Source organism: Castor canadensis, chromosome 1, assembly GCF_047511655.1.
Source record: "Castor canadensis chromosome 1, mCasCan1.hap1v2, whole genome shotgun sequence".
In the NCBI taxonomy this organism is placed as follows: Eukaryota; Metazoa; Chordata; class Mammalia; order Rodentia; family Castoridae; genus Castor; species Castor canadensis.
The window spans coordinates 18,843,663-18,915,751 of NC_133386.1; the positions used below are offsets into that span (position 1 = coordinate 18,843,663).

The following is a 72,089-nucleotide window of genomic DNA, read 5'->3' on the forward strand; positions in this document are numbered from 1 at the left end:
ATCTTCCTATAGAACCCTCATTTCTTTCTATAGGAAAAGACCTAAATATGTAACTCTAGACTGACAAGTGGGCTTTTTCTTTCAAGCCTTTATAATCTCTATCTGCTAAGAAGTTTAGTAAGGATTCAGTGGCTGTTGAAATGACAGGCTCAGTTGGTCCACAGATGAGGTCATCTACATATTTTAGCATAGTAGCTTGTGGATATTGCCACTCTGACAAGTCTTGGGTTAGACTCAACCCAAAAGAAATGGGGGCTGTCTCTGAATCCCTTGGGGAGGACAGTCCAGGTGACCTGGCCAGCCTTTAGTGTGGAGTCCTCAAAGGCAAACATAAGGTTGACTTTTAGGGTGTAAGGGAATGCAAAAGAAGGTATCCTTTAAGTCCAGGACAGAGTAATATGTCATACCCAGGGGCATTTGGGCTAGAAGCGTATAGAGATTTGGAACTACAGGATGGAGAGGCATTATTGCTTCATGGATCAGGTAGAGATCTTGGACTAGCCTTCATTTATTTCATTCCATCCTGACCCCAAGAATAGGAGTATTATATGGGCTGGAGCATTCTTTTAGCAGCTCTGTCTCTTTAAGTCTTTGATTATGGGAATTAGCCCCTCCTTAACTTCCAGTCTTAAAGGATATTGTTTTTGGTGGGGAAACCAAGAGGGGTCCTTGTATTGATGGGTTCATGCCCATCCTACAATATGTCCATCCATCCACACCATGGGAGTCTACTTGTTCCTCTATCAGGGGCAAGCAAAAATACTTCCCTAGGAGTAAAAAGAGCTGCACCCCCAATTTAGATAGAAGGTCTCACCCTAGCAGAGTAGTAGGACAATTAAAAAGGAGTGACAGAAGTGGAAATCTTCCCAGGAGCAGGCTTGAGGCTGAGTGAAATAATCAGACTGGCCTGATACACCCAAACAGTAATTTTCTTGGAGGACCTGGGTCTGGAAAAGAAAGGAATAGCTGAAATGCTGGCTCCAATATTGATAAGGATGCTGACCTTGTGCTTTTAAATAATAAGTATTGCTTGGGGTTCCTCTGGTTTTATGTTGGTCACAGGAACCTGGATAGGAGACCCCAGACCCATCAATGGGTGGGAGGCTCTGGTCTCAGATCCTTTGGGAACTGAGGACAATGTGCTTTCCAGGGATTTCCCTGGCAGATGGGGCAGGGTCCTGGAGGTGGACCCTTCTTCTGGGGGCACTCCCTCTTAAAATGGCCTTTCTGTCCATATTGAAAATATGTCCTCATGTTTGGACTGTGTCCCAGGGGGACTTCTTGGAGCACTGCAATCAGAGCCTCCTGTCATTTATCATTTTTTTTGTTCCTTTCCAGGTCTTTTTTCTTTTTCTAAGTCCCTATTATAGTATATGGATGTGGCTACACAGATCAATTGGTCCAGATCTTTGCTCCCTTCAGCTGCCAGTTTTTGAAGTTTTCTATGAATATCTGGGGTTGACTGTGTCAGAAATTTATCTTTTAGGATGAGTTCCTCCTCCTGTGACTCTTGTGCAATGTTGGTATGCCTTTGTAAAGCATCCTTAAGTCTCCGTAGGAAAGCTACTGGGTTTCTAAGTGTCCTTGCTGTACAGCCATGACTGGGGAGTAATTATGATGTTTTACCTTGACCCTCATTAGACCCTCAAGATTGCAGTGGATGAAGTGGTTCAGGGTCCATTCATCCTTGTCATTTTCAGAGTCCCACTTAAGATCATATCTAGGTACCGCCTGATACCCTGTAGTAATTGGGAATCAGGATTCCCTTTTAGGTATACAGCATCTCTGTCTTCCTTCCCCCACCTCCTCCTCCTCCATGGGCCCTGCCTGAGGTAGGCCCATAGGGCCACATTTATCTAAGTGATAATTGTTCCCAGCTGTCTCTGCCTGATCTAGTACTCATTGTTTCTCCAGAGAAGTGAGAGTCTGAGATAACAATATCATTACATCCTTCCAGCTCACTTCAAAATTTTGGCTGACTTTCCTGAATGCCTGGATGTACCGATCTGGTTTTTAGTATAACTTCCTAAATCCTCTTTTATTTTTTTAAGCTCACTTAATCTAAGGGGAACATGAGCCCTATCCCTTCCAGGAATTAACTGGAGGGAGTAGAATCCTGTGGGATGATGTTGGGATCAACATCATGATGTTGGGATGCAAGGTAGCTGGGTAAGGGGGTATTGGCAGGAAGGATTGGTGATGGAGGGGTCCATGTTGGGGGCCCCAGTTGGCAGGAAGGGGTTAGAGGCCTTGGCTTTCTGGCAGCAGCATAAGGCCTGCCTGACCAGTGAGTCTAGATGTCCTGGGTAAGGGGATTGAGGGGGAGCTGTGGGGGCATCAACCAGTTTCCTCAGGGTGGGATATATAGCCTGTGGTTCCCCTGGAGATTTGATTTCTGTCATGAGGGAGGCTCCTTTTCATATTGTTGGGGCCCCTGGGTATCAGATGGTTTTGCAGGTTCTGGTTCCTCAAGGGAGTCTGGGGCCTTTTTGCAAAGGGTCACCATGGTCTGGGTATCTAACCTGCATTTGCTCAGCCATTCTGGGTGGTATCTTAGGAAAAAGAAAAGTTGAACATATGGGACTTCAGTCCATTTCCCCTCCTTTCTAACAGAACATATCTAATTGAAGAATAGTATTATAATTAATACTCCCCCCTTTCTGGACATTTTTCCTGATCTCCCAGAAGATATTGAGGCCAGGCCTGGGTGCAGTAAACCTTGAGTCACTTTGTTGAGGACTTTCCAATGTTTTAGTAAGCAGGCAAAGGGGAGATCCTTCTGGGATCCTGGAAGGTTGATTACCCATTCAAAAAGGGAAGCAAGGGAAAATTGATTACCTTAAGAGGAGTTTTCTCCTTTTACCTAGATGTCCCCAAGTGAGGAGATCCTCTACATGGGAGAGGGTGGCCCTTTCTCCTGTGCACTCCTGCCACTGCCACCTTTGGCTAAGGTCATGGGGAAGACATTTAGGTACATCCAGCTGTAGTCACCTGGGCAATGTAACCCTGATCAATTTTTTTGCCTCTTTGCCTTGTTTTGTCTGTTTGCCTTGTGACCCAGGCACCTGGTTCTCTTCTACAAGCTGACAGCTTGTAAGTCAACAATAACTCTCTCAGTGAAGCACTCGAAAGCAACCAGAGGGCTTGCTTTGGTCAGAGGGAGGACCCTTGTGGAGGCATGGACAGGGACTGTTGATGAGGCAGACTTTTGTGCCCCATATACCTTGTGAGACATATATATTTTATGAAAAGAGAGGAAGCATCTGAGGGCATTGTTTTGCTGGTGATAATGGACAAAAACAGAGAAGACTGCTGCAGTCTCTATCTCCCTACATAGCTCTCCAGTAAAGCATTCTTTCCTCCCCTGAGGGCAGACTATGGGAACCTGCTTAACCAGATCAACCAGCTGCCTAACAAACACAGTTAAGACCCAGTTTGAAGGCAGCTTTTTTTTTAGTGTACTCAATTGAAATGGGGGCTGCAGAAGGGACATGGGAACTCCTGAGGACACAGTCTAAGGCTTAAGTTTTAAACAGAGGGATATAGGGATCTCTCCCAGACTCAGCTGAAGAAGCTCTCTGCTGGCTAGGACAAAGGGGGCAGCCACTAATCCTGATCTACTTGGGGAAGAAGAAGGAGAAGTGTACAGTTGGTAGAAAGAGAGTTGCCAGGCTCAACACATGAGGGATTATTAGCCACCACTGCTCTCCAGTTCAATTCCTCCAGAGGCAGTACTGGAGCAGTGGAAGCAAGGGGTGACTTCCACTCTTGGGCCATGGGAACAGTGAAGAAAGTATAGAGATCTGATTGTGTGGCTCGGAAATAGCTGAAGGGTTTCCTATACTTAGCCACCTTTGGAGACTCAGGGCAAGTGAGGAAGTTGCATATTCAGCCCTCAGCTCCCACCAGGGAGTTGCCCTGGCCAGAGCACCCCTGCAGCTTGAAGGGAAACTTTCCTTCCCATGGGCCATTTTTGTACCCCTTCCTTAGTGGGTCAGATCTGAAAGGTAGACGGTTTAAGGAGGAAGGGAGCTGAGAGTTGAGAGGAAAAAAGTCCTCAGCACACTGAAGTTTTAGCTCTGCCCATGTAGCATTGGCAGTCCAATATAAGTCCCTGGCTGACCCCTGAATTCTTGGGTTGCCTACTTGAACAGCTGTAGTGGGGTCGGAGCTTTTCCCCCAGATTCCGGAAGGAAAAGCTCTCCTTAGCGAGTGAGTGAAAGAGAGAGAGAAAGTTCGCTTGAGAGTTCCACCACAGCTAAACCAGTGGGGAGAGGATGGGACTCTCCTGGAGGACGGATTCCATCAGAGTGCCAGATAATCATGCCACTTTCTAGGCAGTCCTCTCCAGTTTAGCACAACCTGTACTGACCTCAGGTGAAGCGTCCCTTTGTGGTTGTCAAGGTTGAGGTGCTGGGACGCTCAGGTGGTGGTGAAGGTCCGTTGTCCTACTTAGATAGAAATCAGAGGCAGACTCAAGCAGCAGAGGTCAGAAAAGTTTTATTTGCAGAGTAGAGAAAGGAAAGGCCACATGGGATCACGCAGCCGAACCCAGAAACCAATAGTACCTTGGGTCAGGTTGGAAATTGGGCTTTATTGCTTTTTTATTGACAGAGGGTGGAGATTTTGGTCGGAACGGGAGTCTCTTGGGAAGGAGAGGTATCTCTCTGGTGCAAACAGATGTTTCTTGGAAGGGAGAAGGGGCATTTTTCCCCATGGCTAATCGCCATCTTTTGGGAACACCTGGACCTCCCACAGTTTGCCCTTAACCCATATCCAAAATAACCAGAGCAAAATGGACTGGAAGCATGGCTCAAATGGTAGAGTGCCTGCTTTGCAGGTGTGAAGCCCCAAATTCAAATCCTAGTCCCACCAAAAAAAATAATAACTGCATAAATGTTTATTATATTTATCGTCTCACCTAGTACTAATTGCTGGCTTACTACTCTGCCGCATTAGATAGTGAGCAGCATGAGGGAAAACTTTACCACTGCATGGTGTTCCTAGTGCCTAGCTCCATGTGGGACACATGCCTTTTTAAAGGACTTTAAAATTTTTACTTTTTAAAGCCTTTTAAAAGATTTTTAATTTAAAGACTTTTAACTTTTGCCTTTAAAAATTGTTTAATGTACAGTGATGAAGTCTCACAATTATTATCACCCAGGCAGAAGATACAACACAATTGTCATTGCTTGGACATGAAAGAACTTAGTCATAGTTGGCCATAATTTACTAACTCATAACCTTGCTTTATGTACTGCTGCTACTAAGCATTCTGAATTTAACTGCTACTAACCTCCTTTCAGGTGTATTATAACATAATTTGCTTCAAAATAAAAAAGTTACTCTGTTTAAATGGTGCATAAAGTTGATGTTAATGAAGGAGATATTTGTCATTTGAGGAATAACTATAATTTTTTTGTTTGCTTGTTGCTAAATAACCAGCTATCAAATGCTTTATCATACCTAAGAAAGGAAGATATCTAAGGGGTTTCTTATGTAACAGAAGCCACAACAAGAGAAGAAACAGAATTCAAAACAATGAGAAGCTGCTGTGATCAGATTCTGAAGGATTATCATTAAGGCATCAGACATCAATTTATCAGAAATGCTCTGCTATCCTAAGCTTTTATTGACAAGCAATTTGATAGAGGATAAATGGTATAATGCATATATTCTGGTGTAATTTGAAAATTGTATCTTTTTCAGAGAAACATAAAATAGTGATGTGTTTTACAACACTGCAGATTTGATGAGGTACTATAATAACTACTCTGTAATTGCTTGTTGGATTGCTAAATGAGTGATTTCATCAGAATTGGCACTGCTGCATGGAATTGTTTTTGATAAATGTTTCATCTATTAGACTTTCTGCCTTCTCGCCTGTAAGAATATTGATGTTACATATCTTATTAAATACTAAGGATAAAATATCCATGTTCTCTCTCTCTCTCTCTCTCTCTCTCTCACACACACACACACACACATACACATCTATAATAAAAACATTTCTCTTCATGTGTAGGTGTAGAGTGCATTTATCTCCTTTCTGACCATGAAATAAGTCTGCAATGTGATCAACTGAGTGGCATTTGCCATTTGACTCACTAGGACTAAATTATTGAATTATGGACCTCTCTATTCAGTTTCAGGATGATTCATACTTGGCTGACAAGTAAATTAATAAGAGCTGTTTTACACAGACATGGGAGACTGCTGAATTCATTTTTAGTCACTTGGAATCATCTGTCCTAGAAACTCTCCAGAAACAAGAACTCGTCTTTTTCAACTTCTTGGTGTGGCTGGTGTGGGGTCATGACTGAGAAGATATTACTGGACTCTTTTCACCTGCTCATTTCTTACCAAAGTTAGGATTGGATTTAGTGTTGCTTATCCTGCTTCATAAGGAGCTGATATAAAAGGGAACAGCAATGTTCCCTTGCTTGAATGTTTGTGTTCCCTCTCCCTCAGAGTTCACATCTTGAAGTTCTAATTCCCAAGTTTATGACTTCAGGGAGGGTGAAGCTTTTGGGAGGTGATTAAGTCATAAGGTCAGAGCCCTCTTGAGTAGAATTGTTGCCTCACAAAAGAAGTCCCAGAGAGTTAAGTGGCCTGTCAGACTCCAGGGAAAAGACAGCAGTCTCTAAGACAAGAAGCAGGTCCTCACCAGATACTGAATCTGCTGATGCCTTGATTGTGGGCCTCCAGCCTTCAGAACTATGAGAAAGGAATTTTCTATTGTTTATAAGTCACTCAGTCTATGACAGTTTGTTATAATGGACTAAATACTTCCATTGTAAGATTAGAAGGCAAATTAAGATTTCAGTAACACTAACGGTCATAATCTAGCAAGCAAAGTGTCTCTGGCCTTAACTTTTTTTTGAAAAAGATATGTACAGTCATTGGTATTAGAAAAATATGGGCATATAATATCAGAAACAGGTGAAATAATGTTTTAAATTGCTCAGCAAGAGACCATAGTAATCAATCACTTTCCATAAAATCAAAGACATACATTACATAACAAAGGTTTTATAATTCTATCATTCAAAACAGATTGTAGTGAATTTAGCACTTAATTTTCTAAGTCCTTTTGAATAATCTTTAAAACTGTTATGTCCATATATAAAGGACATTGCTCATTCATTGTTCATTTCTTTTTCCCCTACAAAGACTTCCTGCTTGCTAGGTAGGCCCTCTACCACTTCAGTCATGTCTCCTGTCCTGGTTGCTGGTCTTTTTGTTTTGTAGGAATTCTTTCAAAATTAAGAAAAACAGCAGTTTTCCTGTGGCATGTAATACTTACAGTCTTTTTTGTCTTACTTAGAAAGGACTTTCTGAATTCAAGATTTAAAAAAAAATACCATTTCTATTTTAGTAATTCAAAAACATTTTTCATTTAAATTATTAATTTATCTGAAATCTATTTGGATAAATGATGAGAGAAAGAAACATATTTTCCTAGATAACTACTCAGTTGTCTCAACATATTTTACTAAATAATCAATTTTTATTTCCCGATTTAAAATTAGGGAGAGGAAGGTAAAAGAAGTTAAGAAGGTGAATATGTTTGATATACATTCTAGATAAGAATGAATGTAGAATTTTAAACCTTTTGAAGTCACCATTAGAAGGAGACTAAAGTAGAAAGGAGAAAAACGGAGGAGATAAACCAATTTGAGTTATAATACATAGATACATGGAAATGTCACAATGAAATTCCCTGTTTAGCAATCTTCAATGTGCAAAAATTTCTTCTTTTGAAAAAAATGGAGAATAGGGAGATAAAACAGATAGTGCCTGGGGCTTGGTTCCACTGCAAGGAAGGAGGATATAAGGAAAGGGTGTAGGAGGTTGACTGTAGTGGAAATACTATGTACTAATGTATGTAAATGAAAATTGAGACCTGTTGAAACTGTTCCAGGAGTGGGGGAGGGGAGTACAGGAGAATGATGGAAGGGGTGAATTCAACTATGATATATTGTAAGAACTGTAAGTGTTCCACTGTACCAAAAGTACAACAATGTGATAATAAAAAATAAATAACATCTCATCATATACTACATTTATTAATGCTTTCAGGCTTATTTTTGGACTCTCTAACTCTTTGATCTATTTTAGTTGTCTTAACTGATTTACATTTAGAGGTATATTGAATATTTATTTAAGCACAATGTTGAGTGGCCCAAGCCTCTTTCACCATCACCAAATGAACTTTTGCTACACAAAAGTAAATATGAGTTGCATCAGCAGTTTTAATGGCCACATGTTCATTACTGAAAATATTTGAGAAGCCAAATTTCATATTATGATGCAAAGGAAGAGTTTCTCATCACCAGCAACTGCCAGATTATTCCTGTCTACTCTAGTGTAACCTGTGATACTAAAATGATGTTCACTTTGGCTGACTAAGTCGAGTTCAGTCATGTTTTTTTGATAGCCCTTCCATCTTAGGTTGTGATGTTGATCTTAGTGATTTCAAATACTAACTAAAATATGTGTTTATCTTCCCTATAAATTTCTGTACTTGAAGGCTTGGCCTGTGGTGGTCATACTCTTTCATTGACACTGCATCCAGAAATGAAACTTTACATCCTGTTTGGAAAAGATGCTTTCAGAATACTTTTAGAAGTAGACATAGATTATTGCCTAAAGCAAGTGTTTACCCCTAACATTTTCTTATATTCCTATTTCATATCATTACCTGAGAACATTTAATGTATGGACAGAGAAATTAAACAATGAATAGTATTTTTCAAGATAGTAAAGTTGTCTCTTGACTTTCATTTGCGTTCCATTATATTTGTTCTCCATCAATACCAGTGTTTCTCCTGGAGATCACAGATCAAATGCTGTGATGGCCCAGATCATTGCACTCTCTTGACTGTATCAGCTCACTTGCTTCATCAGCTAGGTCCAGTTTACTAACTATATCCTCTCAAGAAGTCATTGATTACTAACAGGGTTTATATTACTTAACAATTAAGAAATTTTTTTTTCAGTTTTCAGTTAGGTTTCTTATTTACTTGTAATGTCTTCTATTGCACCTTGTTTGACTTTTAAAAAATGCTCAGAACAGGCAGTTCTAAAATCTTTTTTTATGTCATGTGGCCTGTCTTCGACTAAAGAAAAGTGATTAAAATGACTTGATATTTGCCAGTAGATAGTACATGACTCGGTACTATAATTACCTTCTGAGCATCAAAATAGCATTAACAAAATGCTAACTTCTCATCATTTCAACATAGTTGTTTTATTGACATTGACAATTCCATGTCACTTTTATTTACAGTTTTTCACTTTAAATATATCTTCAGTCCTTTCACCATGTTGATTTCTGTGTAACACAGAAATCTCTCTGCTATTAAGTAAAACGGAAGCACTATTAACATTATGTTAAGATGTCATGCTATCAAGCTTATCATTCTTGAATGTCCAAGTGCATGAAATACAAGACTTAGAATAATAGTACAGTTAATATCATAAATATTTTAAACATTTTTGCACAGCAGAATATAATTTAGGAAATTTTTTCAACAATGTCTTCCGATAGAATTTTTACTAAAATTCATAACTGGAAAAAAATCTAAAAAATTCTCTTCTTAAACTACTAGAAATGGTTGGAAGCCCATAGAAATCTTTTAGTGCTTTTTGGAGATCTTACATCTATCTTTATTGTAGTGCTGGCTCCAGTTGTTAATTGTTTATACAGGTTCTTCCTGTATACTTTGACACTAGAAATATCAGTTCTGTTAAAAGTTTTATCAAGTTCCTTTGGGCTATCCTAGAGCTTGAGCATTTTTTTTTCATTATAATGCTTCATGTGAGGGTGGAAGTAGGTAAGGGTTAGTTTAGTTTTTCTCACTATGTGCAATTCACAGTGATTCTTGCAACTCTGTCCTCTATCACTGCATAACCATGGTGGTCTTCTGCTAAGAATCAAGGTTAGATTTTTTTTGGACACTAATTTTCACATGAAAAATTAGGCTTTTTTTCTTCCTGAGCCAGCTTAAGAAATTTATGCTTTTCTGTGAGTTCTTTTGAACAAAATTGAGCAAAGTTCTTAATCAGGATTCTTTTACTTTCTCATTTAAATGTGATTATTTTGTTATTAAAAATATTTTCAGGTGTCTCTATTATATCCTCTCCCTCCAAAAATACTTTTATAATTACTGTGTTTCCTAGTGAACAAGCTTCTGCGTTTAGTGTTAAGTTATTCGATCATTAACCTTCTAAAAATGCTAAAATTTTATTAAGTTGTAATCGATACATAAAGATTGTACATGTTTAAGATGAACATTTTTATGAGTTTAGACATATGTATGCACCTGCAATAGGATAACACAGTCACAGTAATAAACATATCCACAATCTCCAAAAAGTTCCTTTTGTTCATCTGCACCTGCTTTCTTTCTTGGGCAAGAATACTTAACAAGAGATCTGTCTTACCATATTTCAAAGTGAAAATATTGCATTATTTATTATAGGTTCCTTACTGTACAGCTGATCTCTACAGTATATTAATCTTGCATCACAAAAATGATGTCCTCTGTGAGGAGCAATTTCTCATTTCCTCTTGTCTAGCCCCTGGTAACTACTATCCTAACCTTTGCTCTCTGAGGTTGTCTATTTTAGAGATCTCACATTAGCAGAATCTTACAATATTTGACCTTTTGTAACTGGCTTAGTTTACTGAGTATAATATAATCTAGGTTTACTTATGCTTTCGCAATGGAAGGACTTCCTTACTTTTTCAGGTGGGATAGCATTTCATTGTATGCACACAAACACTTTTCCCACTCATCTATGGACATGTAGTTTGTTTCTACATCTTGGCTCTTGTGATAGTGCTACAATGAAGATGAGGGCTTAGATGTCACCTTAAGATTCTGATTTCAGCATTTGGGGATATGTGCCCAAAAGTGGGACTGACAAATCATACAGTAGTTTTATTTTTAAATTTTTGAAGGACCTACGTAATGCCAATAATAGTATCACCATTCTACCTTCCCTTAACAATGTGTAAGAGTTCCAGTTTTTCTACATCCTTGTCAAGAGTTGTCTTTTTTATTTTTGATAATAGCAAAACTTCTTAAGAAGTTTAAGTTTGTATTTCATTGTGAGCTTGATTTGCATTTACCTGGTGAGTAGTGATGGTGAATTTTGCATATTTTCTTTGGAGAAATGTCCATTCACATTTTTGCCCATTTTTATTGGATCATTTCTTTGCTAATGAGTTGTAAGAGAGTCTTACAAACTTTAGCTATTAATCCTTTATCAGAGAGATGGTTTTCAAATACTTTATCCTGTTCCCCTGATTTTCTTTTTACTCTGTTGATTCCTTCCCCTGCTGTGCATATTTTAAGTTTGATGAAGTCCTACTTTCCATTTTCTGTTGTTTTGCCTGTACTTTTGGTGCTAAATCCAAAAAATTCATGACTGAGATTGAGATCAAGAAGTTTTTCTCTTATTTTGTCTTTGAGGAATTTTACAACATTAGGTCTTATGCTTAAGTCTTTACTTCATTTTGAGCTGATTTTTGTGTTTGATGCCAGAAAATCATCTAATTCTATCCTTTGCATGTGGATTTACAGTTTTTCCAACACCATTTATTGGAGAAATTATCCCTTCCCCATGGTGTGTTCTTGACATCTTTGTTGAAGATCAGATGATATATGTGTGGGTTTATTTTTTATTCTGTTCCATTGGTCTATGTATCTGTCTTTATGCCAATGCTTCTATCTCCACAAAAAGTTATTCTAATTTTAATAAGAATTACACTTAATCTGCTGATTTCTTTTCATAGCATAAGCATTTTACCAGTATCAATTCTGATTTAGTTTCTTTCAGCAGTGTTTTATAGTTTTCAGTGCACAAGTTTTTCACATCTGGCAAATTTTATTTAAGTATTTTTATTCTTTCTTGACGGTTTTGTAAGTAGGAGTGATGGTATTATTTTTCTTCTTTTTCAGATCATTAATCACTACTACACAAAAACGCAACTGATTTTGTTGTTTCTTTATCCTATAAATGTGCTGAATTTTAGTTTATCTGCTCTAATGGGGTCTTGGTGTATGTGGTTGTATTAGATTTTCTATAGACCAGAGCACAACACATTATTTGCAAACAGGTATTTTTACTGCTTTTTTCCAGTTTGGATGCCTTTTATTTCCTTTCTTGCCTAACTGCTCTGTCTGAGACTTTTAGGGATACATTGCATAGGAGTGACAAGAATCCACATCTTCATTGTATTCCTAATCTTAGAGTAAAAACTTCCAGTTTTTCATCACTGAGAATTAGGCTAGATGTGGGCTTGACATATGTCATCTTTATTAAGTTGAGCTAAATTCCTTAGTTATTGACTTAATAATCATATACTTAATCATTGATTATACTTAGTCAATGTTTTTTAATCATTAAGGGATATTAATCTATTAACTTTATCCTTGAATTCTTTAGAAGTAAACATTTTCCTTTTGGCATTTTGAAGCTCAAAGTTATCTAAACATTGTATGTTTCAGATACTCTATTTTTAGACTTGATTTTCTCCTTGGCCTAAGATATACGTCCACATAAGTTTTTCTTTATTTGATAGTGTTTTCTGATTTTATTGCTTTGTGGTATATATTGGCAACTCTATTATTATTTTTAGGAATTTTAAGTTTTTTTATGGCCTAGTCTACAGTCACTTTTATGATTGATTACTCCAAGGTTACTGGGAAAGAAGATATATTCTTTTCTAGATGTGTGTGTGTTTGTGTGTGTGTGTGTGTGTGTGTGTGTGCAAAAGGTATACCTTATACCTTGTTAGCTTGTATTTCTTTGAGAAAATTTTAACTGAAGTCTCATACTGCAGATGCTTCCTTCCTAGAATTTCATGAATAGTGATTTGGTGCAATGACATTCATAACTGCTAGTCTTGTGTTGTTTTGTTTGTGGAACTGGAGTTTGAATTCAGGGCCTCACTCTTGCTAGGCAGATGCTTTACTATTTGAGCCACTTTACCAGCCCAACTGCTAGGTATTTATCATAGATTCCTTTCTCTACAAGTCTTTTCTTGTGTTTCATTTAGTGCTTCCTGCCCTGATTTCACCTTCTTAATATTTGTGCTTTATTTTGGTTTGCATTGTTCTAATATTCTTTTGCCCATCCTTTTCAAACCATATATCCTTTATTTTAGTATATTCTGAACATAACAATTGTCAGATCTCATTGTTTATTCTCCTTTGTTTTCTCTGATGTTTTAAAATAATGGTATTTATTGGCATTTCTTCTTATAATCTTGCATTCTACATCCTTTACTGTGCTTCAGCAATCTAGTCTTCTTTGAACTGCTTCTGGATTGATCTTGGTTTTCTGACTTTCTTTCTCACTATGACTTCTTTTCCCAATTTAAAAGAAGCTGAGCTTGTGTTGACATATGCATTTCCTATAGGTGCCTTAACAAATTTCTACTAAATGGCTTAAAACAGCAAAATTTTACTATGTAGCTCTGTAGACTAGAAGTCCAAGATTAAGGATGGCAGTCTGGCCATGATCTCTCCAAAACCTGTAAAGGACATGTTCACTTATCTCTTCTAGAATATGGTGGTTTGCCAACAGTGTTTGGTGTTCCTTGGCATGTAGACGAATCTCTTCAATCTATTGTCTTCTCATGGAATTTACCTTATGTGTACCTTCACATAGCCATTATTTACCAAAGATGTCAGTCACATTGTTCCTTGTTTCTCCATTATCTTTGCATAAAGTCTGATCGCGTTATAAAGTTGAGATAGCTAACAAAGTAATTTCTCATAAGAATGCAAATTATCTTTTAATACACCAAATGTTTCTAAGAAGATAATTATCTTATTAAATGTACTATAATTTTGAATTCTATGTATCATATCTCATCTTTATTTCAAAATGATTTTTAAATAATTAACATCAATATTCAATGCAACTCCAAACCCTGTGTTAGAAATAATGAACTTTTGCATTTTAAGGTGATGCCTAAAGCAAATGTTAGAACAGAGTCAACCAGCCATGTCACATTGGATATTTTATCTAAAACATTAGGACTGGGAACAGAATGGAAAATTGCGTTTAAGGACCTAGTGGGAGTTAGCAATGATTTCCTCTGTAATAAAAGCAGACTGAGTGGGTAGAGAAGCTCATAGGTAACTTCATTTGACAGACCTTATTTCTTTTTCCTTTTCAAGTTCATCATTAACCTTGGTTTGAAAAGAACAAGAAGGCTTCAAGGATGAACTTACAAATATGTCATTTTGTAAAGGTTATGAGACAGACTCTTTCAAAATATGCAGTTCCAAAAATATCACTGCTGAAAGTAGTCATGTGGAAACTTGTCCAAGTCATTGGTGAGAAAAAGCATTAGCTTCCCTTCACCTGTTGATTTAATATGTCACATGAGGAATCACAGGAGAAGACAAAACTGTTAGTTGACACCTTCAAGTTAAAAGTACAGGATGGGGACTACTATTTCAGTGGCAGTTCATGCCCAGGCATGGCCACTGCTTTGAGTAAAGATTAGTTGTGTTGCATCAAATTCTGTGCCCCCTGGTCAGAACAACCATAAATAAATTAAAGGAACTGTTCACAGAAGTGGATTTCTTGAACTGTGTATGGGTTCCTCCTATAGATCTGTTAAAATATACACAGAACCAGTTCTTTAGGGAACTCCACTAAGCTGTGAAATGCCTTAAAAGTCTGTTACAAGTGAAATACTTATTTTGTGCTCTGCTTATAGATAATAAAAATGTGTGATGAGAAAACATCAAATAGATATTTTAATACATAAATACAAGGATAATATTCGAACATAATATTTTAAATTTAAGATTCATTTAGCAATCAATCTTCATCTTATACTGAGATAAAATATAAGATGTTTAAATGTTTGACCATAAGCTGATTTCTGGCTAGCTGTTACCACTGCTCTGGAGCATGATGTACTTAACATTGTATGCACTTGAGGAATGAATTACATATCTATCCTGTCACCAAGTTCCTGTATTAACTGTAATTCCCATCTGTATAAAGTTCACTCTTGTCCAGATTGTACATTGTTAGCAAAATGCATTATTTATTATTCAATCATTATCCTGTTAAATAAGACTGGATAGAAATATGTTGAAATAACACCACAAAACACTGTAGAGTATAAATTCAATTTTAAAAGTGTTACACTATGAAACATTAACCTTTATTCCCAGCTGTTAAAATCATTCTGAATTGAATTAGTATGAAGGCACTATAGTCCTTTACAGCAATAAATTTCTATAAGAGAAAAGCTTTTGGACAGTTTTTTGAAGTTTGCAATCAATAAAAAAGAAGTCCAAGGAGATTACTGTTTAACTACAAACAAGTGAAACAGTATTTTCAATTGAAATTGAGGCTAGATACACTTGCCATTATGATTAAAGTAAGTGCTGTATTCCCTTAAAGTTCTCTCAAACCACAATTTAGTAGCACAACCAATGCTACCCTAAACACTCAAAGTAAAAGTTTTATCCATGCAAGTCACAAATTTAGTGTGGCCCCCAAAATTCAGCCAAATAATCACCACACCACTAAAAAGATAGCATCCCATATCATCGTAGAGTATGCATAATCATAATTTAGTTAAATTGTAATATTTATAAACTAATGCCTTTAGAACAGCTTTGGCAGTGGGAGGAAGGTAGAAAAATGATGAATTTGATTTGGGAAATGCTGATAGGCTTGTTGGGCAATATGAGGTGGTATTCAAGTGACTTTTAAGATAATGGATTAAATTACTGACATATGTAAATATAGCCAGCAATCCTTTATACATAATCCCAACCTCAATTACCATACTTTTCTTTCCTCTTCCTATGTTATAAATACAAACCTTGAAGAATCAAAAGTAAACATCATGTCTTCTGTGTGTGTGTGTGGTATCTGTGTGTGTGTGTGTGGTATCTGTGTGTGTGTGTGTGTGTGTTGCTGGGGATCAAAGTCAGGGCTTTGCATACGCTGGGCAAGCATTCTTCCAGTGAACTACACCTTATAACCCCTTCAATCATGTCTCTATTTGTTCATTTTCAAAATAGATTCTTATATAAAAGAAATGTGTAGTTCATATGATTTTGCACACATATTTAAAGAATTTAAAGAACACAGATGTCTGTTCTGGAACACTGACTAGAATAAGCAACAAAAACTCACCCATCAAATGAAGATGTACATTTTTACCCTGAACTGGATATTATAGCTATTAATGTAGTATAAAGTAAGATAATTCCAATTGTTTTTATTCTTCTTTAAAGCATTGTGTTTCAAATGGGAATGTTTCTTTTCATTTCCAGGACAGTGCAGCAAACATAGTGACCAATGTAAAATGAATTGTTATTAACACCTGTAAGCCATTGCCATAAAAGTATGAACATTATTCTGTAATACGAGCTATGTGAGAGGCAGAGAGAGGAGAATCACAAAGTGAAGCCCAGGCAAAAAGTAAGCAAGACCCTATGCCATAAAGCAAGCCAGGCAGAGAGGTGCATGTTGTTATCCCAGCTATATGGGAGGCAGAGGTAGGAGGATTGCAGTCCAAGGTAAGCCCCAGGCAAAGCATGAGATCCTCTCTGAAAAAAAAAAAAAACCTAAAAACAAAAGGACTGGGGGTATGACTCAGTTGCTAGCGTACTTGCCAAGCAAGTGCAAGGCCCTGAGTTCAAACTCTAGTACAACCATCAAACATATAAAAAACAAAAAAAAATTATCTAAAAAGCTAGAATTGGTCTTGAGCAATACTCTCAATTCCAGCCCTTCTGTTAGGTAATTGCCATAGGAATTTGGCATTTACCTTTCCATATGGTTCACAAAGCCTTTAAACTCTATTTTTACACAAATGTTAACCATAGTGCTACACAATGTTTCCTAATGTTGATATATAAATGTTCATGTTCCTCCTATAAAGCATTAATTCTTTTGCATGAAGTCTGCATAAGTAATGCTGCAGTGAACTTCTTTATCTTCTTCCTTGTACACACAAGCAAATTTTTACTCAGGATTGATAATAAGGACAAATACAAATTGAAAATTAAATGTTTAAGTCCCCTTATTGAAAATAAAGGAAGAGACTTTCCCTATTCTCTTTTCTGAGAGTATTTACCTTAAAACTTTTGAGTTCTTTCTGTGTCTCTTTGAAACGTGTGCAAATCTTTTTTATGAGCTAGCTGAGCCTCTCACCAGCTTTCTCGAGGGCCTGGGAAACAACTTTTAAAACGTAATCATTAGGGAAACAGTGGCTCCATCTCACAGTTTCTGTGGAAACCAAACTTTGGTGGGCACCTTGTGCCAAATTACAAAATTACCTCATCATAAAGATATGAAAAGTTGATTTTTTCTTTAGATAAAAGCAATTAGTTAGCACAGATGATGTTCTCAATTACCAAGTGGATTTGGGATCAATAGTGGGTGACAAATCGTGCCAGGTCCCCTTGATGGAGGACTAGCTATTGCCTTTCTTGAGAATTGCTTTGGCATGTGTTAAACCTGCTTGGCTCTACAAGTGAAATTTCTTCTTGTCTTTGACATCTTTTATTGGATTGCCTATAATGTGTACCAAATTTTGGTTTAATATGTATTAAATAATAAAAACCTTGTTTATCTTCCATCTTTACAGAGGTTTTCTGGGCTGTGGAGGGATTTTTGTTTTCGATGATACTTCCCTAACAATAACAATTTCACTTGTTGGCAAGACATGGACAAAGATTATAAACGGAATGGCAGTTTTGAAAGGGAATTTGCTGGTATGTATTGAGATACATTTAATCTAATAGCACCTTATGAGTACCTATTTAACTGTATGCTCCAAGACATCAAGGATACAGCCAACTTACACATTTTTATGACTCTGAGAATACCTTGCTTTTATTTTTCTAATATTGCCTGCTTACTAATCTTTGACACCAAATTATGTCTTCTGTAAAAATTCTGGTTTTATATCCCTGGCCATGTTTATTGATGTTAGTTTTTTTTTATTTTTAAATCCTGCTTTTTAACCCTGACCCAGTTGAATAGGTTGCAAATATTGTCTTTTGTCTATTTCTTGTTATAACTTTGCTTATATAGTCTTACTATGTATGGTATTTTGAGGTAATCAAATGTATCTTTCGCTTTGTCAGCATTTGACAATGCAAAAAAATTTTCTTAACATCAAATGTTTTCCAACCATACAAAATTTTTTGTACTTTTATTTATTATTTTTACATTTAAGCTAATTCCCATATTATATCATTTTGGGGAAAAGTGATATAGAGGAATTGACTTATTTTTTAAATGCTAACAGGTAGTAGCAACAATATTTGTAGGTTAGTTCAGCCTATCAAAAACCTTGTATCTCTTGTTTCCTTCTGTGGATGAAAACAAATTTATACATGTCCATTATTTAAAGTACTCGGAATTTTTTTTTTAAAAAAAAGGAAATAAGAAATAGTTTATCTTGAACCAATTCCAAGTGACTATGGCACAATTTTTAATAACAATGATTCACAAGTGAAAATGAAAATGCTAGATTTTGAGAATGGTCATGTTTTGAGTGATACCATGGATCTTAAGCTGAATTACAGTTCAGTATTCCTACTTAGTACAGGGGGCTGTCAGAATGAACATCAGATTTTTTTGTGAAAGCGTATTTGTGAGCTTCATCTTAGGAACCTAACTCAGCAAGTCTCAAGTGAGACTCAGGAAATTTCACTAAGCAACTCATGTGCCTCATATACATATCTCAAGAAACCAACCACACCTAGAAAATTCAGCTTGTGAAAGCAGTCACTTTCACAAACATTGGGTTACTGATCTATAAATAGAGGATTGGAAAATTTCATGATTAAGCAATTTCATGATGGCTGAGACTCATGCAAAGAGAAGATTCATATACTTTTAATTGGTGACTTTTTATATTTTTAAAGTGTCTGACCTAGTTTTGTGTTAAAATTTAAAAATATGCAATTGATTTTTAAAGTGAATAAGGAACCAACATATTCTCTTCTTTCTTTTAGCTATTTATGTAGCTTACCCAAAATTCAAATTTTATGTTAAAGTAATTAAAAAGAAAACTGTGGCAAGAATTTAGTTCTAATGTAAAATAAGTTACTCAGTTTTATTTTGAAACTGTAAAGAATGGTAACTATAATAAACTATCTCACACTGATATAAAGCATACTGAGTATTGATAAAAAAAAATCAGTTTTACTGTTCATCCTTAAAACTACCCTGTTCTCAAATATTGCAAAGATGAACAAAGAAAGTCCAATACTCTCCTTTGAAACCAATCCTAATTGAATTTAAACATTATGAACTTCCTGCAAAAATTAAAATCAGCATATATAAAAATAGAAAATTCCAAACAGACCTCTGTCTCTTCTTGTAGCTACTTAGGATAAACTTGTTATTTCCAACATTTGGGGTTTGAGAGCAACATTTCAAACATTCCGTATGAGCTGTGAAATATAAGAAAGGTTATAAAGTTGTACTTTGTGCATAGAGGAGAAAAAAAACTTAAGCGTATGACATTATGTCCTAGAAAGCCAAACTTTATTCATTTAAAAAAATAAAGGGCATATATTAATTAAAGTACTAATTAAACTCAGGTCTTCTAATTCCTTCACCTCAGAAAATATGATTCTGTGTAGTATACATGTCCAAAGAGGTCAAAGTATATTTTTACTTAAATAGATATAGTGTATAAATATACTTGTGATTTCTAGGCATGGCTCTTAGGTTTAATGAGGAGAGAGTGAAACATTTTATGGCCTGTGACAACTTGTATTCATTCCTAGAACATACCTGTCAGAGCAAATGCAGTTCTATGCTACTTTTTCTCCTGTTGGTAATAAATGCATGAGTCTCTTCCACCCAGCTCACATAATGTATGAAACAAATTTATTCATTGTCTCATTGTGCATTAGTTTTGGACTATGACACATTTCTTTGAAAGTAGTTAAGTTGTATCTTTCACATAATATAATTAAACCTCTTAAAAATCAAAAGTGAACAGACAAAGTTTTGTGAGATAGAAAAGTATCTTCCTAGAACTACATTAATTCAAAACACAGGTTTTGGCTAAAATATTTATTCTTTTCCTTTACTGTGTGAAAAATGGAAATACAAATGCTGTGGATGTGCTGTAAGTTTCTCAGGCATTATACTAAAAATGTCCAAAATCTTATATAAAACCAGACACAATCTAGTTTCTTCCACAATATTATAGAAGCTCAGATATAATTGTATGAGCTTTGAAAAAAATTTCTCTTCTTGAAAGCATTACCACTGCAGATTTGGAAAGATTAGTTCCAGTTAGAGAGCCTTGCAACAGTAGTATCAAAAAGGGCCACTGTTAGAAACCTAAACACACAGAAGAGAGGAAAGAAAGGACTAGGAAGAGAGAAGAAGCGTTCATCTATGTTGTTAGTATGTGGAAGCAAGCAGGTCCAGAGGGAGACCTTCAAAAGACAGGTGTGATGTGAGTACTTTTGGAGTAATTAGGAAAGGCATCTTCATGTGTTTAACAGCAGTGATCACATGACACATCAGGAAGGGCTGGAGAAATCAAAACATTAAGGAGAACAATTTTACATGAAGCACCAAAGTTTTGAATAGAAAAGGAACTGCTAATCAGGAACTTCAAAAGCTTTTGTGCTAACAAAGTCTTCTAAAAAACCTCCTTAGAAAGTGAGGATGGAATGTGGGGTCAAAGACACAGATTAAAAATGCCAGCAACACCACAGGGGAGTTTTATTACTACCCCAGTGCTGACACTAAAAACTACAACTTGAAAGTCATATACAGAGATGCTTAAAAAGATGTAAACAATATCCTCCACAGGACAGCACAACAAAAGCCTATGGCATCTGTTAAGTTGCAGAGCCTTTAGCAGGGATACTTCTCCACTTGTTCCATCTTCAGATAAGCAGCGGGTCTGTGGAGCTGCACCGTGAGAGGTGCCTGTGGGAGATTCAGAGTGCAGTGTCACCTATGACCATTCTCAGGCATGTGCTCAGGACCCAGGCAGGCCCACTTCAAACACAGCCCCATCAGCAGCACTGGGATCTGCGCTCTCCCATGAAGGTCTCCTGATCCAGTTTAATTTTGTCCACATCGTTTTCTTCACTTGGAAAGTTTTGGTGGTTCGCAAGAATATTCTCCACTAGGAACCGGGTGGCTTCGTCTATGTTGATGTTATCCTGTAATGCCAAAGCAAAGAACAGATTGTTGGGGGGTGTTCTTGGAAGAAAGCATTAAGAGTGTGACAGGAAAGGAGGAAGATTTGTCAGCTAACATCTTCTCCAACACTGAAGTTTCTGTATGCCAAGAGTTCAACGCTATAAAGTAAGTGATACAGCTATGGAAAAACCTTCTCCTTTCTACCACAGACACCCTATTTGATCATCCAGGTTTAAACTTTGGCCACCGAGGTTCAATGAACTCTCTTGGTGGTTGAAATGAATCACCTTCCTCTGGGTTGCCACAAATATTCATAAAAGCACTCAGATGGGAACAACCTTGCTCTTGAATATATAATTGAATTATTGAGGCTACATTGTGAAGAAAACTGTGAAAAGGCTTAAACCAGTCAAAATATGTTCAATGCATCTCTCTTCCACCTGTGAGTACAAATTATTACTTTTAGTTCATGCATAAATTAGCCTGAAATGAGGTTGTGAGCGTGCTGCCCGTTACGGGTACCTTCAAGAATCATTAGCTATCACAGCATTTGTGTGACTGGTTGTAAATTGTCATAGAATACACAACAAGTAATATATAGCAAATACTTTGCTTATATTTTTAAAAGCATTTATCATTTTAAATTAATTTCAAATTTGTGAAAACATTGCAAAAATAGTAAAATTCTCTGTATACTACTTCACCCTCATTCCTCAAAGGTTAGCAGCTAAGATAACCACAGTAAAACTACTGAAATTAGGAAATTAGGTAATAGTATTGTGTCAATATTAATCTATCAACCTTATTTAAATTTTGTCATTTATCTCAAGTCTGTCTTTCTGATGCAATTTCATAAACTACTTTGTTGTCCTATCACCCTGGTATCCTTTATTATGAAACAGATCCTTGTTTTCTTTGCCTTCTATGACCTTGAGACTCTTGGAGAGCACTGGCCAGACAATAGCCCCAATCTGAGTCTATCTGACATTTTCTTGTGGTTAAATTCAAGTTTTGCATTGCTAGGAACAAGATAGAAGGCTGTGACCTTCTCAGAATATAGGAGACACATGGATTGAAGTGATGGCTGTCGGATTACTCCCTTAGAAAAGAGTTACTGGTTTTCCCTTTGTACTTAGTAAGTACAAATGTGAAGCACCCTGTTTCTCATCATACTTTTACTTACTAACTTTAGTACCTATTAGTTCTTCGCTAATACAATTAGTATAATGGCACTTCGTGGTGGCTTTTTATTTCCATCATTTCTTCTACATTGATCAGTTATAATTTGACTATTAGGAAAAGATTCTCTTTTCCATGAATTTAGCATTTGTTTTTACACATCATGGATTTTTACTTAATTCTATTATATTTTACTTACTATTATTAGTATTATTAAGTAAAATTATTAAATAATTACTATTATTATTTTAATAATTCTATTATTATTTTACTTAATTCTAAATATTCTATCAGATAGCAATAAAGGAAATTCAAATTAAAACCACACTAAGATTCCACCTCACCCCTGTTAGAATAGCCATCATTAGCAACACCACAAACAACAGGTGTTGGCAAGGATGCGGGGAAAAAGGAACCCTCTTACACTGTTGGTGGGAATGTAAACTAGTACAACCACTCTGGAAAAAAAATTGGCGGCTACTTAAAAAGCTAGACATTGATCTACCATTTGATACCACTCTTGGGGATATACCCAAAAGACTGTGACACAGTTTACTCCAGGGGCACCTGCACACCCATGTTTATTGCAGCACTATTCACAATAGCCAAGTTATGGAAACAGACAAGATGTCCCACTACTGACGAATGGATCAAGAAAATGTGGTATCTATACACAATGGAATTTTATGCAGCCATGAAGAAGAACGAAATGTTATCATTCGCTGGTAAATGGATGGAATTGGAGAACATCATTCTGAGTAAGGTTAGCCTGGCCCAAAATACCAAAAATTGTATGTTCTCCCTCATATTCGGACGTTAGATCAAGGGCAAACACAACAATAGGATTGGACTTTGATCACAAGATAAAAGCGAGAGCACACAAGGGAGATATGAGGATAGGTAAGACACCTAAAAAATTAGCTAGCATTTGTCGCCCTCAACACAGAGAAACTAAAGTAGATACCTTAAAAGCAACTTAAGCCAATAGAAGAAGGGGACCAGGAACTAGAGAAAAGGTTAGATCAAGAAGAATTAACCTAGAAGGTAGCACACATGCACAGGAAATTAATGTGAGTCAACTCCCTGTATAGATATCCTTATCTCAACTAGCAAAAACCCTTGTTCCTTCCTATTATTGCTTATACTCTCTCTTCAACAAAATTAGAGATAAGGGCAAAATAGTTTCTGCCAGGTATTGAGGGGGTGGGGGGGTGGATGGTAAGGGAGGGGGTCGGGGCAGCGGGGAGAAATGACCCAAGCATTGTACACACATATGAATAAAAAAATATTCTATCAGAATATTTACTTATTTTAAGCTCATTACAATAATTGTTTACTATGTTATTTCACTTGTCTTTGATTTTTGGAACTCCTATAACCAGGCTCCTATGTCTTGGTGACATACATCCATCATTTTTATGAATGGTGTCTTACTTAGTTTCTGGCACATCTTTATATCTCAGGCACATCTTTACCTTCTAGTTCCACCATCTACAGAATAAGTTATTTGTCCAGGAATCCTCATTCCTTTTACTGGAAAACTGTTTTTAAAAACAAAATTCTGAGGACTAAGTAAGTTCACTCAATTTTATGGTGTTATTGTTTTCAAGCCCTCTCAGTAGAAAGAGCTTGTAAATACATTTATAAATACATGCATACACACACACACACACACACACACACACACACACACACACACACACACCTGTACACCTACTTCTCTGTTTATCTATCCTTAGAAATACATATTTGTATAGATGTATACATATGAAACCTTATGTTTATATTGATATCAGTATCTCCAATCAAATCTAACACTATGTGGTTCACTATAGCCTTCTCCCTTATTTGTATCCTCTTTCTCAGACATTGGGAAACAAAAGAGTTCTGCAATTTATTCAGATTTCTTTCTCAGCCTCAAGAGCTTTTATATGTTTGCTCCCAAGTATTAACCTTAATTTAAGTAGGGATGTTTGGATGTCCAAACTTCATTCAGTCCCCATCAGCCCCAATTGGATCAAAGATTGTAAAATTCTATATCTGTATTTTGTCACAACTGATTAGGAACAGAAATTCCTATGTTATTGTGAAAAGAAAGGATAAAGTCAAGAATTCAAATGTCTTTTGGTTTTGCTCTTATTCAAACTACTGGAATTCAAGTAAAAATCAGATGTGAGGGTAGCTGCTGGCTGGCTCAGAACTGACACTTAGGCGTTCTTTAAGCCTTGACTCAAAATTTTGAACTTAAAACTACGGTACTATTGTACCCTTAGAAGGTTCCTGGATTATTACACAGGAAGTTCTATAAAAGCTGTTTCACATGTATTTGTAGGGAAGCATAGAACATGCCTGCACTTTTACCCAACTTTTCCCTCTCACCTCTACATGGAATTTTGTCTATAAATATAATAGAGCTGATCACTTATATAGCCTCAAATGACAGGTCATGTGACATCATCATCTATGAATTTTACGTGTAGACTCTAGGAGAAAATTTGAATCTATTGCCTGAAAGAGTAATTCAAATAAATCCTAAAGTGAAATTTTAGCTGCAATATGCCAAATTACATGCTTACATAAATACATACAGTGTTAGTTGATGGGTTTTTGTTTGTTTGTTTTTGAATGAAGATAGGAAGTTAAGGTGAATTACCCAGCAGACTTACAGAGTAGGCAGAGGCATATCCCTGAAGCCTTCCCTTCTAAGACTTCCTCCTTTGTGCCAGGCTAAGTTCTCATGCAGCACCTCCAGAGTTCATCTTTCTTCCATTACAACTTCTTTTATTTATGAAACTAAGATGCTATCCTGTAGCTTAGTACTCCCTACTGCCCTCCAGGAGACATTCTTTTGCCCAGTGACTTCAAGATCACTCAACATTTTGAGACTGCCCCATAGAGTGGTCTCTTATCACTTGATTTCATCATTCTGATCACCATGGACATCAAATATTTTTCCAAAGATAAAGTAAGCTGGCATTGCCTACACTGAGGGAGGTGATTTGGAGGAGCAATGACACACATACACACACACACACATAAATATAAAAGAAATCTATACAACACATAAACAAGAACGGTGTTGAGAATATAGATATTTATGATTTGTTGTTTGTAGGATTTCTCAAATATGTCATCTTTTTTTAATATATCTGTTACTGAACTCTCGTATGTGAAACTTCCAGTGCACATGATCCTTTCAATATGTTGTACTTCTGATTTTCACCTTTGCTTTTTTTTGTATAACTAGGTGGTTAAGCTTTTCAAACTCCACCTTAGTTTTTTGTTTTCTTTACAAAACACTTTATTCAGCTTCCAGAGATGGAAGAAAAAATTTCCAACTCTTCATGAAGAAGCATGTCACAAATGTTGACACTTTCCACTTGTTGAAATCTTTCATACACAGTTAATCTAAAGCTTTTCAAATATCTTCTGCATACATCTTCTCTTGCTGACCATTCAATGTCTTTGCTTACCCTTAATTACACATATTTTTACCAGGAGCATCTCCCCATAGTTCTTTAAGTCTTTTGTAAAAGTAAAAAATGCTTGTCCTTGATGGTCCATACACCTTATCTCCCATTCACTCAAGTAACATGAGAAGGACCTCAGTTAAAAACTAAACTCACAGAAAATGCCACCTGACATTTGCTCTAAATAACAACTCATTTTTATTTCAATGAAAAATCTTCCCTTGTAATCACTTCCCATTAGTCAATTTTGAAAGCACTTCTGCTGCAGAATGAGGTAAGCTACAACATATTCATACTATGCTTTTCATTTTGGGGCTTAAAACTACCTCATTGGAATCCATCTAAATACTTCAGATTAACGCTCAGACTGACAAGAGATACAGAGGCAGATTCATCATCAAAAGATCTCACCTTGGCAGAGGTTTCAAACCATCCAGTGAAGCCATGGTCTTTGCAGAATTGGTCCATCTGGAGAGAACTGTGGTTACTGTCCTTCTTCTGGTCACATTTATTAGCTAGGAGGACAGCAGGAATCGGGTTGCCATTGGGAAGATGAACTTTACTATCTAGATCACGTTTCCATTTTAAGACTGCCTCAAATGTGGAACCTCTTGATATATCAAAGACTACAAAAGCACCAACAGCTTCCTTGTAGTATACTCGGGTCATATTGCCAAACCGCTCCTGCCCTAGAAATAAATATAAAAAGAGATTAAACACTCATAATTCTGAGAGTCATATTTAGGTGTGACTCCAATGATTCTAAAAATAATATCATAAACAAACCTTTCCCATCCCACCGCAATAAAAGCTGGTGGGATTAAGAACATCCATACAGAACCATTATAAAATGGAGTGGCTGATGACCTGCTTGAATGCACAATGAAGTATTACACGTTCTGTGCATGGACAACACAGTCACCATAAACTTCAATATAACAGCACCAAAAGGTAAAAGTTGGCCTATCTTCCTCCTTTCTCCCTAGTCTAAGAGAAGAAAGGCAGACACTGGAGGAAAACAGAAAGCTGAAAGTGGAGGGAAAGACAAGAATAGAAGAAACTGAAACGTGCAGGAAGGAGATAAGTACAGTGGCAAAAAGCAAGTCAAAAAGATTGGGACTGGACAGGAGATAAAGCAGCTCATGTTCTCAATTCATTTTTCCTGCACATCTGTGGCCTCTACCCAATTGTCACTCAATATGCAAAACTGCTCTCCTCTAAGAAGCAGACACATGAAAATCTACACTTTTAGAACAAGAAGTGGCACAGCTGGTTGTGTGATTATAAGAAGGATCAATTGCAGAGTACTTCAAATATCATTGTCCTTTTAAAATAACTGAACTTCTATTAAACAGTTTGGCTAAATTCTGCTACTTCATATCATACTGTCTACGCAGACAGACAGGGTTACAGAGCATTCTCTTCCATCTGCTACTATAGTAATCTTTCACATAGGAAGGGTACGTATCTTTATCTGACAGAACAAAAGACACTCAGTCCAGACCACATTGACTAAGAAGACGGGACTAGAATCCAGGTCTTCTGATTCCATAAAGCCTACGGGATTAACATTCTGAGCTATCCCGCAGTTGCCATGACTTCTAAAGCTCACACCTTCAAGTTATCAAATTGCTGGCTAGACTGGGAAGGAAAAATGAATGCCAATCAAGACTTATAACTCTTCAAGTTATGAAGAGTTGATGAAGGTACTCTGATAGGACACTTTCTTATTAAAACATATAAGAAACAAGCTTTATCTACACCTCATTGATTTATTTTTTTTTGCACAAATACAAAGCCACCTGAAATTGCCAAATTCTTTTTCCTCCAAGCTGTACAATGGCATCATACAATTTTATGTATTGCTTTGGCTTTGTGACAGCTCCTCATATAGGTTTATGGGAAGCTGCATTATTACAGTCCAAAGGTCTGAATTTCATTATAAAAAATGGTCACATATCACGAACTATCATGTTCATATTTTATTGGTAAGATAAATCTGACCAGTCAACTATATCATTCATTTTGGTCATAATGCTGACATTTATAAAAAGTTAGCATTGTACCATTTTCTATAAACTTACATTTAACAATCACAGGGGCATTTTCATTCAGGATATTCCAACCGTTTAAAGGCAAGATCAGCATTCTTCAGAAAAGGCTATTCAGATGCAATAAAATTTTGCAGCCTTCAATTTCTGCTAAAGAACATATGTAAACCACTTACTTTGTTATAAATTTTAATTAGAAATTGAATACGAAGGGAGTATAACAGCAAGAGCAATTAAGATAGTCTAAGATTAACAGAGATGGAAAGATTAAGATTTCAGGGTTATTAAGAGTAATAAGAAAACATTCCTTTGGCCCATTCTTTGAATTTAGGGGAGAGGAGAGGGTGCCAAACTAGTAAAAGATATGCTATCCACATCTTAATGTCCATATGTGACAAAGAGCTATTAAACTTTTGTGGCTATTACTTTTTTAATGAATCACTTTAAATTTTAAGTAATTCTTTCTGTTAATCATAGGAAGTGATATTCAAAGATTTACTCATATAAGCTTTCTGATAAAGCATTAGAAAATCAGAAATGTCTATGACAAATTATTTTATAGGATACTGTGGCTTAAAAACGTCAAGCCAAGGCTAGGATTAAAAACTTCCTGGAAACCCTCATATCAGATACTGTGCCTCTCTAACAACCACTCTATATGTCAAATCAAACAAGTGTCAATTATGCAACTAAGCAAATGAGAAAGAAAGGAACTAACTGGGAGATAAAATGTAAACTACCTATTTGCTAAATATTTGTACCCAGAGTAAGTACAGAAAGAAGACTCCCAAATAAGAAGATAAAAACTCAATTAATAAAGTAATTAAAACATTACAACAGACACTACCAAAATACAGGCAATCCCTGCCATGCTGAATGTCTGGGTTGGTTCCTGATGGAGTCTTATGACAAGAGAGGGCTGGGTGGTAGAGAAAGTTTATCTTTATTTAATACAAGAATGGGCCGAATAACTTTTGTTTCATGTGGAGTTATGCATAGAGTTAAAGCTATCAGTGATACAGAAATTGATCAGAATCTGCAGGAGTACCTTTTTAATAGGTTTGTTGAACAAGTTTAGATTAGTACAGGGAGAACTCTAGGCAACAGCATTTTCTCTAAGCAGCAATGACATAGTCATTATTGGCCATAACTGATAGGCATACTGAATCATCTAGTCCAGCTCTCTTATGGTATAGATAAAAGAATAAGGTTCCAGAGAGATGAAATCACTCAAATCTCCTAGGAGCAATCATGCTCTCCTCTGTGGTCTGATCTGTGAGCCAGGTATTTGCTGGAATTGACAATTCTACATGTGTCCTGTGTTACCAAAGAGCTTCTTGGCAGTACCAGTAGCTAAGAGTGTCCTTAAGGACAGCAGAGTGCTTACTACAATGTCACACCTCCTTCGCTATGTCACCTCTTGCTTTCCCACAGTAGTTAAGGAAAGATCCTCTATTGCAGAGTGCATGAGTCGCCCTGATATTAGGGATAGTCTTTGTCATCCACATTGCTGTTGACATACTGACAGCACATTCCCAAACAGTCTCAAAATGTTTTGCCTCTTAAACAATGTGCTACTTCTTTTTCTAGAAGATTATCCTGATTATAACTTGACATCTTGGCAATCAGAAAGAAGATAAAGAACTCAGAAGATAATTAAAGGTTCATACAACCTCTTACATATGCAAAAGGATAAACCTTAAAGTACACATGCTGGCAAAGGATTAAAATGTTTATCTTTCTGGGGGCATGGCTCAAGTGGTAGAGCACCCATCTAGAAAGCAAGATGCCCTGAGTTCAAATTCTAGCACTTCCAAAAAATGTTTATCTTACTATTTGGAGGTATCCAACATTAATGACATTGAGAAGGACTACAAGCAACAAAATTAGTATGTTTACAAGAATATTCCCATAAAGAAAATACACTTTAAAACTGGAGAAAATCTTTAAAATGAAAGAATTTCCCTTCACGTTTGAGAAGAAAAGTACTAAATTCTGCTGCTATCAGAAATACAAGGCAGAGAGTGAGGTTAGCCTGGCCCAAAAGACCAAAAATCGTATGTTCTCCCTCATATGTGGACATTAGATAAAGGGCAAACACAACAAGGGGATTGGACTTTGATCACACGATAAAGCAAGAGCACACTTGGGAGGTATGAGGATAGATCAGACACCCAAAAAACTAGATAGCATTTGTTGCCCTCAATGCAGAGAAACTAAAGCAGATACTTTAAAGCGACAGAGGACAATAGGAGAAGGGAACCAGGAACTAGAGAAAAGGTTAGTTCGAGAAGAATTAATTTAGAAGGTAACACACATGTACAGGAAAGCAATGAGAGTAAACTCCCTATCCTTATCACAACTAGCAAAAACCCTTGTTCCTTCCTATTATTGCTTATACTCTCTCTTCAACAAAAGTAGAGATAAGGGCAAAATAGTTTCTGCCTGCAAGCGAGGGGGTTGGGGGGAGAGAGAGGAGGATGGGGGAAGGGGGAGAAATGACCCAAACATTGTATGCACATATAAATGAAAGAAAAAAAAAAGAAATACAAGGCAGAGATAGTTTCTCTTGGGATTTTTGTGGCTGCTTCTGTTTTAATGTTTTTGTCTATAGTTTATATTCACTCACACTACCATCTGATAAGTAATCTAAATGTCTCTTTAATGTTAATCAGAATTCAAAATGTAAATTTCACAACTCAAACCAAGTCAAAGCACTAGGATGAAAGGATGTTTAGTTTTACAAAATTTGAATACTTATAATTTCCTTAGTCACTGAGAATTACCAAGCTACATGTTACTACTCAAGGTGATTTGGGGGAAATACATAGTTTCTAGTCAGTAAATGAAAAGTAATCCTTAAATTTCATGGTGCACTTCAGAAAGGAAATAGCTTCTAACAAGCTACTGATAATCATGGATTACAAGTCAGTTGTTATCTATGAAAATCAAAATAGCCTCATGATTTGTCCAGTTTCAAAATAGTCTCATGATTTGTCCAGTTTCAAAATAATTAACCGTTTAAGATATTGGGCTATTCTCTTTTGAAATACATATATTTGACAGGAGCAAAACATATCCTGTCTGTTCTATCAGGATATGCATCTCTAAACTCCTGTATCTCTAAACAAGATCAACAGAAAGCTCCTGAGACGAGACGGCCACACAGAGGATAAGGAGGACGTGATGCCATGTCTAGCAAGGGAACTGAAGGGACGTAGAGCGTATGAGTGTGAGGGAATAAGGGCAAGAAAGCAGGTCTTCTGATTCAGTGCAGAACGCCTGGGAGGCAGTGAGAAGATAGGTGTGTTGTCAGGGTGCGGCAAAGACAGAACAATGCTTCTCAACTTTAGAATAAATCAGAATAAACATGGTCCTTGATAGATGGCAATTTTCCAGGTTCTAGGAATCCTGATTTGGTAGATAAGAAGACTGCTAACTGCCAGTCCCAACTTTCTGTCATGGAATTTTATTTGGGGAGACTATGTGCACAGTTTAAAACAAAAGCCTTAGATTTCCTAGCTCCACTTGCAGGTAAATTAAGGTGTGCCTAACTTACTGGAGCACAGAAACAAAAAATATGGCCTAGGGATAGCTGAATGTTGAAAAATCAGCCTTTGTCCATGAAGACTTGATGGTGCTACTCACCAGTCTTGAACTGCCCAACCATGGACTTATGTGGGAAAGAATTAACTCCTCTCCTGCTAAAACATGATTTGGGCCCATTTGTCAGATGAAGCCAAGTGTACTATAGAGCGGGTGCTAAATAATCTGCACCTTAAGCACCCTGAGAAATTCTGATGTGAGGGTTTGCATATAATCACACCAGGAACTCCAAAGTATTTAGAATAATCTCAAGCAATCAAAACCACCATAGAAGATGCTTAAGGAAGATGTGTAGAGAGAAGTAAATGAAAATAATAGGAAGAAGAGAATGTAAGTAACCTGTCAACAGGCCAAGAGGAATATTTACAGTAAGTATTTGCTATCCATTTGTTTTTCTATGGCTCTGTCTCTGTCTCAAAACCTCAAAAGAAGAGTGAAGAAGCTACCTGTGCCTAGCCTACTCAATCCTAAAGTGCAAAAGGCTCTTGAAAACAATACTAAAGCATTATTCCTTGATCTTTTGTCTTACCCTCCAGAAGTCTCCCCAAGTTTATTTGGATGTACCTTTTTTACCATCTAAGAGATGACTTCTATAACCTGTAATATAACATAAGCTTGTCGACTTAGCTCACTCTCTATAACTTAAGTGATGATTAAGTGTGAAGTCCTCACTATTTTAAGATTATGCTATCCTTGTGCTATAAACCTAAGACTTTCAAATTTTTCTTCTTTGACAAAAAAACTTTATCTCATCTCTCAATCTATTTCAGTATGCATTAAAGAATATGTATTAGTCATATTTTGTTTTTAATTTTCTATATTTTATGATGTTCTGACATCTTAGGGTCTGGCTGGCCTGGGGAGAAACTGCACCTACCAGGGTTAGATAATTTCTAGATAGCAAACACTTGCCTGCAAGTATAACTTTGATATACAAATCATCTGATCATTTATTCCATGTCCTCATCAATCTTCTCTCATTAGGCTCCTACAGACTAGGACACTCACTGTCTCCCTGCCCTAAGTCACCCCAGGATCAGTTATCAAACAAGGAACACTCTCCCTTATAGCACAGAAACTATCAAAATTATTCAAACTATCTAATTCCAAACTTGTTCAGCTTGCAAACCCTTCCTTACTTACTCATTCCCATACTCAAATCCATAATAAAGGCTCTACCAGGAATTCGCCTAACTCTTTCTGCCTGGCAACTGCCCTGACACTTCTCCTTTGGCCCTGTGTGAGGTGGTGTGTCCCCACCTCTTAGACCTGGGTCAGTAACCAACTAGCTTTTTATGGTAATGGACTCTTGATCTGTTGGCTTCATCAAACCTGAATATAAATAAAACCCTGGTACATTTTAAAACAGAATGAGAACCATAGAATATTCCATACAAAAAGTTACAAAAACTGAGTGGTCAGGATAGTACTATAGATCAATTTCTCCTAAAATGTATCTGAAGATAAACCTTGTATCCCCAGAACGGTATGTGGCTTACAGGTGTAACCCGTGAGGGCATACAATAGTTTTATTATTGCCTTGCTATTCCAGGTGTACATTGCAATCATATACCAATAAAACAGCTTTGTTACCTGCAGAGAAGTCCACAGTTTAGAAACAGTCTCTCTCTCTCTCTCTCTCTCTCTCTCTCTCTCTCTCTCTCTCTCTATATATATATATATATATATACACACATATATATATATATAAAATGATGGAGTCAATCAAAACTGTCTACTGTAGAATTACTGAGATTCTTAAGTGAGAAGTATAGCAACAGGGAAATCCTGGATTGAATTATTGAGTTTAAAATATGAGCTTACATATTCTATAGTGATAAAGTATTTGAAAATTTGGAAAAGAATTAGTGCTACTATTTTGACATCAGTAAACCTAAATCCTGCCGTACTGCTAAAAGCTTATTGTCTTCTTATCTCCACGCAATTCCACTGAAGATCTGTGTTTTCCTGGTAAGTTACTACACCACTCTGTGTTTAAACTATGTGGCATCCAGGATCTATAATACATTTCAAAAGACAGACTGGCCAGGCAAATGTCTGGGAACAAAAGAATGTTTTAGAATTTCCTATCAGCATGCTAATTTACATATTGCTAACCTGAGGATCTTTCAGCTTATTGAGTTAATTGAACAAGTAAGAATGGTAACATATTAAAAAGTGGCAGATCACAGGCACCTCAGTATCAGGGGACTTTCCATGAGCAAAAGTACAAATATGCTGTTATGCTAACCACTGTTTGATAGACATTTGTGAATATATACCCGAGACTGTGGCACCCAAAGGTACTGGGGATCCAGAAACTGAGCCAGATTTCACGTTTTCAGTGGGACAGTAGGTGTTGCTTGTAATTCAGCAATACGTGAAGCCGGAATAAAGTCAGAATGGCAAAACTGTACAAGAGTCAGATCAATCTATGTAGCATAGATTGTAAAAGTCCTTTTAATAGGCCACCAGCAAGCACTAGGAAACTTACTGTAGTATTCGTGTATGAGGCTGAGACTAGAAATAACCACATAGACTAATTCCTCAATGTACTGCTTCCTCATATTTGGAAGACAACTGAATATTAGTAACCCCTGGCTGATACTTTAAAGGTCAGGAAAGCTTCAAAGGTAATATTCTTCTTTCTCATGGAGGGTTGAAGGAGTGACAGGAAAGAAGACAAGAGGAGATTGAGTTTAGTAATTGCCAAAGTATATGCTGAAACAAGGAAGTCAGGATCAACAATCTGCTTTAGGATGGGAATTAAATTGATAAAAGTGAATTTAAATATGGCTTAGGTGGTTTATAATACTTCCAAACGTGCTTTTTGTCCTTGACAAAATTTATGACATGAATTTCAGAGTAGATTATTCCCAATTTAATCCTTGGCCCATGGAAATGTTACAAATCACCTCAATCAATACACTGATTCTAAACACAGTAGATCTAAATGGGCAAATTCATTCTAAGATTTAGCTTAGCACAGCCATTCAAACTGGCTGGAAAATTCTACAGGTGCCAATAAGCAATGAGCTTTTCATCCACAGTAATCCAAATACTACTTAATCTACACTAAGCATGAAAAGGAGTTTCAGAGATAGCTCTTACTACAGTTTTACGTACGTTTGTTCAGCTGTTTTTAAAATCTTATGGAAGACTTCAGTATGTAACTATATTTCAGTTATAAATTGAGCAACAGTCTCAAAGCAGGTATGAATTTAAAAGGCAGCAATTGGTTTACACAAAAATGTCATTAAACTATATACTTATTTTAAAACTAGGTTCCTTCTGTGCCACCAGAAAATATTCATTGAGGCATGCATCTGGAAGTCACTATAGTTCTTAATTTGAAGACTTTAGTTAAATCTGCTTGGTACATTTACAAAAAACATTCAATTCTTGCCTATTACCCTTGACAAAGCTTTTCAGGAGAGAGAATGTTGACATAATTTCTTTGCTGCTCTGCCCACCTCTACAGCCTCCAGAACAACAACCAAAAGGAGCTAGTAATAACATTAAGCCTTAAAGTTAATGATATCAAGTAGCTGGCTCCACTTTCTGCTTTGAAGTTAAGGAATAGTTCTATTATTTGAGAATTCTATATGATCCAATGTTGTTACAGCATGAGGCAAATATGTTTAGGTTCAAGGGAAGTGTTTTGGAGTGGCCTTTAGTTGGCCTTCATTACATCATTCCTACTTAATTAAAAAATTATGAGTCAGGTAGGATTCATTAATACTCAAATATTCAAACCACACATAATTAATGATATAGCTCCCCAAACCTTAGCCCAAGCCTAATTTATTTCGTCTCTCAATAACCTTACATAAGAAGAATCTAATAATTTCTAATTACCTCATAAGTTTACCTCTAATTTTATTAACTGATAAATGGTAAAACAGTTCCTGATGAAACAATAGTAGGTAGTGATCAGAAACACTTTTTGGAGATGTTAAAATGCTGCTTTCTCTCCTGACAAAGCTCAAATGCTGGATTTAGGCAAAAGTGCAAAATATTCGATCTTGGCAGGTGTCTACCAGGGTGTGATGAAGATGGGATATATATCTGTTCAAGAAGGCTGAAGCTGGCTAGGCATTGGTGGCTCACACCTGTAATCTGAGCAACTCAGGAGGCAGAGATTAGGAGGACTGCAGTTCAAAGCAGGCTGGGGGAAATAGTTCACTAGACCCTAACTTGAAAATGCCCAACACAGAACAGGGCTGGTGGAGTGGCTCAAGTGGTAAGAGTGCTTGCCTAGCAAGTGTAAGGCCCTGAATTCAAGCACCAGTACCTCCAAAAATAAAAGAAAGAAAAGGAAAAAAAAAGAAGGCTGAGGCTAGGGTGGTTCATGCCTACAATTCTAGCACTCCAAAGGCTGAGGCAGGAGTTTTGCAAGTTCTAGGCCAGACTGGGCTACAAAGTGAGACTCTGTCTCAAAAAACAACAGACAGGCTGGAGGTATATGGCTCAAGTGGTAGAGTGTCTGGCTAGCAAGAGTCAGGCCCTGAGTTCAAATCTCAAAAAAAAAAGTAAAAATAACAAAAAAGAATGAGAAGAGGTTATAGACAGAGAAAACCCTTACTTGTGCTTCTGTTTTCCCAAATCATCAAATAGAAGTATTTTACCTTAAAGCTTAGAAACATATGCATTGTAAACATCTAGTTATTCATATTCATTTATCTGCAGTAGGATTGAATCATAATTTAATATCTATATTAATTTACATAAAGAATGAAGCAAAGTCATCTCCCCTTTAGGCAGGGTTTAAAGTCATCTTTGTTGGAAAGCTACACTAGAGATTCCTGCATGGTGACTGTCACATGGTAAGGCAACCTTTAGAATCCATGATTTTGTTAAGAAGAAAAAAAATATTCAGTAGTGTTCTGGGCAATAGCAGGAAGTGTTTTGAAAGAAGCCTTTGGCTTCAAAAGATGACTTTTCAAACGTACTTCTGACTTTTGGTAACCAAAAAGAAAAAAAAAAAGGCCAAGTCAAAGCTAATTTACCTCTTTCTCTGAGGGACTGATGTGCACGAGTGCAATGTATTCTCTTATCTGAGGTAGAGGAATTTGTTCTTAAGTAAACAAATATACAGCCTATAATTCTTCTTTACTTCCTATGTAACTGGCTATCCATGAAGAGAGCTCTACCTGGCAGACAGTAGCCATGCATTCCCCTCTGGGCTGCATGTACCCTCCATGGGCTTCAGGGTATGTTTGTAGGAAGGATGGTAAGGTGTTCCCCAACCTGGGAAATGATCTATGCAGACAGAGATTCAAAAAGGCGACCTTTGCTGCCAGTTCCACAATTAAACCTGCCTACAGTTCACCTCTTTTTAAATGCTCACATCCTAACCACTACACCAGAGTCAGTGTTTAGTGTTCACAGTTAGGGAGCACAAGTCCCCAACACAGACAACTGAAAGCAAAAGCCAGGGACACAGTACGATATTTGTGGAGTGGGAGGGAGGGGGTAGGTGTTGGTTTGGGAAGAGCGGTGGAAGCATAAGTCTGAGAGAAACTTTTCCAGACCTTCCCCTGGGTGACCTGGCCTCCCAGTGGGGGGAAGCTATTTAAGGAATGGATTGTCCCTCACAAAAGCCTGGTTTAGATCCAAGCTTTTCTTTCCACAAACTCTTCCTGGTGTGTTACAAACATGCTATTAGTCAGAGTTAAAACTTCTGGAATTGTCTTTGCAGCTTCCTCACCTCATGAGGAAAGAGAAATCCCTTACAAAAGCAGGGCACAGATCAAGGTAGGTGGTGAAAAATGTGTTGAAAAGAAACCCGTTTTTAATTTGGGTTGTGCCACAGACTGGGAGTGCAATTTTGAGCCAGTCCTTTAATCACTCTGAACTTTAGTGACCAAGGCAGCCTTTTTAGACCCCCTCAGTCCTGTCATGGGAACTCCTTCTCCCCCAACTCTTCCTGGGAGTCACCATCCAGAGCTAAAAGTGTTCTGGAACAGCCCTCAGGGCTTCCTCATCTGTGAGGACAGAGAGCCTGGGTTGGGCGTGGGGGACTCCTTTCCACCTGGGCAACAGGACAGGGCTCCCTGCAGCAGGGACAAGTGCAGCACTGACTGCGCATCGATCCCGTCCCGCTCTGAAAAACCCACTTCGCGGTTCTGACCCCACTGGCGTCCCCCTTGCATCTCCCCGTGTCCTTTGTCGTCTTTCCTCCCAAAGTGCACAGGCAGGGAGTTCAGGCAGAGAGAGAAAGAGAGACCAGGAGTCAGGGAGGCCACTGGCGCCGCTTACCCGCGATGTCCCACAGCTGCAGGCGCACCAGCGTCCTGCTGTCCCAGCTGAGGACCTTGAGGGCGAAGTCCACGCCGATGGTGGCCCGGTAGTGCTGGGAGAAGAGCTGGTGGACGTAGCGCTTGATGATGCTGGTCTTGCCCACGCCAAGCTCGCCGATGACCAGCACCTTGAAGAGGTGCTCGCGGGTCTCGGGCGCCGCGGCTCCGGCCGCCCCGGGCTCCTGCGCTCTCGCGCCCGCCATGGGCGCAGAGGCTTGGGGTGAGCTCCCAACCCAGCTGGGATCCGCGGCCGCCGAAACTTCCCGAGCCAGGTTGGCCAGTCGGCCCCGTCCCGCCCCCGATGATGCCCCCGCCCACTCGGCCAAGCGGGTCACAGGACCCGGAACCCGGCCCGGGGACAACTGGCGGAGACCGCTCCGGCCAGCGCCAGGCCCGGCCCAGCGCGCACTTCCTCTCCCTGCGCGGCCCCTCGCGGCCCCGGCCGCCCCCTGCTGGGCCCCGTGGGACCTGGCGGGAGCCCAGGGCTTCTCTGAGCACCCCAAAACTAACGGAGGCCCCAGCCAGCCTTGCAGAGTCCAGGAAACCTCCTCTGACTCTGCCCAGAGTCTGCCCCGGAGTGAGAGTGAGCAACAGAAGACTTTGACTTTCACGGAAGCCTTGGCTGGGTCCTGTGTTTTGAGGCTCCTCCATGCTGTTTTCCTACATGGCTGTACAATTTTCAGTCCCATGGACAGTGTTCCAGATTCACTTTTCTACACTTTTGTCAATATTTTACTCTCTCTTATCGTTTTCATAATAGCTATCTTAATAGGAGTGAGGTGATAACGCCTTGGGGTTTCGACTTGCACTTCCCTGATTACTGATGCTGAGTGCCTTGCATATACATGTTGGCCATTTATTTGTAGGTCCTCTCTAGAGAAATACATTCGGATCCTTTGTTAATTGGGTATTCGTGGGTCGTTTTGGTTTGTGATTGAGTTGTGTGAACTCCTTATGTATTTTGGATATATGGTTCAGATTTTTTTTTCACAACCATTTTCTCCCAATCCGTAGGCTGCTTTTTTTTTCTTCATTTTTTAAAATTGTCTCCTTTGATGTTCAAAAGCATTTTGTTTGATGAAATCACATTTGTCTATTTTTGCTTTTGTTGAGCTTTTGGTGTGCCATCCAAAATATCACTGGGAAAGCCAATATGAAGATATGCCCCCCCACCTCTCAATTCTCTTTCTGGGGATATACCCAAAAGAATGAAATTGTGGTCTCAAGAAGATACCTGCACTCCCAAGTTCATTACCAAGACATGAAAACAACTGGAGTGTCAATGGGCACATAGACCTGGGGACATTGTGCTAAATGAAATAAGCATGACACAGAATGAAAGGAGGTTATGAGCTTACTTATATGTGAAATCTTTAAAGTTAAACAGATAGAAGCAGAATATAGAAATTGGTTACCAGGGGCTGGGAGGAAATGGAAGATGTCGGTCAAAGGGTACCAAGAGATGTAATGTTTACTGGGAGGCCTGTAGTTAATATTGCACTGGATACTAGAAACTTGTTAAAGAGATTTTCAGTGTACTTGCCATAGAATCCCTGTAACGATGTGAGATGATGGGTATGTTAATTTACTGTAACCATTTCACTATACATTAATACAAGACATTATGTTAGCTGGTGTGGTGTTATATGCCTGTAATTCCAACACTCAGGAGGCTGAGGCAGGAGGGTCACTAGTTCAAGGCCAGCTTGTGGTACACGATGAGACTCCTGTCTCAAAACAAGCAACAAACACACATACAAAGTCATGTTGTGTACCATGTACACGCACTCTCGCACACGCACACACACACACAGTAAAGAATAAGCACAATCATCTATATCCCTTGGATATGTAAATAAAGGTGTTAATCTGAGAAAGAAGGCACAGGGTCTCTAAGATGACTTTATTTAATGTTCCTAACAAGAAGTAAGGCTTTTGAAGCCTTTAGCCAGTAGTGTTTAGAATAAATGTGAAAGCACTGAGAAAATTTCCAGGTAATGGATTGAAAGTAGCAGCATTGTGGGGCTTCATTTTAAGGAACCCTTGCCTTGATTTCTGTATTTGTAAAATTGAAGGATGAATACCGCCCCCCCCAGTGCCTATTTAGAAATGCCTAGAGCTGCTCTCCTGTGGTGGCTTCCTTCAATAAACTTAAGCAGCTGCCTACCGTGCTATCCTCACTGTAATCGACCATCACTGACAGTGTTTTGCTTTTTTAGAGGTGGTGTTTTACAATGTAGAAGTCAAGGTGGAAGTAAAACCCTTGCTAGAATAACGATTGCAAAATTATAGCTACATCTCTATGGAAGTTTTATGGTAAACCAGCACGTGACCTGCATGTTCACCCAAATAGAGAGGCTTCCAAAACATCTCAGCTTGGGAAAAGGATAAATTTTCCAATTCTTGTCATAAATGCAAATCTTCCAATTCTTGCTGTAAGTGTACTATTTTGTTGCATATGTAGGAAACTGTTGAGGTCTGAATCTAAGTATGCCCCTAAGAGGCTCATGGGTTGGGGCTTGGCTGTCAGCTGATGGGCTTCTGAGAGGTGATTGGATTGAGATTTCTAACTTCATGGATGACTTAATCCATGGCTGAATGGACTCTTGGGAGGTGGGGCCTGGTTGGAGGAAGTAGGTCACTAGGAGAATTTCTCTGAAGGGTATTTCTTGTCTGTTGACCCCTCCTCTCTGTCTCTGTCTCTTTCAGCAACCTGTCTACAATGATGTGAGAGGTTTTGCTCTGCTATGCCTTTCTTCCATGATGTATTACCTCAACACAGGCCCAGAAACAATAGAGTCAGCTGGCACAGGCTGACACTGTGAGCCAAAATAAGTTTTTCTTTTTTTAAGTTCTTTTGCTCAGGTTTTTTTCTCACAATGAAGAATAATGACTAATATAGTAATACCCTAGATTCTCATTGGTACCTCTCTAACCCTCCTGGATTTCCACTGGATTGTAAGTAGAATTGTGGTGCTAAAAATCATATGCTGTAAGTTAAAATTAGAAATGGTTAGTGCTTAAAGGCAGGATGAGGATTTGGACCAATGTTTTTTTAAATTGCAGGCAAGATCATGATATAGGTCAGTTGTTCTCCAGCTTGATTGCTAAAGTCTGTTTCTTAAAACAGATGTGGTTCAAGAATGGAGCACATTGCATTCTTGTATTTTCTCAGTTAATCTTGATGCTGTGAGTCTAGCAACACAGTGGTTTGCTTCTCAAACTTTAAAGTTCAAATGTATGTACCATTTTTCATTATCCATTCACCTTCCATAGACATTTCTTTGTTTTTATTTATTTATTTTTCCAATGGGACAACAGATGCATCACCAGGCCCAGCTTTTTCTGTTGAGATGGAGTCTTGCAAACTTTCTTGCTGGAGCTGACCTGGAACTGCCATCTTCCTCATTTTAGTTGCCTGTGTAGCTTGGATAACAGATGTGCATCACTACACCCAAGCATTGGTTGAGATGGTATCTCACGAACTTTTTGCCTGGTCTGGCCTTGAACCACAATCCTCCTGAGCTTAGTTTTCCAAGTAGCTAGGATTACAGGTGTGAGCCACTACACCTAGCTTCCATAGACATTTCTATGGAAGGTCGTTTCCACATTTGGCCATTACGAACACTGAACTGCAAAATCTCTTCAAGATCCTGATTTTAGTTTTTTTGTATAAACACCCAGAAGTGGGAATGCTGAATGATATGATAGTTCTATTTCTTGTTTTTTGAAAAAACTCCTCATTGTTTTCCATAGAGACTGCATCATTTTCATTCTCAGAGATCCAGAATTTCTAACAATTTTGTGGGTGATGTCAATGCTATCAATGGTCTGTACTTTGCATAGCAAGGGTTCAGATTAGAATACAGTGGTTTCAATGTCTGCAGTGTTTCTAGCTCACCTGGGTAGCTAGCTAACTAATTGGCTCAGACTTTCTGGTCTAATATCTTATAAGGAAAGCCCAGTAACCTATACTTAAAAAAACAAGTAAACCTTATTAATTATTGTTCAAACATTTGACTAAAGGAAATGGGCTTGCATAATACCAAGTAATACAAGTATTAAACAGTATCTGCTTGTATACCGTGAATTGGAAAAGGGTGAGAGATGGAGAGGGAGAATGGATAAGTCTTAGATTCTAGCCTATTTTAGTAGGAAAACAAGTTTTTTTCATACATAAAATTAAGTTAAAGTAATAAAAATAAATCTGAGAGTTGTGATGGAATAAAAGACTGCACTTATTTTAAATACATTTCCATTTGCCACATCTAAGAATGACCCACTTAGAAGGTCATGCTAGGATGTTCTCCCACACATAGCTTATGCTTTCTGCATTTGCTGTGCTCTCCATGTAAAAGATATTCTGAATAGTTACTCCATCCCATGCCTGCCTAAGTAAGTCCTCCTCATCCTTTATGTACCAGACCAAAGGCTTATCTGTGCTTTTCACTCCTCATTTTCCTGACAGATTTATATGCTCATTTATTGATTGAAAGACTTACAATCATGCCAGGAAATGTTCTAGACACTCAAGGTACAAAGATGAGCAGAATAGAGTTTTTGATCTTAAGAACTTTATATTATAGTGGGTACAGGACAAATATTTTTGAAGCAGTCAAATAAATGAGATAATTACAAGTTTTATGAAAAAGAAAATAAGAAGATATCATTTAATGATACTCATGGAAAGGGAATAAAACTACACTAACCAGCAGGCTACTCCAAAATGACATATTCAAAGTAGGTTCCAAGTTTTACTTATTGCCCACCTGGGTAACTAACTGATGCAGTACTATTTGTTGAAAACATCACCCTTCTCCTATCCTTCTGTACTGCTGCCTTCATCTTAAACAAATGCTTCTGCAAGAATGGGTCTGCTTCTGCTCTCTCTTCTCTTCTATTACTCTATGTGTCTATCTTGTATTATTTCTTACTTAATTTCTGTAACTTTATTATAAATCTTCCTATAAACAAAATCCTTTCATTCTGTATGGTTTTTCTTTGCTTCCTTCTTTTTGCAGTTTTTGGGAGACAGTCTGTAATTCTTTAAATTTGCCTCAACCATTCTGGTTTCTATATAATGTTAATTTTCGCAAACAAACCTGCTGTGACTTTTGTTGAATTTGCATTCATATTCAATTTGAGAATTGAAAATTATACAACATTGAGTCTTCAAAATTATTAGTTTGGTATAATCATCATTTATATAAGTATTAATATTTTTCACTAACAATGATGTCTTAAATTTTTGTAGCTGGTATATAAAATTAAAATCAAATTGATTTGGATATTATGAATTGAGACTATTAATGATCTTCTATATGTTTTTAGAATTGCATTTTTATGAATACAAACCTATTACTTTTCTCATTTTTCAATTCCTGTACATTTAAATTATTTCTTTTTGTTATTTCACTGGCTAGGAGTTCCAATGTAATTTTGAATAAATATGGAGTTAGTGCAGAACCTGGTTTTAGATGTAAAGTAATCAACATATGGCTGTTAGTTTATTTTGATCAACTTTTCATTTTAGAGTAGTATTAAATTTACAAAAAAAAGGTGCACAGAGTAACTATGTATCCCACACTCTGTTGTTTACATCTTGCAATTAATAACTCAATATTGACACAGTTAGTTGAAGTCCATACTTTATTCTTATTTCCTTAGATTTGACCTCATACCGTTTTTCTCTTTCAGCATCCATTCAGGAAATGACCGGAAGGTTAGCCAACATGTAAGTCTTCTTTTGACCTTAACAACTTCTCAGACTTTGCATGTATCTTATTACCTTAATGGTTTGGGAACGTATAGGTTAGGTATTGTGTAGATTGTGCCTCAGTTGGACTTGTCTGGTTATTTCTTCACAATTAAACCAGAGCTCTGGGTTTTGGGAGGAAAGTGTCATTCTCACAAATCATGTAGTGTATCAATATGACTTATTGTTGATATTAATCTTGCTCACTTGACTATAGTAATAGTCATCAGATTTCTCTGCTGTAATGTTACTTGTTTCCCCTTTACCATACTGTTCTTTTTGAAATAAAGTCACTGTGCACAGTCAACATGTAAGGAGCTGAAGTAATGCTCCACCTCCCTGAGGGATAATCTGTACATAAATTATTTTGAATTCTTCTGCTTTTGCCTCTTAGCCATTACTTTCTATATTGTCATTTACATCAATATGGACTCACTGATACTTCTTTTATACTTTGACTTACAATCCAATGATACTTTATTACTCATATTCTTATACCTTTGGCCTTTGATAGGTCTTTCAGTTGGTTCCTGTGTCACTTTGATATTTCCCCATCATTGTGGGTTTTTATTTTTGAATTCTTCCCTAATTCCTGACACTAAAAGATGATCCATAATGATACTATGTATTTCCTACCACAGTCCTAAGGCAGTCACTTTTCCAAGGAGTCATGAATCCTTTAATTAGAGAATGGTGTTGGAATCTAAGGTCTTAAACTAGGTGTGCTCATTAGTACTGTGGTGCTGTTGCTTCAAGACCTTCTTGGATGAAAGAGCAAGGAAATATATCTTATGTGATAATCCATGAATACATGCCTAGCTACATTTCTCTATGTATCAATAAGTACCCATATTGAGTTAAACGTAAGTTCTTCTACGGTCTCCAGCTCTAATCCACGATCGCAGGGATCATGTAAGCAGTCTTCCCTGGTTTATCTGAAGGCATTCACTCTAACAGTGAGAAACTTGACTCTCATCATCTGCCGTTTGTTTACTTAATTTTGCACTTCCAGAATACTTGTGTAACAATTTCAGATTTGTTAATTCATACCCATTTGTGAAACAACTTTATCAAGTAGAGTGCAGCATTTGTGTAAGGTTCTTTTTGCCCTCAGTATTACAAATTATATTTATTCATCTCTAGTTACTTAAGTAATACTCTTTTCCCCTATTCCCTTCAATGAGATTATTTTATAGACTTCTAACACAGTTACAGTCTTTCATCACAATCTGCATTTCATCCTGGGACACCTCTTCTTCCATATTATTTGTTAAATTTCCCAACTTTACACTGTAAAGTTCTATTTTTTGACAAATCTAGTGCCATGCACTCAACAGAATATTACCATAACCAATGGTTTCACCATCTTACCAAATCCTGTGTGCATTGCCAATTTAATATTCCTCCCCAGAATCTGTAGCAACCACTGATCTATTTATTCTCTATATAGTTTTTCCCTTTTCCAGAATGTTGTTTTAACTTTTATTCCCCTAATGGAAAATGAAGATACATGTATTTTCATATGCTTATTTGTGGTGAGGTATTGAAATCTTTTGCCCATCTCCTTTTTCTTTTTGTTGCCTTTCCTTTTAAACAAATAATTTCTCATGCCTTACTGAACAATAGTTTTTCTCTTTCTTTTTAGATTTTGTTGGTTTTGTCTCTAAATTTCTCTTTTTCTTAGAGCTTTTTCTCTTTCCTGTTTTATATATAGGAGGTTATGCTTAATTTTTTGGTGATATTTCATTAATTCACCAAATTAATGAAATTTATCATTATTTGGAAGTTCAGTAAGCATGGCTAGGAATTATTGACAGGTAGGTTTCATAGTACGTTAACTGGATGAGAGACCCAACTCTTTTGCTGCTCATTCCATATCAGTTTTTGTAGATATTTTCTCTATGCCTGCTCAAATTCTTCAGAAAAGAATTTTGTAGTCTCCTATTTGAGAGATTCAAGCCTAGCTACAAGCAATGAATGCAATATTCAGTATGCAGACTTTGGCCCACTGCCTGCCTTTCTGGCTAGCACTTAGCCCTCTATCCCACCATGCTCTCAGTGTCCTCTCCAATAAACCTTATGTACTCTTCGGGAGCATGGGTGGGCAGGTGTTTGTTTTGCAGGGCTACAGAGAAGATCTGCTGAGTAATTGAGCATTAAAGTGACTTCAAATTGTTAAGAGTCTACCTTAGAATCTACCTTTGCCTTCAAGAGAATCTGTATGTCCTCAGTTTTTCCAGATTTACACCATAAATGACCTTGTTTTTTATGGTCTTTCCTTGCAAATCCTTAGATTTCTAAAGTCTAATCTGTGTATCCATTAGTAACATTTGTAGCTGTTTCTCATTTTCTTTTCTCTCCTCTCTCAATCTGTTCATTCCTTTACATTTTCCACCCTTTAATCTCTTCCCTGTTACTGCAGTTTTAGGAGCAAGCAGAGATAAACATACATATTCAATTTGCCATGTTTAATTACAAGTCAGAGTGACATTTCTAAAATTCAGGTTGAATTATGTTTTAACATTTTAAAATCTCCTCAGTAACAGAAGATCTTTAGGATGTATTCATCTAACATCATGGAGTCATATACTCATTGAACAACAATTCCCCATCCCCTCTTTTATCAGCTCCTAACAACAATTATTATATACTCTATTCCTATAAATTTGATTATTTTAGATACCTCATATAAATGGAATCAGGCAGTTCTTGCCCTTCTGTGATTGACCGCTGGTAGAATTTACTTCTTTTTAAGGGTGAATAATATTCCATTGCATCTTCTTTAGTCATTCATCCACCACATCTTCTTTAGTCATTCATCTCTTGATAAACATTTGGGATTTTTTTCGTATCTTTGCTTAATGTGAGTAATATTACTGGGCATACATTTTATATTCCTTGTCATTTATGGAATGGGCAGGTGGGATGCTACTTGAGCTATTTTTGCATTTCGAGGTACAGATATTGCTTCACGATGCTGCTTTCAATTTTTGCACATATATCCAGTAACAGGATTGATGGATCATATGGTAGTACAGGGTATTCTAATAGATTTGGTATTAACACTTTATTAGAGAAAATACAGTATTTTACCATTCCATATATAGCCTTTTCACTCTGTTGATTACTTTCTGTGCTGTGAGGCAATTTTTGCTTGATGTAGTATCTATTTTTCTGTTTTGTTGCTTGTGATTTTGGTGTCAAATCCAAGAAATCATTGTCAAAATCAATATCAAAAAGTGTCTCTCAACAGGCATGGTGGTTCACATCTGTAATCCCAGCACTCAGGAGACTGAAACAGAAGGATAGTGAGATCAAGGCCAGCCTGGTCTACGTAGTATGACCAGCCAAAAAACCTTTTTCTCCTATAGTTTATCCAAAAAGTTTTATAGTTTCAGGTCTTAAACATCTATATCTAGCAATATAGTATTTATTGTGCACTTTAACATGTATTAAGAGGATAAATCTTAGTTAAATGTTCTTAAAAACACACAAATCATACACTCATGAAAGAACACAAGGGAAATTCTGGGTGTGATAGATATGTTTAGCACCTTGATTGGGGGATGTCATTATAGATGTATGTATATATCCAAATTCATCAAAATGTATATATTATCATCAAGCTTTAATAAAGATAAAAGAAAAAGAAAGAAAACTCACTGGTTCCACACAAAACTCAGTTTGAACTCTCAACTTTGTAAGATGGCACTAATACTGTTTTTTAACAATCTCTTTCCCACTCATCCTGTCTCTACCAATCTTACTAAAACTAAACTTGTTTTCCTGAGATGGTGTGCTCTTTGATCTCAGGCCATTTGCACAGAACTCCCCATTTCTTTTCCCTTTCTTTGCTTAACCTCTGGTAGTCTTGAGTTCATGACTTAAATACCACCGGCTCTTTCCACTCTCCCTAGCTTAGCTGCATGTCTGTTTTTCCTCTACACTAGTATCTTCTGCTACTCTCCCCACTACAGCACTGCCTTGTCACGTGCATTTAGAACTCCATGTCTGACTCTGAAGTGGAAAGGGGAGACATAAACCCTGTCTTCACTATAGTAACATAAAATTCATTATCTTTGCAGAAGTACTCATTTGATGAATGAATATTAAATGAGCACTAGACCCTTTTCCAAGATCTGGGTTTATGCCTTAGCTTTAGCTATTACAGGTTTTGTAATCTTTGATTAGAAAAAGAGCATAGGATTAGAGGAAATAGTATGAGGTCAGTTTCTGGTTCTGCTGCTTCTTATGGGATGTCAGAAGGTCACAGCCGCTCTAATCTCTGTTTTCTCGGATTTAACTGGAATTAAAGTATATGTCCTGTTTTCCACAAAAGTGATAAAAAGGTAATATTCATAAACATGCAGTACATTTTAAAAATGTAGAAAATATGCTAAAAAACAATCTTAGTTTAAGATGCTGTTGGATGCCTAGTACCATGCTCCCTGCCAAGTTTATTGCTTGCGTGTATTAGTGTGTTTTCTGTGAGAACTTCTTTTTAAATTCACAACCCCTCATTTTTTAAGTGTCTATAGTAACACAATATTATTAGGAACAAAAGCAGAAAAGTTCCCCTATTATTAACATAATTTTAAGTAATTATAAATGTATTAAATATTCTAAATGTATCAGGCAATTAAATTTTACAGTATTTTTCAGAGGTCATGTATTCTTATTTAACCATTTTAGTTTTAAATACTTTGTTCATTTCACATAATTTGTAACCATTAATGTAGAGTACCCTGGCAGAATACAAGTGAAATTATGGTTGCTTTGGATAATGTTATTTATCACCTGTTTCTACAATGTGTGGGATAGTAATATTCATGGTATCATAACAACAAATACAATCATAATCTCTTTTCAGTTTAAGAGATACATTTTTATATTCCATTCTCTTTGTGGAAGAGGCAGGTGGGATGATGTTTAAGTTATTTTTTCACAAAGCTAGTTGATAGAACAATAATCAGTTTTACAATTTATTCTTATATTGAATTGGATATATACTTTGGATCTGTCATGAATCATTTTTAAATCAACTTACATGCTTTTTATCTGCAATATGATATTTATATCTGAATTAGACATTACAATGCTTATACAATTGCCTGGATATTTGAAAAGGAAATAAGAAAGAATATTTAACAAATTCCTCTTTTCTTTCTGAATCGTTCAAGAGCATTATTTGAAAATATGTGAATATTTACACATTTTAGATTCCAGTGTCTTCATGAGAATGTCTTCATGGTTTGATGACTCTTATGTAGAACCATATGACTTGGAAGGCATGATTCAACATAGATTATATGTTTTTAAACTATAATGTTTTTAAACTATTAACTTTATCTGTTTCAAATATATTTTGAGATGTTAGTTGGTAAAGCATGTAGTTCCTTTAAGAATAGGAACTGCTTCTCTTATTAATTTGTATTCTGCTATGAAGAAATTAGTGGAGACACTGATTTAGAGTTTCAGGAAATAATTTTATCAGGTCATTGTATTTGAATACTTGCTGTGCAGTAAATATTTTAAGCCCTATTCATGTATTAAGACAGTTAACTGAACAGTCCTCTAATATGAGCACTTTCATTGTTCATATTTTATGGACAAGGGAAAAGAGACCCATGATGAAACAGACAGAAGGTGACAGGTCCCAGACATCTGGTTCCTGACCTTCCACACTCTTAAGCACTACTGAGCCTGGCCTTCATCAATCAGTACCTTAAAGGGGGTCAGGAGACTAATAGGTATTTATTATCCAGGTGTAACAATTTGTAGACTGGAACTGTTTGGCCTCAAGAGGGCAAGCTTTGCAAATTTCTATCACTGAACAGTGATAGAAAATGTCCTTAACCATAACTAACTTACCTAGGAGTTTTCTTGTAAAAACAGATCATGAAATATCCACCATGAGTTTTCCCAATTATGTGGTTATAGCATTTGGGATCAGTGAGATCAAGTGGGTTTCAAGATTTGCTACACATGATTTAAATATATGATAGTGGTTAATGTGTCACATATCACATATGCTTTAGTCACAATTTCTAGACTCTAACCCTTCGAAAAGCCAGTCCCAGCATCCCTGCCATTATTTGATAGAGATACTATAAAAAGCAAGAAATTGAGTCAATGATTTCCTTTTCCTTTTTTTATTCCAATTAGTCATTGAAATATTTTAAGTACCTGTTGTATCCCAGTAATTGTTCAACTTGAGTATAAAGTGCTCAATACAATCATGATGTAGAATAGTAATTTTGTGAGAATAGTAATTAGGTGAGTCTGTGTTAAACTTCTTTTATAAATAACCCTTAAATTGCAGTGGTTTAATCTAGACAAGGTTTATTTTTTGGTCATGTATATCTGATGTGGATTTGGACATTTTCTAGAGCATATGATGCTTCTACCTTGTGGTGTCACCATTTCAACTGCTGCTTCTGCCAATAGTCAACCCCCCTTAATCCCCTCCAAACATATGCATAAACAATATCCAAACATGCCTCCAGACATTACCAAATGTCTCCTGGGGGTGGGGCAAAAATCACCCTAAGTAGAAATCCATTGGCGAAAATATTCCCTATAACATTTTCACATCAAACCTTAGAGTTAACAAGCTGGCGTATGCATGCATGTATACTTTATATTATCTAAAGCATTTTATAAAAATTCACCTCAATTAATAAAATAATTTGAAGAGAGAGGTATTGTTATATTTAACATTTACAGAAACAAGTTGGAAAAGGTGAAATGCTATGAGTTTGTCACAAGAAGAGCACATGGCAAGGAGATGTGAACCTAAGTCCACTCACTCCAGAGTCACAAGTGTCCTCTACAAGGGTTAATTGATCACCTCCTACAAGAGCCTGTTTTGTTCCCTAGAGACTCACAGTCTAGTGGATAAAAGAGATAATTAAACTGAGTGCCTGATTGAAGGGCTTACAGTGCTTCAGAGGGAGGCACTTTATCCACAGAATGTTTCACAAAGCCATAGAAACACCACAATACAAAGGAAGGAAAGATAGGGAGCACTGGAACAAAGAGTGTTAAAGTTTATTCTGAGACACCACACACAAAAAAAACTGAACCAAAATACAAGAGAACTGCAAGGCAAACCCAGAGTAAAGAAAAGAATGATATTCTGAGCTGTGAAAGGGAAGAAAACCAAAGCTCTTCTGAGTCCTAAGCATGGAGGCAGGTGCTGTCTGAAGAGATACAAGAGACTAAAACACCCAACTGTCACAGGCTTCTAAGAAATGAATTCCAGTGGGTCTCATCAAACTGAAAGAACTCCTGCTATAGAAAATCATTAAGGATTAAAAACAAATCAGCTCAAATTGTATGCCTCTAAAGTAGAAAAAAAGCAAGTAGTAAGAATAGGATTAAAGAGGGCTTCTTTCAAATAAGGGATAAGCAATATAAATTTCTTAAAATATATTTGCTTGGAAGCTCAATGTGCAGCTCATTAAGTTTTGAACTTTGGTCAACTAGAACTAACTTGTTTGGCTTTTTCATTTGGTAGTATCTAATTATTTAAATACCTCAATTAGTTTTTAAGTACGATTTTTTTAAAAGTAGAGATTTGTTAGCTATGTATAATTCCCTTTGAACTTATATGACTTAATAATTTAGCCAACTAATTGACTTCAAGCTACATAAATTGTGCTAGACAGGATTTGCCTTGTGATACTGAAGGTTGTTGAGTAAAACATGTTTTAAATTCTTTGTTTAGAAACCAGAGAGAGTGCGAAAGGTTTTCTCAGACACAAGCATCTTGGCCCTTGGGGCTGTTTACTCCTCAACATGAATTGTTCACTCCTCTCCTGGCCTTTATCATCTCATGCTGTTCAGTCTCTCATCCTGCAAACAGTGGCTCATTGCTCTTTCTGTCCTGTGTTACCTTGTCACTTCAGGCTCATTCTATACCTTAGGGATGTCCCTGTTCCATTCCCTATCACTCTATCTGAAATTCTCTTCTTTTGTTGTCAAACATCAAACTCTGACCTCTTTATCCAGCTTTTCCTGAACTAAGGTGTCAAAATTGGTCCTTGCTTTCCCCACCCTGTACTTTATCCATAGGTCGCTTTTAACAGTTACAGTATTTCTTATGTTGGTTACAGGAAATAATTCTTCACCCTGATTTTCCTCCCAATCTGATTTTCCCCAATTGTCCCAAAGAAAAACATATGGCAAGAAGGCTGCACCTGTGGACTTGACTTGACAAATCTTGAAAGAGTAAAATTTGAAAATCTCAACATAAAGGAACTCTATGGCCAGGAGCAGAAGTGAAAAAGAGGGAGAGGATTAGGGGAGGGGACGAGGGAGAAAGTTCAGCTTCCTTGTGACTTGGATCAGGGAGGAGGCAGAGGCATGTGGCTCAAGAGGCTTTGGGTTGAATCTTCCTGAGGTCCCCCCTTGGGTGACTGGGAGGTCACAAGGAGACAGACCTCCCTGCATTCTGGAGGATGAGCCTTGGGTTTTGGAAAGGGGATGGGAAAGAAATGACTCCAACTTAGAAATGTAAGAGCTTCTTTAAGAGAGAAAGAGAAAAGACAGGAGAGGTAGTGGCATCAAGAGAACTGAAAATGCCTTGAGAAGGTAAAGTGGGCTCAGTTAGCATTAAGGTCCCTGGATCATAACGTCTTCAGGTTCCAAAGGCCTGCCAGAGCTTCTGGTTAGGAGCACAGTCTGCGGTAGGAAGTAGTACTGGCACTACTGGCTGTGCTATCTGGGACAATTAATTTCTACGCTACACCTCTTTACGTCTATGGCAATGGGACTTTTGTGAGCATCTAATAAAATAAAACATGCTGAGCAACTGCATGATGCTTGGTGCAGGGTAAGTGCTCAATAAATAGCAAACCTTCCTGTCTCTCTCAGATGGCTGTGGGCTGCTAGGGCAATGTGCAGAGTGGATGAAAGTGCAGACGTGAGTCAGATAAAGCTAGAGTCAAATCTGGTCTGATGTGGACCTCAAATAGATTCAGAGCTACCCTTCCAGATGTGGGGTTTTGATCTTGCTCGGTAACCTTTGTGAACTTTAATTTTTCTCATCTTTAAAAGACTTTTAATAAAATAGACCTCAGAGAAGCCTTATAAGCATTAACATGACTAGACATATCGTGTAGGTCATCCTCATTTAGTTCTCATCAGAGATCAAACCCGGTAAGTTCTAGCAAATGTTATTAGGACTCCAACAATTATACACAGTCTTTTTTTTCCTTGATTGAACTTTCTCAGGATGATGATCAATGAAAACATTTAGCTCCACAAAAATATATTGCATTCTTGTTATGGGTAAGGTGCTGGGTTCACTGAGCAGATTTAAAAATGAGTAAGATATAAAACCTGCTTCAAAGTGTTCACAATTTGATGGGGTAAGCAGACATGTATGTATTAGCAGCAAAGTGAACCAGTTGCAAAAGAAGAGGGAAGGAGGGATTAATTCTTACTGGTGATATCCACACGTTCCCAAGAAACCGAATCTTGAAGGATGAGAAGTATTTCAAAGGCAGAGAATTGGAGGAAAGTTGCCTTAGGGAGTTGGAATGGCTGTGTAGAATACTAGATCTGAAAATACTTGATGTGTTTGGAGAATAAATAATTGGTATGTAGGAGGGATTGAGGTTGCTTAAAATAATTATGTAGTTGATTCTTGTTTTTGGTTTTTCCTTCTTAAATGATGGAGACTACTTCTTATTCAATTACATATTTCACACAACCCTTCACAGTGCCTTGTACAAGGTAAGTATCAGTGAAATGAATTAAATTGGAGATGTTTTCTCATTAGATTTTAATTTCCCAAATAGCCTAAGCTTTATTGCCTTCTCTGCATGACAGGCTTATTTGACAGAACCATACAAATTAATATGCCTAGGTATCCTGCTGCCAAAGTAACAGAAATAATAATAGCACACATTTTAAATTTTCATAGCAATTTATTTGCCTTTAAATAATTCATCCTTCATAGTAGTTTTAGAAAAACTATGCAATAATTTAGCTGCTTCCCAAGCTTTTGATTCTGGCTGATAATTATGAGTTTCTCTTCTTTGTCAAGGAGTACTAATGAAGATAAGCTTCTTCTCCCTGAGTGAAAGGAGCCAGTCTTGGAGGCCTGAAGACCAGGCCATTGCCAGAAACAGAGACAGCAGATCCAGAGATACATGAGTGCTAAAGTAGGAGAGATTGCCTATCAATATCCTCACCAATGAATTTATGTGGATTATTTAATTCTGACCTAGATGTTAACAGAGGAGGGCAAGATGATGTTGTGTTGCACAGATAAGAACACACTTTAAAATTAGGAATATTACTAGAGTGAATCAATCTCAAACTTGGAGTCCATTTTATTTCATCACTAAAAGTAAAACATAATTATGAGATTCAAAGGAATATTCAATCCTTGCTGTGTTTGCTGTGTATTATTATGAACTATTGTATTGCCAGCTGACGCTATGTTTTTATCTAGCTCTGTTATATCATCAAGATTTTTGCTTACTAATGGACCATTTCCTTGACTCACACTCTTATTCTCTAATCCAGTTACATCTGTCTATTTTTTAGGGGAGGAGGTGCAGTACTGAGGTTTCAACTGAGGGCATCGTGTTTGCTAGGCAGGTGCTCTACCACTTTAACTACACCCCTAGCCCCAGTTAAACCTTTTCCTAACTAAGAAATAAAGAAATTCAAAGAGTTTTCCTTCTCAGTTCTTTCACTTGTTCTCCTGTTCTCTGTTGTGTAGATGGCAGTATCTCCCCATGGTCAGCACCAAGTTTTTAACCCCACCTCTACTCTTGCATAGATAGGAAGTTCCCTTTATTGGTTCATCCCCTTCTGTTTCTGCTGGGCCACCACTCTCTGATATTCTTCCTTCCTCTTTGGTTGCTCTTTCCTTTTTTTGTGATTCTTCATCATCCTTGTTATCATGATAGGTTGGTTTTTTATAAATAGCCTTATTATCTTTTTAAATACATTACTCCCTAGGTGAAATCACCAATTTTTACAGTTTTACATGTTATCTGCATTTCATAGACTTTCAAATGTTCACCTTCAATCCAGACCTGTCCCCTAAACTACACACTTTTATGTCCACCCACCTAATTCTGATATCCAAAATCCATGGGCAAAACCAAACTCTCCATTCCCATGGTAAAACTCATTCCTCCACAGCATTTACCCTTTCAACATCAGCATTTCCACTCTTCTGTTGTTTGAGCCAAAAATCTTGGATCATTGATATACTTTTGGCATCTAATCCAGTAGAAATTAACTTCACTGAATATTTTTCTTAAAAAATGTAGTAAGTACCCACTATGTGCCAGGTACTTCTCTGGAAGTCTTAGCTATAGAAGAGAATAAAGTCGACTAAACCCTACTCCCACATATTGGTGCCTTTAAAATGGATCCATAATCAAGGAACTTTCCACCTCCTACACATCACCATCACTACCACCTGGGACCAACTGAATCTCCCTGAATAGCAACAACCTCCTGCTTCCATCTTTGTCTCCATGGTCTCTTCTTTCCATGTTAGCCAGAGTGGTCATTTTAAAGCATAAATTCAACCCTGCCTTTCCTTACTTATAATCTTCCAAAATCTTCTCATCTCAAAGAAAATCCACAGACCTTTCCAAAGCCCATAGATTCTGTATGATCTGAGCCCTGCTGTAGCTCTGATATCTCCCTATCATCTTTCCCTTTCCTAAATCTGCTCCTGGCACCTCAGCCTCTTTGTCTTCCCCAGTCCTTCAAACAGCCTGCCAAACAGGGCCTCAGCTCTTGCTGTTCAGTGGGCTTCCACACTTCAGATCTTCCCTGAAATGACACCTCTCTGAGGAAGCCTTCTCCGATCTTAGAAATAAACTAATACCCATACCTTCCTCACTCTCGGTTCTTCTTAACGCTGTTTTATTCATGTACTTAAGTATGTACATGGTACATCTTGGCAGTCTCCCCAGCTAAAACTTCAGTTTGAGAGGTAAGACTGTTTTGCTCACTGCTGTATCTACCTCTTGTAGAGCAGTACCTGAAAAATATTGTGCACTCAATAAATATTTATTTAGTTATGTTTAAGCCTGGAATTCTGTGATTTGGTAATTTACAAGTGTGTTGACATAAAGTCCCTTCTGATGGAGTGTTTGCATTTATGAGCCAGCTAACTCTAGGTAAATGTGTCATTTATGGCACTGAAGCAAGAAAACTGCACGTCCCTGTGACCTCGTTAACATTTTATTCTTTCTAAATTAGTTGTAAACTTGCAATTCTAAAAATGAAGTATCCTACCTCTTTGTCATGACTAGTTTGCAGCAATATTTCCTAAACCATTAAACAGAGTGCCTGCTGTAATATGAAATTACAAAGCCCCTCAGAGTTTGTGCAAGTAATTAGCATTCTGTGTTTCATGACTATGTCAAATTAGTCACCTCCTAATTAGGCCTGTGGATAAACTATGAAATCAAATAAACTGCGTATAAAGGAAATAAATACATGCCTTTTTGATACTTAGTGAACAAACTATCATACGGCACTAGAGCAGTTGGGAAATCATGGCTAAAAACAAACCTAAACGCAAACATTCCTAGAAAACAACTTGGGTCACAAAAATAACAATTTAGACAAAAGACAGAGTAGAGTGTCCCTGAATTAACAGCAGAGATCTCTTAAATGTCTATTATTGCTTGAGTTATTCCCACCCTAAATTCCAGCCATATTAAATATTTTGCCATTCATTCTGTGACTTCTTTGCTTTCTCTAATTTTTTAAAATTGGTTAGTCCTTGCCCCATAATCCATGCACAGAAAATCTGTCTGTAAGATCCAGTTCAAACACCACCTTGGTCAACTCTTTCCTGAATACCTTGAATGTTCCTTCTCTGTTGCCAAAGCTATGTCTAACTTGTGTCCTCTGTAGTATCTCTCTGCATTGATTAGCTTGTGACTTCCTATTTCATCTCTGCTGACACCTGGAGGAGGAGAGATTTTTTTAATTATTGCTGTATTTCCAGAACCAAACCTGATGCTTCTCTTATAATGATCTTTCTTTTTATAATTTAAACTTTTCTATATTAGAATTTTATTATCTGTTTAAACTAAGAAAATAAGTAGAAGTATTATGCATTCTATCAAGTATGTTTGAAACTTCCAAAGACTCTAGTATCCCAAGTAATTCAAATGTGTTCATATAAAATGGGTTACATCAGAGTAGACTCTCTTCATATGTCAAGATACACAGACTAGTAGGACGAGTTTTTAAGGTGAGTGCTCCTTAAACACCTAGTTTACAAGAGTTAATAATATATTGTGTTTTCATCCCTTTTTATATTTAGGATTCCAAAATCCCCAAAAACATCACTTTAGTCATTCTCACAAGACTGCCCATTAAGTAGATGGACACAACTGTGTCCATCTTGTGTTCTTTTTCATGTGGGGCTTAGAGATGAGAGAACTAACGCCCAGGCCAGTGGGGTTATTTGTTTTATGCTGTAGTGTAGCTAGAAAATAAGCCCTCTGTTTTATTTTGTTTTTATTTTCCTTTAAGAACTACAGTCTTAGTTTTTGTACCGGTATGGATATATTAGTTATTGAAAAAAGTTTAATTCCAAAGCTCAGCAATTATTTATTAATTATTCCTCAAATGTCTTACAAGAAACATCCCTTCTTTTTTTTTCTTATACCATGGTATGTTACTTTTCTTTTTCTCTTTTTGATAATGACAAAATTTTGCTTTGCATTATTATATGTTTTCACTTGTTTACAAATCTTACATGTCTATCTGACCTTACTGTTAGGCGTTTATTGATTCTGCTCCTAGAAGAGGACTCTCATTCATTTTTGTAAACCCTGACCTTAGAAGATGCTCAGCCTTACAAGTGCTACCTGTGGACAAGACTGTCCTTGGATTCTTTTGAATCTTAACGAAACAGAAGTGCAGATATTAGCTGGGTTTGGTGGTACATACTTGTAATCCCAACTAATCAGGAGGCAGATGCAGGTGGATAGGAAGTTTGAGGCCAGCTCAGATAAAGTTAGCATGACCTATCTCAAAAACAAAGAAGAGTTGGGAGCATAGCTCAAGTAGTACAGCTCTTGCCTAGTATGCAACAAGCCCTGGTTCAATCCCTAGGACCAAAGGAATTACAGTATCCTAAAAAGAGAAAGCAAAGCTTAACCTATCCTTCCATGCCCCACAACACAATGCTAAACTCTCCTTCCCAGCCCTCTGCCTCGGGTGAGATTTTTTAATATCCATGCGCTTCTGTATCTGAGGGATGGTGGAGCTGCCTTGGAGAAGGCAGAGGAGTTTTGTCTGGGCATAAAGTCATACCCCACATGGAGGCCCACTTGGAGCACCAGCAGGGAGAAAGTGTTTTCTCATTCCTTCTATTTACATTCCCCTGAATAGAATCTGGATGTCCATGGTAGCATCCAATTAGAATTTCCTATTATCTTATTTGAGATGCAAGAAATTTTCCTAATTTGTTTATAGAAATATGAAATACCAGCAAGCATGATTTTTCAACAAAAGGTCTTTATAGAACACTGCCAACATTCCTTTTGCTTCTCTCACTGCAAGTAGCAGGTCAGTTTGGAAAGGCAGAGATGGGCAGCACCTATTGCCTTCCTGTACCTATAAGAAAAGGGATGATTACATGGCCCATTGAGAGTCTCAGGTGTCATGTACAGAATTCCCACAGCTTACTAATATCACCCTTGATAAATGGTGCTTGAATTGAATTATTAATTTTGGCATCCACTCTGTTTCTCTGTATCTGAGGTGCCTAAGGATATTTACTAAATAAAACTGAGATAATATCTTTTAAGAAATTAATGACTAGAATTAACATTTTATTCATCTGAATTTTTTATATGCATAATCCGTCATAGTTCCTGATTTTATTGTGATTTGCTTTATAGCTTAGGTGCAAAATGACACATTCATTTCCCTGTGGATTGAATTCCCCAAGGAGCCAATGATGTGTCTTAGGGCTTCTACCCCTCCCCTGGAGATTGACATTCTCTTTCCAAAGCATCTGGATAGATTGTGATAAAATTTTAACCTTTTAATTTTCTTCTTGTCTCCCACAAGCTGATATAACTCTGGAGCCAGATTCCAAACCTTAGTGTGGTGTGGAGATTAAGTGAAATAAAACAGCTCTTATCTGATGGGCCATGCTTCTAGGGAGAGCCAGGTTACTTTTAAATGGTGAAATTAAACAGTATCTTATGTCATTGCTTGGGACAAGTACTCTAGACTGGCCAAGAGTTACTCCCTTTCTCCTTAACAGAATCCGTGTTGAAAATGGTCACTTTCCCTACACTCGACTTCTAACAGAGAGCTTCTTAAACCTGTTTGTGCCTGTAATTGTGTTGCTTGAGAGGCTGTTGAGATGGCTCCTTTCAGAAGAGGCTGGCAAATTTTATCAATGATTATTCTCTGACCATCTTTGAAACTCAGACTTAGTGTTTGAAGGAAGAACATCCAAGGGATTCCTTGCTAGCAGATCATCCATTTAAATATAAATCTTCACTGTTTGAGGAGATACGGGTTTCTCTTTTCCTATGCAAAATAATAATCATAAATAGTAATGTTGGGTAGGTGATTCATGGAGTGTCATTTGAAGTGGAAGACAGAGGAGAATTCCTATAATTATATCAATTTTAGACATCAATACATTATAAAATGAATAACAAATCCTTGAAGGATGACTAGGACAGGTGCCACAATAACCAGAGCACGTTTTTGGTTGTGGAGTTTCAAAATGCAGATTGCAGTGGGTTTATAGAGTTGGAGAGGGAATTTATTTCTCACATTTGAAAAATCCTAAGTCAACTGCCCTCGAAGTCAACGTTGTTCACTGGAACAGGAAAGCCTGCTGTTTGATGCACCTTTCTGAACTGTGAAAATTAAAATAACGTTGTGAAGACTGTTTTAACTTGGAAAAATCACCTGAATTACATTAACTCCAAAAATCATCTGGATAAGTGTTATTTGAATTAGCTCCTTTGGAAGATTTTAGGAATTTGTGTCTAGGTACTATCCAGCTTGAGGCTCTAACCTCTCAGGCCAATTGCCAAAATAATCCAATCTATTTCACTGATTTGGATTATGCCTGATTAATGATAAAATTGCCCTCCTGGGGGATAGCTCAGTGGTAGAACACTTACCTCGCAGGCACAAGGCCCTAGGTTCAAGTCCAGACTACACAAAAATAAAAATTACCCACAGGGAACACAAGGGAGATGGTACAGTTTCTCAACTCCCCCAACGCTGTGAAAAGCTGAGGACTTTGTTTCATGGTTGTGTGCTAATAAGAACCAAAGCTGTTTCTGTTTCTCAGAAGGTGTGAAGATAATTCCCAGGGCAAACTTTTTGATTCAATTCCTCTGGATGGTACTTTTTTAAAGAATCATTTCACATGATTAATTACCTTAATTTTGAATTATCCAAGGATCACTGTGAGAATCTCTTTGATATCTTTGTTTATGACACTGGTTCATTTTGACAGGCAACATGGGAGAAAATGGACAAGAGAAGATTGTTTCTTCTACCAGCTTTTATAGTCATTTTCATCAATTTTCCTTACTGATTCTCTTTGAAATCTCAGTGGCAAACACTCTCCTCCCTCTCCCATTCTGTTCAGAGTATTACTCATCATTTATCTCTGAAATCATATTATTTTTAGTAGCTCAGACAGGAGTTTAGGGAGACAGCTTGAACATATGCTATAATTCAAATCAAGAAAACTCCAATATCCTAGGCTACCTTGCTTCTGATACAGTGACAGAGAAGCAAATGAGAAGGCAAAAGTGGAAATTGCACCACTATGTGTGATACCTGACCCAGAAGGACTTCTGCATCTCCTAAAGGATCCAGTGACTATTCTGCCATAGGCCCCTTGTGTCATTTTTCTCACAGGGTTGACCCCATCCTTATTAGGTACATGTGCAGAATAGAAAAGTCCTCAGTACACAGAGTTTTCTTGCACAACTCCCAGACGTGTGGAGGCATGGGAGAAGTAGATTTGCCTTCTAGCCAGTGGCTTGTAGGAAGGAGTATCATAGAGCCAGTAGAAACTTCTTACTGATTTTTCTTTTAAAATGGAAGCATTTCCTCTGGCAACTGATTGTAGCTTACTCCAGGGATTCCCCTCAAATCTTATTTTGGAGCAGAGGCACCATGAGGGTGATGGAAAGGGGAGGAGCAAGGGGACTACTATTTACTTCTCTGGTGCAGATAAACAATAATGATCTCTGCTCAAATGTCACAATTTTCTGACACTCAGTGGTGTCACAGGACAATCTCCTGATCTGTGAAATTTCAGCATTACTCCTGGAGCTATCTTACACCTTGGTACCAGTATGGCAGTGAATAAAATCTCTTTTTCTCTCTGTATATACACAACACACATATATGCATATACATGCACACATACATGTGTACCAGGACTCTCTAAAATAGGGTATTCTAGTTAGAAAAATTTATCTGTAATTGTGAACTCCTTGATTAACAGGTATATGCAACAAGCTTTCTAGAACTTCTCTTTTCTTTGTTTATGTGTTAAAGCTATAACAACCATGGAGTCTTGCAGAGAGCAATGCCATCTTTCATCTACTTCATCATGGCTGATATTTCTGTAGCAATCAACTGATAATATAGTTTGATAGAGTGGCATGTACAGATTTTAACATAGAATAAGATTCATCCTCTTTCCATTCCATTGATATTGCCTGGATAACATCATCCAACATGTTGCCATATTTGAAAGTAGATTGTAGAGTCAATATAGCATCATAGAAACTAGTGAGGATTGTAAATAAAAGATAGTAAAATGCTGAGCTGCTCATTACGCATCAAATGTTTTTGGTTATAAAGCTTACTTTAATAAAAGTCATCTGTTTTTTCCTAATAGCTGTGTGATGAAATATAGCAATTCTGAACTGAAGGTAAGTATGCAGTTGTATACTGCATGCTTCCTGTGTGCAGTGCTATTTTTGAAGATATGCTGACAATTATCCCACCTTTTAATAACCTAATTAAGGTGTATCTAGCATCTGGATGTGTCTTTTACCATTTTAACATGATTTTAAAAATTAATACATTGAATCATTGGTTTCTCCTTTGCCTTTACTTTATCTCTTTGCATAAAAACAAAAGGATGATAGCATCATTCCTCTTGCTAATTATTTTAGTAGAAAATGGAAAAATGTGTTTCATTAAAAGCAGGATATTGATAACTTTTTCCTGCAACTTGTTAAATGTTGAGGTTAAAAATATCTAAGCAATTCATTGAGGGCACATGGGAATTGGCAAGTAATAAGTTGGGAAAATTGTTGAAAGTTTCTTTCAAAGTATGGTACAAATTTAAAGTATCATATTTCAAAAATAAAACATCTCAAGTTATGGGCATGTTTCAGGCCTGTGTGCACATGGAAGCAGTCTCAAAATACTTAGGCAACCTGTTTTGTTAAACTCTCCTTTTCACTGGAAGCTAAGGTGGGATCCATTTTTTATGGAATACAATTATCATTTTGACCATTAATTTTATTTTTACCTATATTCACTAGTAATATCTATGTCTTTTAAAGCTATACAAAGTGTTATGTTTTTGTATCAATATTTCTCATTTTTAATTGGGCATGGGGAATTTCTCAATAGATAAACACATAGTGAGTTTCTCTCTGTGCCAGATTCTTTACTTCTCAATTTAAAAAATGACTTAAGGAACTGGGGATGTCCAGCCTAAAGATCAGATTAATACAGAGCTCTGTAACATTGTTCACATGTTGGAAAAACTGACTATGGGTAAGAGATTCACTTTACACAGTGTAGCTTCAGAGGTAATAACATTCATTTTTATCTAGCAGAGCCTTCTATATGCTAGTCATTGCCATGGATCCCAGAGACATCAAAGTAAATACAACATCACTTACAAGAAGCAAACTGTCTATTGAAATTCAAATAGTTCATAGCTTCAGGGAAGAGTGTTTTAGACTAACACAAAGACATATTCCCTAACAATTGGAATGGTCTAAAAATGTAACAAATGATCTTGTGAGCACTCATCACTAAGTTTAGCTATGATTCCCCAAGATGGGGTATAGTGGTGACAGAGTCCAGGGCAATGGCTTAGTAGTGCCTTAGTGCTAAACACAGGTGAGTGAAAGGTCATCACCAGGGCACAGACATGGTCAGTTGTGAGAAAGCAGTGGTTACAGTGTAAACCCAGGACTGAGTTAAAAACCCAGAGAAGACTCAGAAAAATGTCCTTGGCAGTTCAGGAAGTACAAAGTAAAGGTTACTGGTGACCATGTCTATCTTAGAAGCCTTGTAGAAGATTCCTTTCCAGTATGGACTGAAAGAACCTACAAAATCTCTGACAAAAGCCAAGTTAAGAAGTGTCCAAGTTAAACAGTATTTATGTCCTACCTAATATGTGCCAGATGCTGTGCACTCCCAATAGGAGTGTAAGCATGAACAAGATGGTTATGGCCCTTTTGCTCCATGATGTCACTGCCTAGTGGGAGAATAGGGTCATTCTGCTGTGATGATGGAAGCAGTGTATTACGGGAGAACACAGTAGCATATTGAGTGAATTCCAGAGGGATCGAGAAATCTTTCCCTAAGATATGACTTTAGCTTTTTTAAAACACAGTTTGATTGAGGTGTAATTATCATATAAATGCACATATTCATTGTGTGCAATTTGATGATTTTGGACACATGCAAACAGCTATCATACTATTATTACAATTAAGGTATTAGACATACCCAAATATCTCCCAAATTTTCCCTATATCTCTTTGGTTTTGTTTCTCTTGGTAAGAACACTTAACATGAGATCTACCCTCATCAAATTTTGAAGTGCCCAGTATCTTATTGTTAACTCTATGTGCTACATTGTACATCAGAACTCTAGGACTTGTTTATTTAGCATAAGTGAAACTTTATACCCTTTGAACAACTTCCAGTCTCCAAGAACTGAAGCATTTGTAGGAGTCAGTCAGAGGAAGAAATATGATAAGCATTACTGTTACAGAAAACTACAAATAGATTAGACTGAGCATGGACCGTTCAAGGGATGTAAACAGTTTTCTGAGACTGCAGGGTTTTTTATTTTTTAGTTTGTTTGGTGGGACTGGGGTTTGAACTCAGGGCTTGGTGCTTACAAAACAGGTGCTCTACCACTTGAACCACAACTTAGTCCATTTTGCTTTTGCTGTTTTGAAAGTGGGGTCTCTTGAACTATTTGTCTGGGCTGGCCTGGAACCGCAATCCTTCCAATCTCAGCCTCCCAGGTAGCTAGGATTATGAAAGATGAGTCTGGCACAAAGACTAGATTATGAGAGTGTTGGAAAGAAGTCATTTGGATGTTTGCTAGGAGTATTGGGAAACTCCAGAGGCTCAGCCAGCCAGGTATTGGGGAGGTCATCTGATTAAATTTGCATAAGAGATACAAGCAGTGAGGGAGCAGAGAAGTAGAAAGATTTTAGACATATCTAAGAGTTGCACCAACAGAATCAGTGATTGTTCAGATATGTGCGGTAAGACACAAGGAATCCAGAGCTGCTCCTAAGGTTCTGGTTGGTGAGTCTAGGAAGTTGGTAATGATAATAACAGATGTTTTACAGAAAACCCTGGAGGAAAATGTCTTCTTTTTGAATATAAGAAAACTAAACTTGGAAGTCCTGTGGCAAGGAAAGAAGTCTCATATGCAACTGTGTTTACTGACCTTGAACTTAAAATGAAGGCATGACAGAGCTGTAACTGATCACATGTAGATGGCAATTAAGATCAAGGCAGAGGAAGAGAATGCCCAATGAAGTTGGCACAAAGAAACAAGCCTTAGCACAAAGTTCTGCAGACATCAATAACTACAAAGGAAATGAAAAGTGAGAATCCAGTGAGCCAATCAGGTATGTGACATTTGGCAGGAAGTCATTTGCCTCAGGCCTCAATTTCACTCTTTCTGAATGGGGGAAGAAAAGATAGGATTGTTTTATTATATGAGATAACCTGGTGCCTGGCATACAATAATAGGTGCTCAGTATATTTACCATTATAGTCTTTGCTTAGCCATTGTTACATTTTTTTTCATCTGCTGTGTACACTAGGTTCAGTTTATTTTACACAGCAGTGATTCTTAACATTTTTTTATTTTGATTGAACCCTTTTGAAAACTTCATGCAAGAATATTCTCTATTTCCAGAAAATGTGTGAACAGTGCAAAAACAATTTCAGTGCCTAATATAACATAGACACATGGTAAGTTAAAAAATGAATAAACTTGTTGTCGTGATCAGATTATATTGCTAATTACTTCAATTATATCAAAGGAAAGGATACAATTGATTTAAAAATTTTCTGCATGCAGTTTCAAGTTGCTTGCAAACTCCCTGGAATTCATGCAGGAGTCTGTCTCTATGATGTCTGAGAGGACGGTTCAGATAGTGTATGTATTGGTATCACCTGGGGTCTCTCTGGACCCCCAGGCTTAAATTCATGTCAGTTTTGTAGAATGTAGCACAGCCCTAGGGTGCTACATTTAAGACAAAAGAAGAAACTTGTTCTCCCTGGACTAATACTGAGTTAGAACAGACAAGATATGAAAAGTTTTTTCCTTTTGTCTACCCATCGTCTTCCTTGGTAACCAGGTAAAGGACACAGTGCCTTTTGGTCCTCCAGTACTATCTGGGATGTGACCACCTCTTTAGTGGTCAGCAGTAGTCAGGTATACATCCAGTGAAAATCTATTGGCTTTCTCTCTTCTCTCTCCTCAGTTTTTCTTTTCACCTTTTTTCCTCTTTTTTCTAGACCTTTCTGATTCTTTCCTTGGGCTGAACATAATGTAGAAGATAGATATAATTTTGGTGTGTTATTATCTTTATTGCATTTGTTTTGTCAATAGTTTAGGTCTTTTTAATATTAAAAATAAAGGATCTCACTTCAATTTGGTACCTGGATTTTCCACTAAATACTTCCAAAATCTTCTAATCAATTCTCTAAATCCAATCAGACACTTATTCTGTAAAGGTGACTTGTGCTGTATGTTTTTATACATAATTTAAAATTTTTTATTTAAAAATTTTTGGTTCTCTTACTCCAAATCAAAATGAGTTTTCTGGGGCTGATTCACTCTAACAGTAACCAGAGTAATTTTAAAAGATAAATATCCCTCAGTGTTCCCTTCTTTTATGACTCTCTATTATGGAAGCTGGTGACTATTGCCTCACAGCTCTTTCCAGATTGTATTTTTCATCCATCAGTAAAACCAGTATCGTTATGACATATGGTAAGGAATGACCTTGAGTCTTTTTCATAGATAAAGTGTAGTATCCATTTATAAAATTATTTTAGCATGTCTGCATGTTTTGCAGCCTGTTGACTTTGCTTCTGTCATCAGAAGCTATGTTCAGGGAACAATGAATACTGTCATTTTAAACTGTGTGTACACAAATCACTGGTAGTGTGCATCAAGCCATCTGCTCTGACAAGTGATTTTTTTTTTCTTTTTCTCATTCTCTTTCTGTGTGTATCCTAACTGTGGAAAGATTTAAGATGATAATGTCCTATGCTTTGATTTTCATTGCCTTGTCTTATGAAAAGATGCCTTTTGATGAACTAAGGACAAAAGTCCAGCCGTAGGGCAGTTCTTTCATTAATCATGTCATTGCCACTTAAACCAGTAAATCTTCTTCATGCGTTATGAAATCTCTTCTACACTCCCGTGTACTTCCTTTCATTGTATGGACTCCCCTTGTCTCCTACATTCTTCTTCCACTCTTTTCCTTATCCTGATTAGTAATCAGATTCAAGTACATCATGGTACCAAATCACAGTCACTAACCTTTCTATAGAAAGAGCATGTTACCTCTTAACATCAACATTATTTGATAGTAAAAAGTAAGATTTTTCTTCCCTCAAATTCTTAGAATAATTCTGTTTATAACTGAGTCACTTTTTGAAGTTCCCTGACATCCCAGAAGGGAAAGAACCATATGCTATAACAAGAACTATTTAGCTTCCTATAGTACTCAGCCAGCTCATTGGTATGGACTAAAATGGGTATCCGAAGATGATGAGTAGGGCTTTCAACTTAGTATCATGGCAAAGCCAAAAAGATCTATTCTTTTGTTACCAGCCTTTGCAAAAAAAATCAGCCATCTATCACCCAGATTCTGAAACCAAAGCAGTTGTTTTACTTCTGCTGAATATCAGAAAATTTGAGTTATATTTGAATATGTTTTCAACAAATGAAGCAGATTTTTCAATGTGATCAACCTTCATAATTAATGAGGGAAGAATTTCTAGCAGGTTCCTATGTGACAGGATCTTCTAACACACAGGTTAAAGAAGAGGAGAAGCTACTTGGGGTGTGATATCAGGGGCACTAGAGACTGGGGAGTCTGACCTCTTACTGTTCTTGAGTTTGCTCATTTTTCTCTTCCCCCAATTCCTGCATCTGTCAAAGTCCCTTCTCTGGGGTGGGCACTAATATAATATTGTCTAAATTCATGAATGCTGTCCTCGCTTAAGCATATGGATAATCAGAAGAGTTAACCAAGTCTAGGATTACTTGCATCATAGAAGAAGAACACCTATAATGTACCCTTTGAAAAAATTGGACTTTAGTTTAAATGCACAGTCTATCCATGACACTTGCAATCATGTATGGATTTCCATTTAGCAGAATAAAGGCCAAGGATGATGATGTTTCTGAGTTGAGGTTTACCTGCCAGTGCTTTCTTTTGATGGTAACTACTACAGAAGAGCCTTAACATATACACAAAAGAGCCACTTGTAGATCTGCAGTTCCTGGAGATGGCAGCACTGCATGTATCATGGTTTTATTATTACAATGTATTTGGAGAAATTCACACCATTTTTGGATTCTGTCTTCTTAAAGAGAGAGGCTGAAGTAGGAGTCTTTTCTGTCCGATCACTATTCCGCTTACTGTTCTGTGAACAGAGGGAAAGTAACATGCCAAACACTTTAGATTTCATTTTCTTCAATCCTTGCAACCATCACATAAAGTAGGCTCTATGGTCACTTCATTTTATAGATGAGCAAGTTAAACACAAAGCAATTAGAGAATGTGTTTGATTCTTGAGAAGCAAAGAAAGACCTACAGAAGTGTCTGAATTCCCATAGCCTAAGCCAATCTTTCCAGAAAGCACTAAGAACAATAGGATTGTGTTCCATTTTACCCTTAATTATAGAACTGTAGCTGGATGTGATCTTTTGGATACACTAGTCTATGCTCTTCATTTGATAGACAAGGGTGGAGACCATAAGTACCCAGTAGAATGCCAGGCTCAAGTATTGCTCAGATTGAGTTTTGTGTCAGGAAGTGGCTGAGAGTCCACTCTTATTTCTGTACAGGGTGCTAGGGATTCTAAACCTGATCTATAAGAACCTAAAATTTCAGAGGCTATAAAAAAGTTAAGATAATTTGAACTAACAACCTTTTAGTCTACATTCACTTCAGAGGAGCCAGACTGCTTGGTCCCATGTCCTAGCCCCATTACTTATTGTATGACTTTGGGCAAGTTTCCTGATCTCCCTATGCCTCCATTTTTTTAAAAATCTATGTAGTGGGAATAACAATAGTAGCATCATAGGCTTATTGTAAGTATTAAATAAATCAGTAAATCTACCAAGAATTGCCATATATGATAGAATAAGCAAAGATGTCAAAAATTGCTATAAATATATTCCATGTGTTCAGAGTTTACTAATATTTCCCAGAACGTGAAACCCCAGAGAACTAATCCCTGATTTATTTTATTTAAAAAAAATTGTTAAGCTACATGGGCAAACATGTACACACATAGGTATATGAGTGTGTGTGTATGCACATATACAAGGGGTGTGTGTGGGGTGTGTGTGTGTGTCGGAGAGGTTAATGTGTTCGCAGAGGGGGCTTGCTGCTTAGGACTCATATAAATGAGTATGAATAAAAAGACAAAAGAGTAGAGTAAGAAGTATTTGGGGATCGCGGTCTGGCTGTTAGAGCAAGAGGGTTGGAAGATAATAGAGAAGGCTTAGCACAAAGAAGCTGACAAACAGAAAATAAAGAGGATGAACAGGAAGACCTAGTGACAGTTGTGAACGGTGATGTTGTAAGCCACAATGGTGTTATGTTATAGACTGAACATTTGTGTTCCCTACCTCCAAAATTCATATATTGAAATGGTATTTGAGAGGTAATTAGGTCATGCAAAGTACTCACAAATAGAGTTAGTACTGTGTAAGAAAAGGCTGGAAGCTAGTCTTCCTCTTTCCACCTTGTATGGATAGAATAAGAACTCGGCTTCTGTAATCCAGAAGAGGGCCCTCACCAGGCCCCTGTCATGCTAGAACTCTGATTTTTGACTCCCAGCCTCCAGAACTGTGAAAAATTTCTGTTGCTTTTAGGTCATCCAGCCTATGGTAATTTGATATAGTAAGTAGCCTGAGCTGATTAAGGCAAGATGCCATGGGTAGAAAGGAAAGGGCTACATGCAGACAGAGGACAGAAGGAGGAAAGAGGCAAAATATTGAAGGTGCTTATCAAAACTTCAGCAAGAGCAATAATGAAGTGTGACATGTCCAAGAAATTGCAAAGATGCTTGAAAGTCTTTGGAAATTTTAAGAAGAATGCTAGAGCTTTCACAAGAGTTGAGAAGAAGTGACAATTTTATTGTGTATTAAAGGAAACACTGGAAGATTTGAGGAGATTCTAATCAAACAAGGGGGATTTTTTATCTAAAAGTTTTGCATTAAAATTAGAAAAAAATGTATTAAATTCTGTTTTTGTCATAGCAAAAGTCATACTGTCCGAACTGAAACTTTTTCTCACATAAGAGAAAAGAGTTTGTGTCCAGGTTTTTGAGGATTAGATCTAAAGTACCATTCTTCCAGAGAGGAATAACTGTTATTCAAACACAGTGTAAAATAAGACTTTTCTAGTCCATGTATTTAGGGTGCCTGAACCACTAGTAAATGTATTTAGCAACACTGAGAGGGTTATTTACACTAGGATTTATGATGACAAGGAAATCATTTGAGAATGAATGTGTCCACAGTATAACAAGAACCAAATAAAGGTTGCTAAATATTTATCTTACGACAAATACATGCACATTTGAATACGTACACATTCAAATGTATATTTGGATATATTAATTTGAATATATATTACCATACATTATACTTTTGTAAATGTATGAGAACACTATGTGTATGTGTATTTTTAGAAAGACACCCTGTTGTATAATGCCTGTATTAATTTAGACCCTCTCAGAGGTGTAGCTAGGTTTGGCTAGAGAGAAAAAGCCTTCCAGCTCTTTCTTCAGTTCTTTTGCTTTCATTTACATATTTATGAGAGTTCAATTCCTCAGTATCATTGCTGTAACTAGATTCATCAGATGTTTTTCATTTTGTTTAGCTAGGTATGTAATGATATTTCTTTGGGCTTTAATTTGCATTTCATGATAACTATTAAAGTTGTGGAGCATGCATACATGTGGTAGTCATTATTTCTAGCACGGCCTACACAGAAACTTCCAATAAGCTCTTTCTCCCTGAATTCTCATGCACTCTGGTCTGAATTGAACATGACCCCCAGAGTGGCCTTGGAAGCCAGATAAAAGGTAATTATAATTTCAGACAAATGTAACTGATGGGAGAGAGCAGAGATCTTCTTTCTCTGCCCTCAAACACTCACTTCTGGTTTGCTTGAGTGAGAAATATTTTTGAATCATTGTGCATGATCTGTTAGCATTACAGTACAAACCCACTGTAACTAATTCACTTTATAAACTTTTTGAGATAAGTTCCCTGTCCTTTTCATTAGAAAATTCACACAAGATATTAACCTCTTATTCTAAAGTCAATTTATGGAAAATAAAACCAATCATATGGAGAAATTGCAAAAACTGAGACTGCCTTATCAAGCAAGGACCTATCGTTGAACATGTTGAATAAAACAGCTCTTTATAAATTGTTTAATGTGTGAATGTTTCCAACAAGAAATAATATTTTATATATTAAAATTTTATAATGGAGAAAAACTATCAGTTTATGTAATTTGTTTGTTAATTTTCAACAGAAAGGTTAAACACAGTACTGAGAATTATTTTAAAATATGTGATTATATGCCAATAAATAAATACAAAAAATGAAAACAAGTTAATACTTGTTTCCTATGCTTATTGGCAAAATGGAGAGGATCTTTTGTAAAGTGCAGTTTTTAAGATGGACCTAACTTCTTCCTCAGTTACACGTATTACATTGAAAGTATTTTGGTTAGTATTTGTATGTTAAATATTTTACTGTCATTTTATTTTAAGCTTTATATGCCCATATATGCATGTATGTATGCATTTATGTGATACATAGTATCTTTTAACCCATATAACAATAATTTTGTTTCCTTCACTATTGATGATTACTAATTTCATAATATTATTATGACTACAACATGAGTTTTGTTGTTTAAGATAAAAATAAAAGACTTTCTGACTACTGTTGGTTCTTAAGTTCTTATTAACATGGACCATGCAAAAAAATGTTTTTTAAAGCATATGTACTTTAGATAAATAAGCAAATTCATTTTAATTTCAGAGAAAATGTGAAAGTTTATATTCATTACATTTAACTTGTATAAATATAGTATTTTAATGAAGTTAAGGTAAGTAACACCAAATACCTGAAGTAAATTCCTAAAGAAAGTGTTTCAAAACTGCCATAAAGCATGTTATGTAATCAATGAGGAAGGATTTTTTTCATTGTGTGGTTCCTCAAACTGTTGATTGTGAAATACTTCAGATCCATAGAGTTCTCACAAGAAGTCTAGAAATGTAGACTATCATACATCACCATTTATAGATGAATATAAATAATCTCACTTCCTTCATTTTAATTTTGTTCTCATTGTTATTTATATGCTATAAATATGCACTCAGTAATTATCACTATGCATTTTCTCAGTTAATCAATACAATGCTTATGATTATTATCATGGAATTATCTGTGATATTTTTACGTCTTTGAAAGGGTTCTGATAATTGAAAAGTTTAAGAAGTCATTAACATATAAAAAGTGTTATTTAACTTCTTTGGCCCAAATATTTGTCAACTCTCAGTGGAGGGCTTGGAGGTGTGGTTCAAGTGAGAGAGCACTTGCCTAGCAAGCTCAAGGTCCTGAGTTCAAGCCAAAAAAAAAATCAACAATGAGAGGAAATTTTAACTTCAATCATGTAGAAAAGTAGTGGATGCTGAGTTTAAAATATTAATTTCCCTACCTATCATCCCCACATGTATCAAAAGTATGGTCTTACTTTGTAAGAGAAATTGTCAAGTTAAGATTAAATTTATTGATTTTCAGTTTTCTCACTATTCTAATTTCTTAAACACATTGGCAAAACAAAAAACAAAATAAAAAAAGTCAAACTGCTAATTAGAAGTTACTGGTGGAAAGAGTAAAAAGGAAAAAGAATCAAAGATTAAGAATACAACTGATTGTTATGAAGCTAAGCCTAAACATTAAAAGAAGTCA

At 37.0% G+C, this 72,089-nt stretch overlaps 1 protein-coding gene across 1 annotated transcript; it reads right to left on the bottom strand.

The window, feature by feature from the left end:
- Positions 1-15,058: 15,058 nt before the first annotated feature.
- Positions 15,059-38,095, bottom strand: Rab32 (RAB32, member RAS oncogene family). The gene is made up of 3 exons (XM_020185187.2): positions 37,760-38,095; positions 26,253-26,530; positions 15,059-21,212 (listed from the first exon to the last, which is right to left on the bottom strand). The coding sequence occupies exons 1-3, from the start codon at positions 38,001-38,003 to the stop codon at positions 21,063-21,065; spliced, it is 672 nt and encodes a 223-aa protein (XP_020040776.2). The 5' UTR covers positions 38,004-38,095; the 3' UTR covers positions 15,059-21,062.
- Positions 38,096-72,089: the final 33,994 nt, after the last annotated feature.

Coding starts and splice junctions, on each gene's coding strand:
- Rab32 (XM_020185187.2), bottom strand. CDS start 38,003: ATGGCGGGCGCGAGAGCGCAGGAGCCCGGGGCGGCCGGAGCCGCGGCG. Junction 26,531..37,759: donor GCAGCTGTGGGACATCGCGG/GTAAGCGGCGCC, acceptor ATTTATTTCTAG/GGCAGGAGCGGTTTGGCAAT. Junction 21,213..26,252: donor GGTTTGAAACCTCTGCCAAG/GTGAGATCTTTT, acceptor TTGGCATTACAG/GATAACATCAACATAGACGA.